Below are 63,070 nucleotides of genomic sequence, written 5' to 3' on the forward strand. Positions count from 1 at the left end.
ATTTCAAAGTGCAGCATTAATAGGGAATCAGCAAGAAGCACTGAAATTCCAGGACAAACATCTATCTTATTCAATTTTTTAAAGACTCTGAGGAAAAAAGAGACATGAACTCCATGGCGTGTCTGCTTTTTTTCTCTGTCCCCCTCGTCCATGTCACCAACCTAAGAAGAACTTATCAGCCCTCTCTACAAACCTTGCCTTGCATTCAATTTTAAAAATCAATGATCCGGAAGAAACTGTAAAAATCACTTGCAATAAATTTGCAAAGGACTTGCAGACCATTGGAGTAGTAAAGAACGAGGACAGGTCACTTATACAGAGCAATCTGGATCACTTCACAACCAGTATTTTAATGCTGGTAAAATACAGTGCACGCTTATAAGAAAAAAATAAGGTAGGATAATAAGAGGATGATGTACCGCATTCTCAAAAAAGATGCTGAAGAGGACTTGAGCCATAAAAGCCAGCATCCCAGGTAACTCTTCCGCAGGGAAAAAAAAAAAAAAAAAGGATAATACAGTTTTTGAGGAAATAGTGTAGGGGGAGGTAGTAATAAGAATAAGAGGATCACATTATGTCTCTGTATAGTCCTGATGAATTGCTATTGACACGTTGCATCTAATTCAGAGGTCACAAAAATATTTCAATATATGAGAAGTACAGAGAAGAACATGAAGACTACATGAAGACTAATTAGTCTCGAATAGCATTCATTGCTGTAAGAAAGTTAAGGAACTCAGTACATCTCATCAGATAAAAGGTTAAAAGGGACATAATCACAATTTATAGCTACACACGAGCAATTAGAAAAGCTGATACTACAGAGATCAATATAAGCAATCAAAGGCATAAAAAGACCAAAATAACTTAAGGTGGAGCTAGAAATGCAAATTGAAAAATCAAGTGAAAAATGTACCTGGGGTAATTAACTATTGCAACAGGAGGCATGGGTAAATTCTCATCACTTGAAGACTTTAATATTAAATGCCTGTGTAAAATATGTATGTTGTAGTTCAAAACAAAGCTCCTGAATTTAAAAGAGAAACTGCTTGTTGAAATGCAATAGCCTGTTGAATTTAAAAATGAATCCTCATTATGCTGCCTTCTTGCCTTATATATTTAAAAGATATATTTTGAAATATAGCAACTAAGTGGAAGGAGGTTACCAAGAAAAAGGTATTCTTCCTTTCCAGAGCACAGTAACATTTAATGCTAGATTTAAAGTTAAATAAACTGCTGTTGCATCTTGGAAAATATGCACCACTCCCCCCGTGTTTATTTTTCCTCTTTCTTGTTCAGAGTTGCACAGTCCACTTAGTTGACTGTGTCTAATTTACATAATCATGCAGTTATTCTTCAGTTTTTCTGTTCCTATTTATAAAGCATTCACAAACTATTCACTTAACTAACAGCATGATTTGTTGTAAGAATTATTATGGTTGTTTCAGAGGGAAAATGCAATGTGATTAAATGAAGAAGGAACAAGGGCATTCTAGAAACGGAGGGCTCTTATCCTGCAAAGGGATTTGTAAATGAAACCTGCCCATCAAGTCCTACCCCAAATAGCCAATGAACTAAGGACGAAATCCAGCAGATACCTTTACAACTGCGTAGCCAAGAGCTTAGCAAAGACAAAAAATAGATAAACAAACCAACCAACCATGCACACAATATTTTCTGAAGAAATGGTAAAGCTCCCAAAACCATCTCGTACTTCAGAAAAAAAATTAATGAACTTGATGTGTACAGTTGCTGATATGACTCAACTCAGGTCTGAATACAAAGGCTCTAGAGGGAAATCTGCGAGTAGACCTTTGCTCTTGGATAAGTTCCAGCTTCTGATGGAAATGCATCAAGCAAGGAAAGGGCTGGATATTTAAACTGTGATTCCAGCAGAGAAGCCTTTTCTGTATGCAAAAGATGTTTTGCAGGTGCCATAGGAACTGTAGTAACTCACGCTTCTAACAAAAATGGCAGTCTGATGCAAGAACATCAAAAGTTCAGTATTTTCACCTGAAGTACCTATTTTCTGTTATTTCAAAAATGATGAGTGGGAGTACAAAAAAACCTAGATGTTTACTTGTAACGGTCATGTTTACAAACCAGCTATCTACCAGGAGCAGCCAAGAGGTTCCATGAAGGAGAAGCGATGCTACAGAGCCCCATTCATCGGAAAAAAATACACCATAAAAATGAAATCCCAAATGAGTGTTCATATGCAGTACTGCTTTTACATGTTTGTGTTAGTCCAAAATAAGGCAAAGTGATGGATTCCATTTTTGCTCGTACACAGATAATCCTGGTCCATTCAGACAGTGCACGCACCAGGAAGCACCGAAGAGATCCCACGCTAAATTGATAGAACTGCTTCAGAAATTCATACACAGCTATTCAGCAGCGTGCAGTAACTGTTCACAGTACATTATCTTATAAGCAGCGGTTCCCAAACAGTGAGGGAGATATGAGAATATTTCAGGTGAAGCCAAGCATGGAGCCCAAGAAAATCATTTTTGCGAGCCTGGCGCTGAATGTGTGAAATTCCCAATTGAATTAGCGTGAGGAGCTGCAGATGGGATAAGCTGAGGGACTGGTAGAAGGCAACAGTAAAATCCCTGGTGCAGGGACACTGAGATACCCTGAATACTGCCAACTTTTTAAGGCAAAAGTACCAAACCACCATTTCAGAAGTGGCATTGTTATTTCATATAAACCGTTCCCCGTTACTACTGCAATTATTTAGATGTTAGCAATAATGAGTACAGCTGAGTATGCAGCTAGTAGTAATGTTCTGGCTAAAAGACAGAAAACTAAACCAAAAACACGTTAAACTCAATACTTACAAGCTGTATGGTAAAATCTATTTGCACTCAAAAGTTATAGTATTAAGACTGAGGAACTTAAAATTCCAGGGACTCTTGTAAGCTAATAATTATGCCTGTGGCTACAACCATGACCTAGGATCTAGCATTTCTGTGATGCATTTCTGCCTAGGGGTTGGTACTGGTTGGTTTCAGACCCTGTCTTGGCAACCAAAGACATGGGATTTCCATGGTCAGATAAACTGTTTTTTCTACAAGGACCAATTTTGCGAGGAGCAGCAACAGGTGTTTGCCCGTGTGTTACCATAGGTAACTTTGAATCCAAAGAACTACTACAAGGTGCGCTGTCAGGCTTCTCCCGGTTTTCCTTGTCAAGTTGCAAGGCAAGTTGCTGTGTGCCCACTTGTGCTTTTGCACTGTATGGTGACTTATCAGAGGGTGGTAGTGGAGCTCTTCTTTTCTTCGCTCTGCCATCACTGGGACTTGCAGTATCGCTTTTGGGGGCTGGATGCATGTTTTTCTGAACAACCATCTCATGAGATCCGTCAAAGAGGGAAGCCCATAAGGAAGATGCAGACTCTTTTTGCTGGCAAAGCAGGAACTCGCCATCGCTCTCTTCAATTTTTCTTTGTATGATATCAGCTAAGCCCTCGTGTTTCACTGGAGAATCAATGCCTGTAATTTTAAGGGACAACAATTAACTCAGATTAAAATGCTACCAATAATTTTACTCCTCCCTAGTTCATTATTACTATTCAGAAGAGAAAATTCTATTAACTACGTCTCACGAAGACTAGGCTACTAATACAAGTATTAATGGAAAAAAATGGAAATGATTACATATACTCTCCTAGAAAAGGCAGAGGTGATATGAGGGAACTGTTTGTGTGACAGCTGGAGTTGAGAGAACAGGGTAGGCATTGGTATTTCTTACCAAGTAAAAAGTAGAAAAAAAAAAAAACAAAAAAGGTACTATATACATATATACACACACAAATTATATATATTTTGCTGTATAGTATTTGTAAAATTTTGTTTCACAAAAGGCCCATGGAAACATCTATGACTAAATACTTTTGTGCCTCCAGCCTGCAGAAAATGGGACATCTTTACATTTACCATTTTTCTTTATGTGCTTTAAGACTGTCTTGCTCCATTTCTGATCTCTCATATTGAGTTTTGTTTGTTTGTTTTATGTACACTGCAGTACTGCTAGCCTCTAAAACAACAGCAATATCTTTTCTATTTCAGGTCACACATTAAGGATTTTTAACACAATTTTAAACACAGGGTTTTACATATGAATACAGTAAATAAGCACAAAAACACTGGCATATAAAGAATGAAACAGAGTTTGTATTCTGCTCCACAGCAATATATTTGAGTATGAGCAGAATTATGCTACAGCATTACCTTTGTAAAACTTCAATATATTTGATTTACTCCCTTACTGTTCTGTGTTCATAGCTCAGAGAGGACTTTTTTGACTGCTCAGTGCTCTGATGCACAGTAACTCGGTGACCCACATGGCATTTTGAGCATCTTCGCAATTCCAATCTCAAGCAGCAAGCAGTCAGGCATTTAAAGTTGCAGTGTTTTTTAGCCAATACTGCAATGGATTCATTAAAATAAAGTGACCTACTTTTTCTAGTCTGTAAATATTATTTCTCTAATGAAACTATTAAAGTAATCCTGCTGTGTACCATTTTGCTCTGCAAAAATAGTAGTTTCAAATACATGCTAGATAGATTTTCTGAGTGTTTTTCAACATTGTTATGACAGACCAAATAATTAGGCAATTTAAGTTAGCTAAGCCTTTAAATAGCTTTAAGAACACCAAATTAACTTCATGAAACTAAAGACATTATTGTTTGGGAGACTACTTTACCTTTACGTTCTCTGAGCTTTACACCATTATCATGGTGAGCATTTACTTCTAGCGATGGCTTTTTTGAATGTGTTCAGTGCTCCCTAGTTACAGTTCAGATTGCAGGATTTTTGAGTCAAGGTAGAAAAAAAAATCATTATTTGCGCTATTACAGATTTGCAAATTCAGATTTAACGTGAACTCCTTGGCATGCAATTATGCTGCTCTTTCATTGTCTGAATTGCCCTTGAAAAACTCAGTGTTTCAACATCAACACCAGAAGCCATCTGAATACAGACAATGTTGTTTCTGTTACCCTGCAACTTGAAAAGACAAATCCCACTTACTCATATCATGGTAGACGGAGGTCGCTTCTTTTGTCAAGAACAAAGGTGGTTTCCGTGGTGACATAATCTCAATTTTCATAAGTTCTTCACAACAATGTTTCCACTGGCCTGAGAGAGAAAAAGAGAACAATGACTGGAACTTAAACAATTCAGCTTGAAAAAACTGAAGTCGTTAGGTTGTGTTAGGAAACTATCTCCAAAGAAATGCTAAACAGTAAGCATTTACTTTTGCTTAGCAGGAACACTCAGGATGCATTTGCAGTATTTTCAACTTTGATCTCATACCAACTCTCAGCATACTAAGCTATACTATATATAGTATAGTCGCTTATATGTAAGGCACAACCTTTAATTGAAGCATCTCAGCAGTAGTTATACTATAAACATTAAATACCATAATTTGCCTTCAAATCTCCAACCCCAGTATAAATTCATCACTTCTTCTTTTTTCAAATCACCCTTTAACGTTAAGGAAGCTTATAAAGTTATCAGGGGATGAACACCAGTATACTGCAAGCTGAACATTATACAACTGTTAAAGTAAAGGAACAGTTCTGTCTTTAATAGAGGATAACTTCCCTTTTATCTCTTAGCAGACAAGGAAACCTCTTTTTCTATTAATAGATTTTGACCTTAAGGAAAACAAGACACAGTAAAATTACTTTGTTCATACCAATCATTCTAAGTTTTCTGAGCACATTAATTTTAAGAGATTTTTAAAACCAGTGAAGAAAAAAGGCATTTAAATGCCAAGTGACCCATTTTCTCTGAACCCAAGGAAAACGTCTTAAAAAAATCCATGGGTATTCTATCTATAATGAATAAGTACTAGTTCTTTTTACCCCACTCCACAGCTAATTTAAAGAGGATGTCCTAGTTTTTGCTTGGTGTGTTTCTTTAATTGATAGAGCCTCTTCTCATTGTAACTCAGAGCTAAAAAGAAGTAGAAATACAAAATAAAATACTGAGGTCCCACAACCTCAATTCACTGATTTCATTGGTGTGGCCTCTGATTAGACACTGGTATTTCATTAGTCTACCTCATTCTGTTTTCTGCCCTGATGAAAAGGTCTATAAGGAACCAACTGTACTTTGTCAATGACAGCATAATATCTGACTGTTGTTCTCTAACTCACAGTTTTCTTAAGAGCAAACTACTAAGGCAGAGGAAAAAGATTAAGACAAGTTAACATATATAGTTCCTTTAATTAATATTTAGTGTTAAACAAGCAACACAATATACCACCTCAATAGCATTTCACTGTCATACTAAGAAGCAAATTTCTTCTCATGTAAGAACAGTGTTGTTCCAGAGGTTAGCCAAAGTCAGTAAGTTAGCTTCCTGAAAAAAAATTAACTAACCAGTGAAGATCCACAAACATTGTAGCATTGAATAGAGAAAAATAAAAAGACATGTGATTGGAGTATTTATTTCGTTTATACCATTTTACAGAGCCTCAGGTACAGTTGTTACCAGTTTCCAGTAAGCAGTATGTATTTGCAGTCTGTTCAGCAAGGTGTACATACTCCCCTGTGGCAAGGGGTACCAAAACCAACAGAACCAAGTAATCTAAAGCAGCAAACAGCAATTTAATTAATCCATAATGCTGCTGGGCAAGGAACATACATGTTCCTATTTACGAGGGCTGGCTGAATCTGTATTCTATCCAAAGCTCCAAATGAATCCTACGTCCTCACCACTGCCCACTAAGACTTCCAGGCCTCATACATGCTGAATCCCACAAAACCAACACACCACACCACTGACAGGATGCAGAGATAGAGGTGGATCCTCCCAGCTACAGTGGAGGAAGAGATGGTGAGAATTTAGCAGTCCTTAAAAATATCCAGAACGTTGCTAAAAGAGGCCAAGTTCATTTGAGACTGGTGGACTTGTTCCACTACTGGTTTCCTGCAAAAAGCCAGCCTGAACATGCGGACACTGGTTTAGTTAAATATTTGTCTTCCAGTGGCTTAGACCACCACCCAATATTATTCCAAAGAACATTTTTCTTCTCAATGTTGCAAACAAAGGATTATGAGGCAATTCCAATTCAAATTGTTCAAAGATTCCTTTGATGTTACATAACATCCCTCTGGAAGGGCACAGTGCCAGCACTGCCTCCTTACTCACTCAGATCATAGAAGTGCTGCCAGAAAGCCTCCATCCAGTTATGAAGTTCTTCCCTACTGTCAGTAGCAAAAAGTTGAGTCACAGCCTCTCCAGACACAGGGTTGATAACAGAAAAGTTACTAGTTCTTCTCTTGAAGTCCTTATCCACAGCTCGAATTCTGGTTTCCTACAAACGACAAACTGTGGTAATGAGTTATTGCTTCAGCTCACTCATATCAACTTATGGCCAATGACAGTGTAATGGCACTATGAGTTGGCTTTTTATTTAAAAAAAAAAAAAAAAAAAAAAAAAAAGGAACTAAGTAAGGTCAGTAATTGCTTATAAAAAATATTTTCCCATAAAACAATTCAAATGACACAATATATGAAAATAAGAGAATGGAGCAGAAATATTGCAGTCCAGGTCTAAATTACAGAATGTATGTTCTGTTCCCCCTCCCTCTGCCTTTACAAGCTCATCTCACTCACACAGCTCATCTTTCTTCATAGCAGTTCAGTGAATAACCTGTAACAGCAATAGCCAGCTCCTTTTCTCCAAAATCTTCATCTGGACAAGCATATTTTTACAGTTAGGTCTCCTAGTGTACTCCTGTGGGTCATTTTTTACGCAATGGATTCTAAATATACATTATTTTACTTGCATTTCAGTGAATCAGGACGTTCAGGGCTAATGCTACAGTGACACGTAATTAAAAAAAAAAAAAACATACCTCATCCACATTTAAAGTAGCATTTGTAGAAGTAATTCATATAGTTCTACTGAACAGATTTCCAATGAAAAAAAATTTGGTCTAATATACAAAATAATCCTATTTGTCATTTCAAAATTTAGTTTTGCCTTATTTAGAGCGCGCTAGATGGAAACAATTAAAAACATAATGTTAAGTCATTCAGAACTAACAAATCATTAGTTCTAACACTCAACTAATATCACAAACATCATGCAGCAGCACTGTTAGAGGTTTTTCCTTCTGTTCAGGGACATAGTTCAACTGATTTTTGTCATCTAGACTAGATCCAAGTGGTATTTTCATAGCATCTAGTTTCTTTGTTACGGCATTACTACAGTAAAAAATAGCACTTACCACTAACTCAGTAAAAAAAACTGTTTATGTATTTTTCATGTGTAAGATACCAAAAGATTTTAATAGAAGTCTCACAGAGCACAACTGGAAAATTTTCCAGAAAACACTGCTGTTCATCACAATGTGTTGAACAAATGAAAATAATTACCACCAGTTTATTTCCAAAAGTAAAACCATACCCCCTGAAATATCTTTGCACATACATTTCAACCAGGCCAAACGAGCAATGGGCTATTATAACACTAGCATAGCCCAGGAGAGAACCATGATCCCAAATCCCACTAGAATGATCTGTTTTGGCACCCTAGACCCAGCCAGCCCTGGAGCCTCCTGCATGGTAAGGACGTGCAGCAGCTGGGTGCTACACAAAGGTGGCACGCAGAGCACCCTGTGTTTCGAAGGAAGCTGACCGCTACAGCCAGAATTGCATTCACTGTCTGGGCAGACAGCAAAACTGACCCCCAGGTGGCCTCAGGGCACTCCTCAAGGTACAGTGGGGACAGATCAGCCATGTTGCTTCTTACACAATTCAACCAAATGTCAAAAGTCTGCTACAGATGTCAAATATACACCTACAGAAATTAAGTTTACACATTAGATCCCATGGGGATACGCCTAGTTCCGATACTCAGAAAACCCGAAGTTTTTCCATAGAATATTCCCCAGATTTTCAAGGCATTGCTGAAGTAAACGTTTGAAATAACTAACAGCTGCTTGTAGCATATCTGATGGATATGCTCATTTAAATTCTTCTGTCTAAAAATAGGAGATGAAGTAATTCATCCATAAGTGCTCTATATCCCATTAACTCAGGTAACCATAGATACCAGCAAAAAAAATTAAATCAAATAGATTAACATTTGACAGGTACGAACTTCAAGCATACCATACACACAAGTTTATTTAATGATGTTTGCTGCAGGTTTTATTCCACAACTATGTTATTATTCAAAGGAGATAAATCCTCATGCAACAACCTATACCTGATGCTTGAATATTTAAAGAGTGATACAAGATGCCATTACAGTAATGGGCTGATGAATTGGGTGAATTACACCATGAGCCCAGTTTCACTTAAAAAAAAAAAAAAAAAGTGACTTAAAGTACCATGTTATAAAACTGCCCAACCTTTCCCAGTCTTATAGATAACTGAAGCAAGTCTGCTAACAAGCTGAGCTCTCTTGCTCTTGTAAAGACCAGAACAACCAGCTGATTGCAGCAGGAAAACTGAGTTGAATCTTGAACTCAAATGACTCCTTCGGGGAGGCTGAGGCTAGTCTTACATTCTCTATATTCTATAGACTTTTTTTTTTTTTTTGAAAGTGGGGAAAATGATTTTTTTTTTTTTTTTTTTAAGCACAATGTAAGTAACCAGCCTTCGTCTATACCTTTCCCCGCAAATGAAAAAGTTCTTTGCCTGACAACACTTCTCTGGAAAGCTCATTGGTTAAGCAAAGTTAAACAAAAACAAAAGAAAGAAGCTTTTTATTGCTAGGTGCAGCCATTTCCTACTAAGCCAATCCTGAAACACTGATGAGCAGAGTTTATAAAGATCACTTCAAGACATCAAAACAAATTAGAGTTCTTGAGAAAAATACTGAAAGTCCAGTTCTGTGCCTCTGCTCTAAGGTTAAACAAACCAAAATGCATGTAGCAAATTTCTTCTATGGATTTTAATACCAAAAAACAAATCAAGAAATAAAAACACAACATCGGAAACAAAAAAATAATCTGTTCATGTGTTGGTTTCTGCTGTAATGTTAACTTTAAAAATCATGGTTTTCAATAATAATAATACATAAGACCAAATCTACCGGATTAGCTTTATTCCCTCCTTTCATCTTCATTGTTTTGTGAACTTGTATTACCGTAACACCCCACAGTACTTACCATCCAGTGGAAACGTGGATAAGTATAAAATGAAGGAGCTATATTATGATATATTGCTGTAGCATTTTACCTATCATCAGTGCAATGCAGCAGCCAAATACCAGGGTGAGGAGACATCATTATATGACCAGCCAGCACTCCATGGGGCACGAGGGAGCCATAAAGCATAGTTTCCTAACCACTTAATTTGAGCATGTGTGCTACAAGGTCCACTGCGTGGTATCTGGGTATTGTATCTGCTTCCCCTGCCACATGCAGTCATTTTCAAGCAATTGCAGAACTAAACTGAGTAATACAACACGAGATATTTGGGGGCATTTAACTGATCTGTGCTGTATTTTCACATGTACAAAGGCTTGTCTAAGTCAGACAGTGGGACAGCAACATTACTACACACAACACTGATAATTTCAGGGATGCTCTTACTGCACCAGTGCTGGAATTGCCTGACATTCATAGCAAATATTGTCCTGGCTCCCTAAACGCTCACATCGTTAAGAACTAGTATCAATACCCTTCTGTTCCAGTCCCATGGTGTACTTCTTGGTTTCTTAAAAACACTGCACGGTCCCCTTGAAGTTATACTGCTACAGCCATCACTACATTTTCCAACAAGTTTCTCTGCCTGACCTAACCCATAACAGATGCTCCAACAAGAGCCGTCATTCGCAGGAAGTCTACAGAAGCATCAGGTTGATTTTCTCCTTTCACTCCTACTACGCTGTTTAGCGATGTATCTGTGAAGCCTTAGCCAAAGGCTGAAAACATTTGTTCCTCCCCCTGCTCACCTCAACAGCTAGTACAAGCATGGAGATAGCTCTAGAACTGCTGCACTGCACGGCTCCTGATCAAAGAGGGCACTTGCAAAACATGCCAGGGAAGAAGTCATGGGCCTGCGTTCATTTAAAGTGATGTCCTAGCATTCCTGAAGCTTCCACACCCATGTCACAGAAGAGTTTTATAATATATGAAGGAGCTACAACAGGATACTGAGCAACAAATGTGAACTGTTGGTACGTGCACCTATTTGCTAAACTATCACGCATAGGCAAAGCCTTTATTATTCATTTAAAACTAAAGAAAGATACAAAATTTTAGGAACTGGACCATAAGGAACATTTCTTGTTCAGCTTGGATTCCAGCAAATTTTCTTCGCTACAGAAAATATCATTTCTCTTTTCCTACTTAGTTGTGCAATATAATACGTTATAATTACATTTGGCTGGAACAATAATAGTAACACTTGCATAATAGGAACTGCAGAACCATTCTTGCTCAACAGCAGTAGCAGTGAAGTCATCTGAAGTTGAAGTAATGACTTTGGTGGTCTTAATGGCTTCTTCAAGTCTCGATTCAAAGGGATGGGAAATAAGGTTATCATTGTGAATATTTTCCAGAGAGTTTCTCATAAATCCAGATGACTTCATTGCTTTTCAGAAAGTGTCTTGCAATTACATGTAAAGGACCAGCTTCACATTACAAATGACAGTTCCACGTATGCAAATAGAAGACATTTAGTTAGGCCATCTAGAGTTGATTTTCAATCTCAACTTTGGTTTTGAAATTGCTGTTTCAACAACAACATGTAGCAGACAAGCCCATATGATTAGCTTGTGTTCATTTAATCTGTAAGACAGTTTCATAATAAAAGAATCAAAAACCTACAGCCATTACATTATTTTCAAGAGAAACTGTTTAAGTACTAAAGCATCCAAATGTATTAAATTGCCTTTTTTTTTTTTCCTGGCTTTAATATCAAGAAGGATTCATAGTCTCCTTCTCCAGCAGCCTGACATTTTTTCAAAATGGTAAGAGATACATGATTTATGTACCTCGTACATGTTAGCTGTAAGGATACTCTGCCAACATACAAACAGTCTCCCAGCAAAAGCTTATTAAGCTGGATTTTAGATTTTAACTGTATTGGTAACTCAGAGGAGTAAAACGCCTTAGGAGAAAATGGTTAGTTTAAAAGGAAAAGCAAAACAAGGATATAGACCAAGGCAGCAAACCCTAAGGAAAGATTAGAAAGATATCCTGACAGATAATTTTAAAAAATATTCCTGCTACATTTTAAACTATGGATTTAGTCACTCCATATTTTACTAAAATTTACCATTTCCTAACTGATATTGTGAACAACTAGAAAACAGAGTTATAACAAAGTTTGACTAGCATAATTAAAAGTGACTGAAGAAGTATGCAACTCAAACTGCTCGAATATGTACCGTGGTGTAAACATTTTTTTTAAATGAACTGGAAGAGAAAGATGGCTTTGTTAAAATATAAGGCACTAGCAGAAAGGTGTTTTTAATTAAGGAATCAATTTAAAACATAGCACATTAAAAAATCCTAACAAAAGCAGTTCATATTGTTATCCCTAGTTTAAATGTTTGGTATATAGAGAGATTTTACTCTACGTGAGAATGCAATCACAGTTTCCAGGAACTTTAAAGCCACCAAGAGCTGATATTACTGTTGTAAGAAGCAGTTCTTTGTTGCTTTATGTCCCTACACATTGCCAATCCTGCCCCAGCTCCTTCCGTGTACAAATGCTTGTGTGGTCATGTAGAGATCTGGATAAAAGAATGCATTAAAGAGAACCATGGTTGAAGCCAACCCTTCCCCCCCAGCTGAGCTAATTTTAACCCACATCAGTTCCCTACTCCAATTCATCAGTCAGCTGCCCTACTGCCTGCCCAGCATACAGCAGCACAGCAGCCAGAACAAGACTGGCAAGGGGGAGAGCTTCTTTTAGAGTTACCGTTGGCATCAAGTGGTCACACAAGTACAGCACCAGAATCCAGATCAACCCATGCCTAACACAGTTCCCAAATGTTTCCATCTACTTATGCAAGATGAATCCAGCTAAGCCAATTGCAATTAACATTAAATTCCTCTGCTCATCCTTATGTGATACGAACTCTTGCTTTCAAAAACTGGTTTTGGTGCCGTCATCATCTGTTCACTCTAATGCTCTCCATTCTGAAAGGCCCTTCCAGTATCATTCCTAAACTGAATATGTAAATAGTTATTTAAAATTAAATACTTAACATTTTTAGCCAAATAGAAACATTTTAAGTTTTAAATCCAGAGTTTGCCTATCAGGATACAAACCCCCGTAATAATGCTGTAAAGAACGTCCAAAGTTATTATGCCCTGTACAAAAACAGTATTAAGAAAAGCAGCTTATTTTAAAGCACAAAAATATTTTGAACAATTTTCCAGTTCTCCCTCTAATTAAGATTGTGGCCAAATAACACAAAATAACAAAAAAGCTTTTGTTAAAATTCCACCTTGCTGAGGACAAAAGCCTCCCAGAACATTGCTAACTGACTGCAGACAATGGAACAGTCATATAACAAGTTATCACTCTTCCTAAAGAAAAACATTCTCCTTTTCACCTTTATGTTCAACAGTTTAGTGCAATAGAAGGAACTTATATCCACAGCTGAGACATTTAATGCCCTTGCAAAAAAAACTCAGCAACTGCAAATTTCACTGAAGCATATCCCACTGATATCCTACCTATAAAGCTTTCTGCATACTAGCAGCTCAGAGCCAAAATGACTGTAGGTGTATGTCTTAAAACAAGAAACAACCTCTTTCAAAATAGTAATTATAAAAAACACAGAGGCAAACAAACAAACAAAAAAGCCCCACATACAATCATTTTTACCTTGTTGATGGAAACTGTCAATGCTGGCTCCAGTTTAGCCTCAATTTCTTCTGGTGAGTTATAACAAAAGAGCTTTCCACCTCTCAGTACGCAGTACAGCCTCCTCCAGCTAGTTAAACTTCCTATCATTTGCTAAAGAGAAGAAGCAGAGAATTGCCAGCCATAAACTACAAATTAAGAGCATGGTATGAGGTACACACAGATTAGCCTGTGTGATCAAAAATACTTCTCTACACTGAATTAATTCTTTCTTAAAACAAAGGCCTTCTGTTGCAGAACACTTTGGAATCACCATTTTTTGAAATGCTAGCAATAGCTTAAATGTCTTTTGGTATTTTACAGTTTTCCCAGATTTACTGTCTTATGACACCCACAGTACAGAATCTACTGGTTCACACAGACTGAAGCCTAGAATTGGTGTCTACAGTAAGAAAAAGATCACCTTTATTAGCTACATTATTAAACAACAGAAGAAATAAAAAGTATTTCACTTTGGAAGTATGCAGTATATTCAAAGATATTTGTCTAGGATCTCCATACTCAAATGATTTTTTGAACAGCTTTCATAGATGCATTATAGTTTCATGACCAGTTTAGACCATATAATTTAGTACTCCTGACAGATGAACCAGCCCCTCTGCTTACCATCTTGTTTGCCTAGTTGTGCAATGAACCGTAACAGAGAAGTTAGCAGAGTTCACATGAATCGTTTTTGGAGGGATGAGTTTAAATATTGTTCCCCAGCTGGATTCACCATTCTAGCACGAGAGGTGCGTACATGGATAGGAGCAATGGGACTATTAGGACTGCTGCCGTCAAGTACCAGCCTAAAGGCATTCTGAAACAACTGTACTTGATCTGTATTTAATAGCCTAAATAGTTTTATTGATAAGCACATGAAGTAAACGTTTATTTCTTGACTATTAGCCACTGTTTGTAAACAATGAACAAAAAGATGCTGTTTATAAACAGTGACTGTCAGGTAGAATCCCCTCCCTTGCTAGAGGCAGGACAGGTAGAAAAATAAGCTACTCAAGAAACCACTCCAGGAAAAAACAAATGTTTTAACAGTGGAGTGTGACAGCTATTAATAGAAGAGGATATAAACACAAGCAAGATCTTATTACCTGCTGATTCAGAAATCCTGCCATCATGTCCCTAGTCATACAGGAAGGCTGAACAACTAAACGGCAGCACATGTTTCCGTACAGGGGGAGCCAAAAAGAAGATTCCTCTGGGAGAAAAGACCAGACCAAAAAAATAACCACACAACCAACCAAACAACAAACAAAGCACAAACACACACACACACACACACAAACAGTTCTGAATATTTCCCATAAACATATAGTTTAACTTTTTACATTCATTTTTACATAAATAAACACTTTACATTCAAATATACTTCATCCCTTAAGATTAGATTGACTGATCTTTAGTTATTTTATTTTTTTTTAAATCATCAGAAGTTCTAAAAGAATTTCAAGTAAAAATGGAGATAGTGTTCTGCAAGAACATGTTATTGTTACAAAAGAAATGTAGCTCTAAATCTAATTTCACAGCTAGAAATACTTTGAATCAAAAAGCACACTGGCCACCTCATCCAAGTAGGATCCCTGAGCCCACCCCAACTTGGGCATGGCTTTTTATGTAAGCACTTTGCTCCAAATTGTTTATTAGGACTTGAATTTGTATCTACTTCTGTCTTCTGCACTAGAAAAGTATTCAGGATTCCAAGGAATTACCAATAAATTGCAGCCTCTCTCCTCACTCAGCTCTGCTATGCCAAAGGCATTCTCTTCTGTAATTAGAAGCAGGTAAAGCAACGTTCCATTGACATGACTCTGTCTTTAGTCATGTTTTAGAAATGCTTGTAATGAACCAAAACACCCAGGTATGTCATTTCTCACCAGAATAAGTTATGGAAATTAATGATAGAAAAAGAAATTTGAAGAAGAAAAAGTAGAAAAGAGTAATAAAAGAAAGGCTTACAAATTAATATCAAAGATACGTAGAATTTTTCATCTAAATCTTCAAGAAACAAATGTCCCATAAATATTCAAAATGAATGAAGTGTAAAGACTTATATTCTCTTTGGGATCAAATCTACCCATGTAAAAGATGAAGTTCCCAGAAGTGACAGTCAGCTACAAAGGCCCATGTCTTAGTTTAACAATTAGGGGATGGATTACAGAAAGGGCTATACTTTAAGAAAATAACGGATGAAGTATGAAAAACTGTACTCTTCCTACTTAAAATATCACCTTCATTTGTAGCATAATCACAGTACCTAAGTTAGCATCTTGCTTGACTGCTGCCACCAGCAATTTGTACTGTCCCAGAAGTGAAAGACAGCAACCAAGACAATTTGCAAGCACACATGCTTATGTCCTGTGCTAAATCTCAGCCTGAAACAGCCTAGCTCAACTGAAGCTTATTTTATTAAAAAAAAAAAAAAAAAAAAAATCATTCTGATGAGGAAATAGCTGTTCTTCACTCTGATACCCTTCCCTAGTTGTGAGGAAGGGGGAAATAATTTGTATATGGCTACAGCTCACATAAGATCCAGATGCAAATGACAGAAGAAACTCCCAGATGAATTAAATTTTCATCTGGACTTGAAATTTTATCAACTTATAGTTTATTCAGCTATGTATAGATGCCTGTTTTAGAAGAGTTAAATATTTTAAATAAAGTTGTTCTATATTAAATATCAAGAAAAATAGTCTCTTTAAACTCTTTAGTATACACAATAGAGAAATGCAGAATGTTTCTGTTTTCTTTTATTTCCTTAAATTGGTACCATATGTACTTACCATTTCCTGTAATGGTAAGGTTGTGGGTCCTGAAACCATCCTCAGCACTCTCCAGCCCCAAAGTGGTATGTGCTAGCAAGTTGTACTTTGCTCCACTGTTACGTGAAAGAAAAGGCACAATTAAGTCATTTCTGCTTTGCATGGCTCAGGCAGAAATTAAAGGGAGTCTAGAGGTGCCCAAGAACACATCTGATTACAGGGGCATGCTGAGATGCACGGCAGCACCTGCCAGTGACCACAGGTTGCCATCCCCAAGCCTCTTCCCACAGAACTCCCACATCTCCAGCTTTCCTTGTAAATAAGAACTGTCCCACAGTCTGGTCAGCTGATTCCTGTATCCTTATCTCTGACATTGCCTCCACTCTGTTGTGGTGTTTTCCCCTTTCCCCTTCTGGAGGGGGGAGTGAGAGAGCAGCCGTGTTGGAGCTCAGCTGCCCACCTGAACAAAACCCATGTGGTAGCCCGTTCCCTCCCACCCCATGACTTCCAGGCCAATGCCACAAGGCCTCGTCAGCTCAGTCCCCTCAGCAATTCCCATGTCCCCCTCCCTCAGACCCACCACCCAGCAGGAGATGGCTCATGTAGCCACTGCCTCCGAGATGGCTCAGTTGTACTGGTGCACCAGTCAATGCCAAACCCAGGCACAAGGGCTATGCCTTCCATGCCTCCTGCGCCTTAAGAATGCTAAAAGCATCTCTCTTCTCTAGGTAGACACCAGGTTTCAGAATGCTATATCTTTGTTTTAGATTTTGCCTGGGGGGAGGGGGGAGAGGGAAATTAGAAAAAAAATCACATTTGCAATTCAGTACAGTATGTGGAATGCAGTTCTTGGAATAAACCAGTATAAATTTGGTACATGTTTAACCTTTTTCCCCAAATACTCTTCAGACAGAGTAACAGATTTACAGTCTAGCAATGCAGTAAGAATTCCACCTGGCTAATAGCAGTTTAAACAAAGTTCACAAGAAAACAAACCACTTAGAATCACTAACTACTCCCCCTAACACAATCTAGCATTAAATCCCTAAAATATCTTCTGTATAGCATAAGATAGCCTAGAGCAAGAGGTGAGAACAGAATACTGAACTGATATCACTAAAAAAATATATACGTGTTTTCCAAATGTTATCTTTCCTAATAGCAGAGTGAGCACATACTGTTTTAAAATCTTTGGCTCTGCAGAGGAACAAGGCAGATCCCTACCCAGCCCTAACACCAGTGAAAGAAGAGGCAAAAATATTAAGACCATTAGCCGGGAGGTCTGTTACACATCTAATTCAAGGAAATAAATAGAAAGTTAAACATGTTTTAGCATTCTGTGCAAAGAACCACTGCTATGAAACATTTCAAGAAACATCTGAACAAAAACTCATCAGCATTTGAATATATTCCTTCCTAGACTGCTCCCTAACAAAAGATTCTCCACTTTTTATGTTTTGCCATCCAGTTAAGCTCTACACTACCAGTCTACTTAAGCAGTACAAAAAGGTTCAGTTTCTTCTAACAGATAAAACTTCTGTGCTGATTTTAGTTATTTTTTTCTAAAGCATGACTAATTACTACAACAACCCCGCCAAAAAAAATCAGCTACTTCACTTTTAAAATATGCTTCACAGTAACATTTTCTTTCTAAAACATAACAGTCATTCCTTTCAGCCAACTTCAATATAATTTAGAAGTTTTATCTGCAACTGTTTTTCAAATTTAACAGGCTAATCAGGATTATTAAGTATGTTTTGCGTATACTTTTCACAGAAGTAGCTAACTGCCTTAAATGGCAGCTTCTTTGTACAGCAAAGAACAATCTGCCTGCTGCAGCTCATACAGTACTTTGCATATCTGTAATATTTTTCCACTTAATAACTTTGCAAAAAAAATATCCCCAGCCTGCCTATGGCAAAGGCTCATTGTTAAACCTGTTTACTGATCAAGATGCAGAGGCACTGACGTTGCTAAACAGACACTGGCACAAGGTATATCTATATCACCCTATTATCAATGCATATTAATTAATACAGCTCAGATTCCAGAACCTGTTCCGGAATATTAATCTTACTGTTAAAAATCCCAGTCTTATTTTACTCATCCAGATATACAGAGTGGAAGATTTGCAAGTCAAAAAAATGCCTAAGATGTTCACCTTCCAATCACATCTTAAATAGTAAAAGGTGAGAATAAATATAATCTTCAGGTCATAAAAAGCACCCAAATATAAGATGTTGCAATTAGATCAGACTACGTTCTTCTGGCAAAATATCAACTTGAATTTTCCAACTCAAAAGATAGGACACTGAAGCCATGCCTCCAGCCGACTGGAGGACAATATGTAATGGGCAGTAGCAACAAGCCCATGTGGAGGCCAGTTCTGCAAGCGACTATGTTTGTGCTGCAAGGAGTCTCCCTGATGACTTTGTCAAAGTGCAACCACTAGAATTCAGTAGTATAGCTGCACTAAGCAATTTTCTTCTACAACAAATGTAAATAATAATGATGAAAAATAATAGAAAAATGAAGCAGGCAAAACCGCATAAAAATGAGAAGATAGATAATTAAAAACAGAGAGGATAATAATAAAAAAGTGATATTAACAAGCTGAAGCAACCATTCAAAGCATTTTGTCACCAAGCTTTTCCAAGAAGTAACAAGTCCAACAGTCTCCTCACTAAACAGGGAGCCTTCTAAGCCAAGGAGTTTGACACAGAGGGATCACAGAGTTTCTGGAAAAGGGACCACCTCATCCCACACGTGCTCTGAGACGAAAAGGCCTATACAAATGGAATCTACAGAGAAACGGTGCTCTTAAATAGAGATATTTCCCTTTTTTGTTGTTGTGCTTTAATTTCACCTGCTGAACCAGTAAAATTCTCCGGGAACACTTGAAAGATGCAATCTTTCATACTCTTTAAGTGCTACATACCAAGGCCTTAATAATAAAAATCTCAAGAGGAGGCTATCAAAAAAATTGACAACTTATTTTCTGCATTTAAACTTTGCTTTCCGAGAATCTTTTTTAATCAGCTGGCAAAGCCATTATTAAACACATCGTTACTCATTCAATTCTGTTAAGAAATAACAGTCACTGTGAGATGATGATTTACAGTAGAAAAATCAAACTAAAGATGGAGAAAAGCAAAATATAATAAATTACAGTTGAGAAACCCAAAGCAAAACCCAAGGGAGGAGACAGCTGTTTAGACTGTCTACTGATGCTTCTTCCTCAACAGACAGATGATCTATAGTCAAGAGAGTATGGCCAGCAAATAAACTTGTGGTTATATCTGAAGCAAACTGTACCTAACGTCATCACCCAGCTGGAGCCTGTGGAAAGCACATCACCTAAGATGTTGCACATTGTCATTAGGCAGAACACACTGGAAAGTTAGTGATAAGATTTGCTTTGCTCTATGGCTAAGATCTCTTGGATGTGTATTTTACAATGAAACACTAACATCAGTACACAGTAATATCAGTTGGACAAAGACTATGCTTTAATGTTTCCTTTTATAATCCAGGCAAACAGATATATAAAGCAAGACTAAGACTTTGCTCAACACCTGGTAAGAATTAGACATTGATTCCCTACTGTTCAGCCACCAGAGTGGAAGGAGAAAAAGAGGCAATATCTTGTAAAAATTACCTTCTTATTAAAAACTAATAATAAGAACACAATATTAGCTGTATTTACAATTTAGGTACTTGGCCTGCTTAAACCACAATGAAATTAAAGTAGCCTGGAAATACTAGTAGGCAGTTAACTTCATTAAAAATGCATGAAAGACTTAAGATTTTTTTTTTAAAGGAAACATAGGTGAATTACTGGGAAAACCACATATTTCTGTGAACATGAGAAACCAGTAAGTGTTCTTAAAGTGTTCCATGCTAAAGTCAATTAAAGACATTTCTGTTAAGCAGCTAGCAACTGTAAAATACCCTAGCCAGTCCACAGTTTCACTGAAAACCAGCAAGTGGAAAGGCCCCCATGTGCTCAGCAGCACCCAGGCACAGCAAACAGCTCTGTCACCTTCATTAGGAGAAAGGGTGCAAGAAAGGTTTCTCCTGACTACACACCACACTTTGACATTTCACAGAACCTGTAACTTTTAGAGACGTCTACCATTCTGTAAAGAATGAGCAAAATTGCCTAGGTGCAAGAATATGTGGAAGGAGTAAAGGGGAAAGGGCAGGAATACAATGGGTATATTATATAATATAGTGTGTGTATATATATATACACACACACATATATATTATATTTATGTTTTATATAAAATATAAAATATAAATATAATTTATTTAAATAAATTAAATAAAAATAGAAATATAAATAGATATAATAATATATTATATAATACAATGTCTATCAGTCCCCAGAGTATTGATATATACTTATCAATACACAGAGGGACACAGGCAGTCTGATCACACAATTTTCCTTTCTTCCAGAGATCAAAATATTACTGAGTTTGTAAATAATAGCGGATTTACCAGGTGTACAGAAGAAAGTTGAAGTCTACTTGCATGGTTAAAGATCAGAACCAGGCCCCGAGGCTGAGCTGCATTGTTGGAATTCACACCTACTTTCTCATTTCCTATTTAACTTTTTTCCACCTGGTTAGGTACAGAAATAATCACTTTCTTGGCAATTTTCCAAATATCGACAATATATTTAGTCCATTTCTATTTTAAAAATATGATAAAAATCACAATATCCATATGTAGGTCTTACTGTATGACTGTGTCAGTGAGCAAAAGGGACTCAGTGCTGTCTTCTTCCAGTGCAGCTTTGAGTTTCTTCCCTGTAGCTTTGTTGAGGGATGTTTTAAGCTTCTTTGCTAGTTTCTTAGGAGTGTTTGTCCCATATAAAGACTCCTCTGTACAGCAGCTATACACTTCAACCTTCACCTGGAAATCTGGTCCTGCTTCATCACTGAAGGGGGTGAGGAGAAAGTTTCAGAGTATTTGTTAATTAGCTTAGTATTACACAGCCAAGGAATGCTGCTGCTACAATATATACATTACATAACATATATTGCTAATCAAGGGAAGGATTTATATCGGATTCAGACAAAGATATTCGTTACAATATAATTCAAGACCAGAGTACACATCGGTAACTGTGCTGAAGTCATGAGATGGATGTTTTAATTAAACCATAAACAATTGCAAACAGGAAATTCAATGTTTAGGTTAAAAACTGGAATAAAAACACAGAAATCATGTTATGGAAATACACAGGCAAGACATGCAAACACACTTCAATCTGCCCTCTACTGTTATGCAAAAATCACATGGCTGAAAACCTGTCGTGCCTCTGATCCCAAATCAGAGGGAACTGTTTTAACGATATCATAGTTGCCCCTTCACAGGATTTTTATTTTAATTTTCAATAATCCCTCACTCACAACCAACATATTTGTCATTCATAGCATCAATTACCTGCTGCTTGATCTGCCCACCCCCTGTTGTCTGTTTTCAATTCTACTATTTCTCATATTCTCATGCTTAATCAAACTAGAAGCCTAACCTCATCTTTCAGGTACAAATCATTCATTACATATCCGTAAGGAAATTATCCTAAAGGCTTTTGTAAGTTTTCCTTTATCTCTGGGCATACAAGGGAAGTTTGAATGACTTTTCCCACTATATTTCACAGAAAATCATAGCAGTCATTTCTCCAAGAACAGTTGTATCTTTCAAGAATTAAATTTTAATATTTGCCCCCACTTTTAACTTGAACAAGTATTAAAGAACAAGTCTGATTTATGGATCTGTGCTCTCTCAACTACTCAGTTTTCAAGATCTTGATTTAAAGTTTTCAGTAGTTCTAGATTTCCAGTCAGTCTCTCAGGAGACTGAATCTAAATTGCTAATATAAAAAATAAAGCAGCACACAAGAAAAAATAGAAAAAGAGAAATGGTTAAGTGTCTCTCAAGACTCTTTAAAATGCATAAAGTAACATAAAAGTAAATAAGAACACCTTTCTATTCCTTTCCAGGTTACCTTTAAAGATAAGTGAGTAATTTCCTGTTTAGTATTCTTCCACTATGAGGGCTGTAGATGTAACACATGCTCAAATAGGTATAACAGAACATGGGGTGTGGAAAGTAACATCCGATTTAAGGAAACTGTGACTTGGGGGGAACATCAAAAGAGACCATAGCCTGCTGCACAGAATACCTAAAACACTGAGTGCAACATTCATGCCTACGGAAGTGTATTTTTATAGTGCTTTCCGTTTTTCATGTTGGTGTGATTTTGTCCATGAGTTACAAGTTTGTTTTATCTTTAAATAAAATGCCTCAGCTTGGAAAAAAAAAAAAAAAAAAAAAAAAAGAAAGAAACACAGACACAGTTCAAGTGGTATATCTACAACCAGGATCACTCTCTACATAAAAAATCCTTCCAGAGGTGGGGATCCACCACCCACTGGAATTCACAGAAACTCTACTGATTCCTTTGCTCACAGGAAAACCTAATGGACCTCAGCTAACCATATTCAGTCATATCTGCTTTCAAAAGTAAACAGGGGTATTTGTATTTTATTCAACACAGATAAATTATACTCACAATATGGTTACATTTTCAAAACAGATATCTGTTATTGCTTTATCCACAATAGCCACCTCCGTATCAAAAACCTCAGCTCCCATTCGGAACAAACAAAACACTGCATAGCGCTGTGATCCTGTGAAGAGCCAAATAAATGTTTTATTACACTTATAACACATCACAATACTAAATGCTTCCAGTAAACAACAAAGAAGAAATGGCAATTTGAACATCTAAGAAATTGCCCTCAAATTATTCCCACCCTATGTTTTATATCATAGGATTGTATGATAATTGAGCTTCCAATACTACTGTATAGGTACAACATTCACATACCTACCTCTGCCCAACTTTTTTTTGTCGGATATCTAGTGGCAGTTTATGCTAATAACATCAGAAATGTTAGTAGAAATTCCATTTTGTTTAATAAAATTCATTTAAGGAAAAAAAGAAAATTGTTACGAAGTCAGCATCATTTTATGAACATACTACATAGGATTAGACTATTTTGCCACGCTTAGCCCCTCTGACCCTATTGAAAACCAAACTGAAATCAATGCCACGTGACAGCTGGAACGGATTTGGGGTTAATCTCCATGACACAGCAAAATGCATGTACTTGAAGACTATCAATAATCCACTCAAAACTAACAGACAAATTTCATTTACATTTCTCACTGGAAACAACCACCAATATACCCTTTCAAGTGCAGACAATGCATAGAACAGTATGTTTATTTGGGAGTTTATTAGCTATCTAGTTACTAACATCACTATGCTTTGATTCCTCTGGAAAGTCTCCTCTGCAGGACTTTTTTTAAAAAACTAGGGTTTAAATATACAGAACCATAGGACTTTGAACTACCTCAGCTTGCTACAATCAACAACTTCAAGTGAAGAGCTACCATGCAACAAGCAGAGTAAAATATGGACCTACTGAAAGATCAAAAAAGTGCAGACTTCCCCATGCAGTTTTAAGCAATTGCTTATGCCTGTAAATTTATCATAGCAGTTCATTATATCTTACATACTTTCTTTATTGCTGAAGTGATCAGAATCTTTCCACATTAATGGTATTCGGATATCTACAGAGAGGAAAAAGACAGGGAAATTAAAGTCTAGGCAATACTGCAAAACTGTGTTCAAAATAAAATACAAAAAGTTTATTTTTTCTTTTCCTAGTGTTATGGAAGTAAAATGACCTTTTACCCAATGAACAGTAGAACTCTTTCAATTTTATTATCAACATCAAAAAACATAGTTCAATCTGAAGTGACATTTTCTTTCATAAATCATGCTAGCATAAAGACTATTCTAAATCTACTTTGAAAGTACCCCAAATAAAATATTAGAGTTGCTGCTTAACATAGTTTTGAGAGGTATTTTAGTCTATTATTATGCAAAGATGTAAACTGAAACTCTGCTTGACTGGTGCTGGAAAACACTCCTCCAACTGCAAGAGGAAAAACATCCAGTTTTAATGGAAAAATCAGGATACTGATACTGCAAGCATTTAAGTCTTGTTTTGGTAACCACAGAGAAAATACCACTTGTAATCACATACCCAGTTAGAATTGCCTTAGTTGGCATAAAAAGACTACAGAAACTTTTTTTTTTTTTTTTAAATAGAAAATATCCTTCTATACCAGGACTGCAGCAGAGAGGCAATTACAGAAACATTGTTTTAAATCATGCCTGTCATTTTAATATTAAGAAAGTATCTTCTTTGACGAGCTTTATAGTTTATCTACCCAATCCAATCCAGCACTGAGTTATATTTTTCCTCTAGTTTTGAGGGCACAAGTTTATATCCACAGTTTCTTACTCATCCCTTCTTACAAGCTAAATGCAGTGGGGGCTCACCTAATCCAAAATTGGTTTCTTAAGTACAACATGATGATGTAAAAGTATATGCAATATATTAAGCGACACAGGATGGCAGCAGTGAACAGCAATACCTCAGCTGTCTTTTGATAAAAATCTTCAATATCGTTATGCAGCAGCATTGCTGACTCCACTGTTCATATGAGGATAATGGAAAAATCCACATACAGTATGCTAGGATGCCAAACAGTAACGCTATTTTTCTGACGGATTATTTGTCATGTATTCCCACAGGGAATTACACACTCAACTTCTTGTTGATTTAAGTAAAGCTACATAAACAGTCACTGTTTCAGAAGTTAAATTAAAGGAAAAATATTAATTTAAGCTAACTTTGATTACGTTACTATGGAACATCTCAAATTTTCCATTTTGAAACTTGCTAAGTCATCTAATTTTAAAAGTGTTCATGAAATCTAATGAACTTTCACAGTGAACTATCGGTATAGAGCTTTAGACCACCACAACTTCCTAAAAATCAAAGCGTCACCCTTTCTGGAACTGCCTTTCATTTCTAAAGATGTATTTGCATAGTAAGCATTTTTAAAAGCCTTTAATTATTTTTAGAGTAAGGAAACAGATAAAAATAGGTTCCTTAAAACAGTTGCAGAAGTCTCTCTTAAACTCTACATATACATATAAATATTTATTTCTGTTAGAGACAAAGTATGGAACACTTCTTCCCTAAAAAGCAAAGATTGTAAATTTGTATAAATATGTGAAAATAAAGAAATACAATAAAAGCCTTTTAGCATCTCTATTCATAGCATGGCTTGAACGACAATTTTAATGCGCTTGATATTTCTTGTTAACAATTACAGTAATTGATTAAAGATTGGTTTTGTGTGTCACTTCCAATAGTACACTAGCTGAAAAATTTACACCTTAATCAGAAAGTCATCAGTATATAGATTGTCAATTGCATGAACAAGTTTAACATGTTACTTGAAAATCAGTTTTCAACTCACCCGTGGATTGAAAAAGCTGCCATTCATCAAAAACAAAGATCTATTTTCACACATCTTAATTTCAGTTACAATTAGCTGTAAATCCATGTGGATTCAGATTTGATACATTCAAGCACTACAGTTTATCAGGTTTTACGCTAATGATTCCTTCTGACATTTATTAGAACTTCACAGAATAACTTTAAATTATGATTATGCTTTTTGATCAACATTTAATGTGTTGTCTTTTGACAAATAATTGATTGGTAAGACACAAACTACATAATTTACACCAATGTGGGGAATAAAAGGACTATGAAAAATTACTTATTAAGGAATGCACTCCCCACTCAGTATCTGACATGCAGTTGCTTTCTGTGGGAGTGCATTCCTCAGTACTCTTAAAAAACTGTTCCTGAACTTTCAGTGTTGGCCACATGATCACACTTTTTTTTTTAATTACCTAAGCTTCTGATGCATACTGATCACGTTACGCTAATATACATGTATTTATAAGTAGATGGATTAGTTTCCCCTAAAAAATCCATTCTGTATCCTCAATTCTTAAATTACATGCCCTTTCATATTACATGGTTTACCATTGACCCCTCATTTCCAGCCTCTCCCAGCCAATTCAGTCTTCATGTCTCCTGATTTCTGCTGCTGATATTCACAACAGCATTTTCAGCAAGGCAGGTGTGTGCATATGCATGTCTGCGTTCCAAACATACAGAACAACCCCAGCTGCAAATCCACTGAGGGTCAGCATACAAGAGAGAAGAAATGTAGCATGCTCAATTTTCTACACAAGGAACGAGGAAGACGGAATGATGTATAACAAGACATCACAGATGTGAACATGCTGCAGCTGTGGACGCAGGCAGGGCCTGATCTGGCATGCTAAATGGGCACAGGATGATGGGTCACATGACGATGCAAGGAGGAACTCGGGGGGCATGCATGTATCAGCATCATGCCAGGATTCCCATCAGGAATCTCACAGAGAGGCTCCTGCTCTCGTTAAGCACACGTAACTACTTCCCATGTAACAGTTCTCTGCTTCTCAGACACACACAGTGGAAAATAAGGAGTTAACAGATGATCTCTACAAAGCATAAATCTCTAAGCAGAGGCCAGTTAGGCTTTCCTGCTGTAAGCGGGACCTGGCCAGGCTCCCTGACATCTGAAGAGGCATGGCAGCATCCCAGCACGCACAGGCTTGAGTTCAGAATGAAGCGGTTGATACCTCTTCTCCATGATCTATGCCACATCTCTGAGGATCATAACCTCCAGTTTGAGAACCGTTATATTAGTAACACAACAAAAGCATTAAAAGATTGCACATAAGTGGTAATATTTCACCCTCATATCCTCTTGTCCCATCAAAACTAGCTTAGTATTTCACATCCTACACAATTTTTATTTTCTTTTTTTTTTTTTTAACTAAAAAGTCCTTCTGCAATTCTGATGTTCTGAAGATAACAGAAGTATATATGATTTTTACAGCAGATAACTCCATAAATCCAATGACAGGTACAACCATAGCACAGACAGGCAAACAGATGCTTTCATCCAACTACCATAAGGAGGAAAGACAGATACACATTCTGCAAACAGCTGTGCTGGCAGAAAACATTACCGTACCATGTGATCACCACTCTTCTTCCACTAGAAGTTGCCTTTCTTAGAGATATGTCAAAATATGCAGAACAAACTTAAACAGTTTAAGTAGTGAGCCCTTCTACAGTAGTTTTTCAATGCAGCAGCTCAGGGAGCACAGACAGATCTGTTAGAAAAGCTAGCAGAGCAGCCATAATAAGCAACTACAGGCATGCTGAACATAGCACAGATAAAGTGATAAATTCATAGCGATGAAATTTGAGACCAGACAAGGAAACTGTTTATCAGCCTACTGGAAATCACTAGTCAATATACTTGTTGCTAATTTGCATTGAAGCCATACCACTATACCTTTGCTCTAGTAGTTACCTGCACTAGCTAAGGAACATTTATATTTGCATACTAGTTACAATTCCGCCTGCAGTTTGTTAGATCATATCAAAAGCTTGTTGGAGGGGTGGGAGAGGTAGGAGGAAGAGGATGTTTTCAGCACATTCAGCACATGTACACTTACTTAGTTTTGAAAGGTATTCAGTGTTTATCACTAAACAGAAAAAAAGCACTTCCCACTGTGAAAGTCCCTGAAAGGAAAATGTAAATGCTAGGTGGGATCTTTAAAACCAAGTGTGTGACTTAATAGCACAGATCACCTTAAAGCACAAGAGGATTTACACCCCTGAACCACAAAAGCACTTCAAAAATATCATCTTGTTTGTATAATGTTGTATTACAAGTTACTGCCCTGCCAATTGGCTGCTACAGTTAAGTTGACAACCCAGCCACTTACCTGATATAGCAACTTTTGCTCTGCATGCCACCCGGTCTTTTGTCCCAGTGCCTGACAACCTGCCAAAAAGAAGGAAAAAAAAAATGAGGTCTCAGATCCACACATTTACGTTTCTATAACTCAACCCTTTAAGCATTTAAAAAACATCGGGGATCCATATTATAGCTCATTTCAAAGTCTTTTCTTAAAGTCAAATGCAGTCTCTCTGCTTTAAGATACGAATCATTAGATTCTTGAGGATAATACGGAAGGAAGGTACACCATCAATTTTCTTAATTCCCTAGAAGATCTTATTCCAAAGCTTATTTAACCTGATTATTAAAAGAAAAGTAGATTCATCTTTCCTGTCTTGCTCCAAGAGAATCAAATACATTATCAACTTTACTCCTTCTGTACACATGAATGAACAACTTAATTTATCGATTCTGTTGTTGGTTACAGAGAAATGCCTCATCCTCTATTAACAGAGCCCAATTACAATAAAGTGTTTTGTTAATATTGTGAAGCAGACAGTTTGCTAAGTAGCTAGAGTTTAAACTTCAAGATGAACCTTAAACTGCATCAAAACAATCTATAGAAAAGAATTTTGGTTACTTGCTATGTCTGCCACTGCTCCTGACACCTAACTAAATAGGGTAAAATGAAACTTTCTAATCACTACCAATAGTGATTAAAATAGTGCTTCTATAGGCAGTTGGATTATCTTCAGAACTCACAGACTGCAGGCACACCTAACGAGAAATAAGAATAAACTTCATTTGAAAACCCAAGTCACTTCTAGAATTTATTCTCAGCCATCATCATCTTATCTGAATTAAGCTTTAACAAAATTCCACTATCTACCATATACCAAAAAAGAACTGTAAACACACTATTAACAATCAAAGGTAGATCTAAATGGTAGATAAATTACCCTAGGGCATGAATCTCTTTTCAAATGACCTGTGTGACAATTCAAAGGACCCCTTAAGACAGAGCTTTAAGCTGAGACCAGTCAAGTGAACAAGACAGCTAACCATGACTTTAAGAAAATAATGCAGCTGTTCAGATACATCTCCAAGTATCTCTGCCCTGTTCTTGACATGTGCCATCACCATCCTATGGTCACTGGCATCAAGGACCACGAGTTGTGTAAATGTGTATTTTGATATTATTCCATTATTAAAAATATAAAAGACTAATCACTATAAAGATCATCACTTCATAGGAAAAAAGCAATACAACTGCAATAATTACACAATATCACAAGTTACAAGTGCTAGTTTTCAAAAAGCATCTTTCACAATAACTGCTGATGTAGTCAGAAAATACAATTCTCTCCTTCGATATTTTTTTTCTGTAGATCTACATTTTTGAAAGCAAACAACAGCAGGATTATTCCTACAAATACAATTCACTGGAGCTAAGCACATATACTTGAGGAGTTTCTATGCTTAATTGCAATATAGTATTTCATTACAGTAATAACATCTCTGCACCACAATTCTTAACATTGCATCAAAGTCTATTCCATTAGGCAAAAAATAAAGTTATTCAAATAAATCATGTGTGTTAGCTCATTCAAGAAATATAACATAAAAACATTATTAAACTGCCTTTTCCTCATATTGATGAAGTTGTACTCTATCACTTTGATGTAGTTAACAAAGTGACCAGCAGAGGGTACCAATTAACCACGATGATTCCATCATTAAAGAGACCTTAGCAACATTAGAAAGACAGAAAAGTAGAAATACATGTATTTTGACTTGGACAATTTTGTTTTGTTCCCTCAGGCTAGGTTAGACGCTTTTTTTTTTGTCTGCTAAAGGTAATCAAGAAAACGTCTATTCACACACTGAACCTCTGTTTAACATCAATGATAAAATCTATCCAAAAAAAAAAGTTGATCTGCATTTACTTTTCTAAAATAAAAAGGATGATATTGGACTGATCTTATAAAATAATGATTTAAAGCAACTGTAAAGAATGTATGCACAGGGGAAGACAGAAAGAAGGGTTTAAATCCAGTTTCCTAGACAGGCTGCCTAACAATGCACACACACAAAAGGCCACTTCGTAATGCTCCATTAGCATTAGAGCTTTTACTCACTGTCCCTCAGTTCCACACGAGGCTGGCTCTCCAGGCTGGTTCTGTAGCTCTGCCCGGTATGCAAGTATACGAGCATTGCAAACCATCAAGTTTTTAACCGCTTGCAAAAGTTGGTCTTTCTGCGTGCTCACTGCAAGTAATTTACAGATTCCTTCTCGCATGCGGATTTCAAAGTTAATCTTCTCTTGGATGTCATATTCCTGGATGTGAAAAAAGAAACAAAACAAAACAAACAACAAAAGACTAACTAAAAATCCAGTTGACATTACTCTGAATTTTAAGGAGCTCTATTTATTATACAGTTGGAATAGAAAGCCCTAGGCTTAATTATATGCAGCCATTAAAATTGTTACTAAACGTAAAATGATTATTCTCTCTTCAGACACAGACGAGCATACTGTCAAACAAAGGAGGTAACAGATTTGTTATACGTATTATACATGCAAATTCCAAACCAGGTGCTAAAAGTAACTCACCATAGCATCCGTCTGAAATTTACTAAAAATGCATGTGCCTCAATGTGTCATTCACACAATAATAGAGTATGGTCCTCTCATACGGTTGGTGTGAGTCCTAACTGAACAAAGCTTATAAAGTAATACCCTACTTTTTATAGCGCTCCCTAGTTAAATAATCTCTTTTAAATCTGAAATTTAATCTTCTTATGTCTTTGGCTGTCTTGAAAAGGGTTGAAAAACATAGTTTTTCACTTCTGGTTGACATACAATTCAGGTAATACCTAGAAACGAAACAAGGAGGATATCTCAATACCTGATTACTTCAGGCCATGAACCAGAAGTCAGATAGCTGTGGTAACTTCAACATTACAGAAGAACCATGCCTTGTCTCATTGCACAGTCACGCAACCAATGATTTTTTCATTCCAAAGTATGAAATAACACAAACTTGCCTGTCAGTCACTAGAATTCTGCATCAGGGTTTTTTTCTGAAGGAAGTATGTTTGTAGTATATTGTAAAACCTTATGCAAAATCAAATTTTCCTATTTATTCTCAGAGAAATTGGATATTTATAAATTGCATTATTCCTCACTTGCCATTTCAAACAGGTCTATCCACACCGAGCCAGAAGATAATAAAGGTGAAGGATCACAGGCTGTTCGCTGTCTCCCAAAGGTGTGCTAGATGCCACAGATGACCGTGATAACCATTTCCTCCTTATGTGGCCATCCCTAACCAACCCCAATATTTCTGACATGTACAAACCAGAACACTATCACTACATCACTCGGTTGCATTGCAAACACATTGCAATTCAGTGACTAGTCTTTCTCAACACTGAGGAAGAGTGCCCCAGCAACCACTGGAATTGTAAGCACTGTCAGTTTTCATTTGTATAGCACATCTGAAGTCAAAACAAGCGCTCTGGGGATGGATCTATAAGCAACTGCCTGAAACCAGTAAAATAAACTAAATTTGCAAGTTCAGTATTTCAGCTGGTAGAAAAGTACTGGCAACTCCTTTGAGCCTTAGAACAGGGTAGAAATAGATGGGAACTACTTTTTCCACAATTCAAGTACCAGAGAGCACCAGAGCCCATGAATGGGGCAATGAAGATGATTTTCTTCTTGCCTGCAGACTCACTCTGTCTGTGGCTGCCTTTGACACAACAAAGTGACCCTTCACAGCAGTCACAAGAAGCAGGTGGAAATTCACTGCACAGTCACCAACCACTCCCTCCTGTCTTTGCAGGAGTGGGTTTTATTGTTTTTGAAGGCCCGATGCCATCAGCTACAGATATTTAATGCTTCAGCTGCTCCTCCATCTGCTCAGAGCATCTCTCCTTCCCAACCACCCCCACTTGCTACCCCTAAAGAAAAGCAGCTCCGGTCCGTAAGCCACATTCAGCACAGTGCAGCTCAGGCTGTAATGCTCTGCACTTCCAGCCACCTCAGACCCCTTTTGCAGGTTAAGGCTCTTGTTTTATTTCCCAGCTCCTCTGCTACAGAGAGCATCTCATTCTTGTCAAAAATAGAGCCCAGTGCCACGCAGATGCTTCTTCTGCCCCACATCAAGAGCCAGCAAGTCACTAAGCCCACATCCACAAACACAGTTTCCCGTTTCCCTCAGGCAACATATGAAGTGTTTGGTTTTGTTTTTCCCCTATCAGCTGGTACAAAGCCAAAACTCATCTCAGGAGGGCGAAGCCGCGCTTGCCCCTGACACCTCCCAGGGACGCTCCCGCACTGACGCGGCTCGGGGCGCGGCCCCGCAGCAGGAGCTGCCCGAGGAGCAGCCTCCGCCTTCCCCAGGGCACGGGCTGCGCCCTCCGGACACCAACCGGGCCCCGCTCCGGTCCCTCCCCGCCTCCCGTCCCGTCCCGCTCCGCTCCTCACCGCCCCGTGCCGCGGCCGCCTCATGGTGCCCGTTCAAATCTCCCGCCCCCCGCAACGGCCGCAACGGCCGCGTCATGGCGGCCCCGCCCCTCGGCGCCTCTGTGAGGCGGCGGGCAGCGCTCGAGGGCTGCTGCCTGCGCGTTAGCCCGTGGTGTTAACAAAAAGCCAGAAATAAAACCACGCCGACACCGCTGCAAAGGACAAGCTACGCCCCGGCCTGCCTCAGGCAGCCAGCCTCTATAAAGCCCTTTTTTTTAAACATTATTTTTTTCCCCGGTGGTGTCGACAGCTCGCTGGGATCCGCGGCAGCTTTCCAAGAGCTTCAGCTGCTAATTAGAATGGTTTTGCAGCACAGGCTGTTCAGCAGATCCTACTCTTAATAAGTCCCCAAATGTGGCTGCGAGTGGCGTGACGAGCCCGTGCCTGCAGCCCTCACACGCCTTGGCTGGAGCCCCTCAGAAACCAGCGGGAGCCCCGCGGGGCGGACAAACCCCAGTCACTGCCAGCAGTGCCCACACAAGCTGGCTGCGGATCTGCCCCTGAGCTGGCCCAAATGCCCAGTTTGCCACTACTGGAAACACGCCACTGCAAAGCCCGGCTTTTCACGCTTGCACCTGCTGCTGCTTTGGTCCTCCCTTGCATTCACTTAGTGCTTTTTTTGATCTGTCAGATGCTTGATTAAAAAAATACGAACATTTCGCCAAACTCCTGGTCCTTCCTCTTCAGGGAACGCGAGGCCGAGGCTTCAAGCCGCCCTCCTGTCCTGCAGGAGCCCTATGGGCAAGACGTCCCCTCCACACTCCCGCTCCAGCCAGGCTGCTGCCGCAGCACGCGCGCTGACTCCCAGTGCAGATGGCTTAATGCCAGCTCTGTTATCCAGAGACTTGGGAGCCAGCTGGCAGCTCTTCTGCTCCCTAATTTAAGAGTAAAATCCCAGCAGACAGCAACAATAACAATGGAAGCAGTGCCCCCGTGTTTCCTTCTCCAGGCCAGCCTCTGCTGAGGGGCACAGACAGCGGAGGCTGAACAGGGAGAGCCCCGAGCAGCCTGGCACAGAGAAGCCAGGAGCAGGTGAGGTGAATTAAACAGGGGATCTATATCCTGCCTCCTGGGGTTGCTTGAGTGAAGCATTTTTTCAGATGAATCACACCTTCACACCATCCTTTTATTTGCCGCTCTCTTTGCATTGCAAAGCATTTAGCTTCCTTCTAGTATTAGGGAAACGGGATAGCAGAGGAAAGATCATTGTCTGCCTAAATCACTGCTCTGCTTGAGTGTTACATCAGCATATTATTTTAAATGTTAGGCCCATCATTTTAGTTTAGCAGGTACAAAATGTCTACACCTACTCTTGACAGCACTGCAATATTTTTCTTAATTTCTTAGTTCCCACAGCTTGTTACACCTACTCCTTGAATCTCATCAGTGTGCCAGTAGAAATCTATTCAATTCCTATTTAGATTTCTCCTAAATGGATATACATGAAGATTTCTACTGGACACACGGAAAAGAATTTCCAAGACTTTCAATAACTGATTTCTACTTACCGCATTTTAAACTGAAAAGCAAACTGCTGCCATGGACTGCCATCACACAGGACCCCTGTAGTCTGGTTCAATGGACAGAAACTCTGGAATTTAGGGTGTTTACCTGAACTGAATTGAAGATAGGGCTAAAAGGCAAAACTGTTGGCCTTAACTCATTTCTTCATTTCAGCCTGCTGAGGTCACGTAGTCTTCCCATTGACAGAGCTGGATACCAGGCCAACATTTAGTCCTGCAAAACAAACTAAATAAAGTAACTGCTTTGTTGTTTTGTGCGTCTGCTGCAGCTTTGACTGGATGAGGTGAAAAGCAATAATCTAGATAACAACAAGGAGCTACAGCCTAACCCTGCCAAGGTGAAAACATTGGCAAGAGAAAAGTTTGAAGGTTCTATTTTACCTGAGCACTCTGAAGTAGGCATCTTCTCTAAGGTAGTCACGTAGCCAATGAAGATGTCCTAAAACATGCAAGTGCATAAATTTGTTAAGATTCATCATCTCTACTTTTCTTTGATAATTAGACACAGAGCCCAAAGTGTTCACACATTAATTTTGCCTTGAGAGTTTCTTTACCTTCTTCTCTCTCTTTTTTTTTTTTTTTTTTTTTTTTTTTTTTTTTTTTTTAAGTATTTTGCAGTCCTGCTGCTGCTGTAGTGCTCCAAATGGCACTGGGGTCACCTCTCCGTACAATGCTTTCCTATAATATTTACGGCTCCATCAACAAGACATTTATACCAGGTGCTTGAATGAACTATTCTGTTGATAGTTTTATATTCCTGTAGGATTTCTAAAATAAACAGTAAAAGGCTGAAAAAACATAAGGAATCATTTTTCCTTTTTCCACATAAGAGTCCAGAACCTGGCTCTCCCCAGTATTCCTGATTTTAATTCCATCTCGAAGTGCCTCCCAATTAAAATACTGTAGTCTCTTAAAAACACCGTACGTGGTATAAATGCACCCCAAGTAAGTTTCATAACAGAAATAATGAGTTGCAAAAAATCCATCACCACATAGATTTGGAAAACAATTTCTGAGATCAAACCTGAAAACATGAAAAATCAATGACACTATGTGACTTCAAACCGCAGTTTCACGATCCTCTATGTCTTAAAGCTGTTCGCACACAAAAAAAGTTCTGAAGCATGGTTAGCTGAGGTAGAGTTCTGCAGCCTTTCCCGACATTTAGAAATCTATATGGTCTCTCTTTTCTATGTGGCTTCTTATCTTCACAGCATTTGAAGGACCTAAATTGGTTGGTTGAAATTGGCCACTTGGATGCACTGCAAATAGGGGGACATTTACACACACATGCATACACAGAAATTACAGTCACACAAAAATGATAGTCCTATGTAAACCCAGAGAGGTCCTTCTGCTGTTGAATATTGAAAGGATGTTCAGTATTAAAAGGATTTCTAAGAGGTTTTATACACTGTCACTTCCGTATCGTAGCTTTATACTAGGATTTCTTTGTTGGGTACAAAACCCTGCTTTGACTTCTGATACATTTACCGCAGGTGACATTTGGTGCATAAAATACCCCGTCTGAGACAGCTGCATCTGAACATCGGCTGAGCAGCCTGCTGGTGAAGTTGCTATTTTGTGCTACAGGACAACCTCACCCGGCCTTTTATGTTCTGCTTTTAGACTCAGGTCTGTTACGATTTTTCCTAATTGATCTTGTATGGGCAAGTGGAAAGTCACTGGACCATTTAAATGATTTGCCATATTGAATTTGAAACAGGGAATAAATGGCTCTGAGAATATTGCAAATCTAAAGATAAACTCCTATATGAGAAAAATGTGACAGAAATCCCCTTCCCTTTGTTATCCAGACGCCAACCATCTATTTGTGGGAGAGCAGACATAAGCTGCTTCTGATAATAATCTCCCAATAAAAGGGAGAGATTCTCCAGCTAGCTCAACAACAGGGTTGCTGTCTGAAGGTGGATGCAGGGTATTTGCAGATGGTCTTCATTTTTATTTTTATTTTTCATACAATTTAGAGTATCTCTGCAGACCACAACTCTTGGCAAACGGTCTCAGCCTGAAATGAGTTTGCAGTTTGGGCTGTTTTCTTTCCAAGTCCTGGTGTGCAGGCATCTAAGGAGTGAAAAGTGGCAGAGCTTTATGGTCTCGAGGCTGAGCAACATCAGCTACCCTCTGGGCAGCCACAGGCGCTCACGATCCCTCTGCAAAGTAAGACCACAGTGAATCAAACACTATTTCTTTGCACTTCACACACTCAGATTGTTTTGATTCTGTCTCAGGGAGAATATTCGAAGGGGCACGGGTAGGAATCTGTAGTTTCCTGCAAACTCCTACTTTGCCCTGAGAAAAGTTTCTCATCAGTCTGCCACTGGTGTGTGCCGATAGTTTCTCAGTAATACTTAGGGGTAGAACCATCTGGAGTTCTGTAATTCTTCCTGCCCTGCCACAAAGCTAGGATTTCTTCTGCACTTTTCTAAGTCTTGAGTCGGGTACTGGCTGCATTGTCATGCAAGACAGACCAAGAAAGAGCCCAAACAGGAAGGATTAAGGGAAATTTCAGAGCAAGAAAACTCAGTTAAAACCAAATAACGTATCGTTCCTATCAGCATACTTTTTAAAAGGCACATAACAACCATTTGTGGGCGGAAATTTCTATCAGAAGTTTTAAGCCTCTGGTCCTCAAGGAAAACATCACTTATGTTTTAACATCAGCTGCGTCCTATTTCTCACCAAAACAGATCACAAGAAACCATTGAGCAATCATCTGCTCAAGTGCTTACATTAAAGAAATACATCCATAGAGATTATTAAAAAAAAAAAAAAAAAAAAAAAAAAAAAGGATTTAATGTTTTAGAGCTGCCAGTTTCCCATTGCAAGTGTTCCCAGTCCCTGTGTCTCCACCCAAACCCAAGATCTAAGAGCAGAAAGCTCCTGCAAAGCAAACCAGGTGCTGTGAATTCCTCACAGCCAAAGTGAAAGGCAGGACACCTTCCTAAAGCCCACTACGATTTCACTGTAGGATGTGTCCAGCTATTTTTTCTGCAGCTTCAGTTACCTCTGAAGTCAAAAGAAAGGAATGGAATGAAATTGGGCTGTGCCTATGCTCTGTTCAATGGGAGAGGGCAGCATTTCTGGCTAGTAATAGCATTACACGTTTAATAGGACAACCCATTTTCATTCGCCACTACAAAAAACCAGGGGTTGAATAGCAAATGTAAGTAACTACATTTCACCTGAGGTTGGTTTGTCGGAGATTTCTATCATCCTTCTAACCATTTCACAGCCTGTTAAATGAGCTGAGACAACACTTCATGTCACTGTTAGCATTTTAAATTACAAATAACAGTAACAATAAATAGCACCTCGTGTTTTTACAGACAATTTAATCTGGAAGAATAAAAATAACTAGCTGTGCCTGGATGCATGTAGGAGTTATACACATGCATATATTTACTGCCTTATTTCAAAAACCAATTTGAGTCCTAGGAAGCCGTTCCTAGCACTTGATGCTATCTGTGTGTTTGTACAGTATCATCCAAGTGGAATCATGTTGTTTAAAGTGGAATCAACAAACAGCAAATAATTTTTTCATAACAGGTTCTTTCAGCAGCTAACGCAAACCCAGGCTGGAAGTCATCCAGGTGTGAGCTGGGACACCGAGGATCCCCTTTTTAAGGTAACTCACAGATATGCTTGTGCAGTAACACCTGCAACAGACAGCTTTAACCAACGAACGAATTTATGCTTTCTCTTAGTCCTTCCCTATTTGGGAAAGTCTTCCCTGACCCCATCCATCAGCAGTCTCTGCAACTCTGACTCATCCTACTTACATCTACATGCATTGGATTCTGTGGGGGAAAACACAAGCAAAGTAAGCTGCTATCTAACTATCGCTAATCTGATGAACAGGTTTTTCTCATCAGCACCCCAGTCGCACGAATTTTTCGGCATTCCTTCTAAAATATCTCACTAACTAGCATCACTAAGCTGGTGGAGAACAAAAACATCTTTTACCATTTTAAGGGTAATAACTCCCATGTATAATTGGCACCATATTGGTTTATGTGCAGCTAACTGCATTTTACTGGCACTCATTTCCATCGTTGGCTAGGAAGCAAGCAGCCTTCTCCAGGCTACATCTCTGAGCATTCAGGCTTTTGTGCCTGTATGAGAAGGGATGAATCTTTCCATTGTTACTAATAGTTTCACCTCTGGGCATTTCTAAACTAAAATTACCGATCTAACTAAATAGCCTGCTTAGGATAAAATATTTCAACAGAGAATGGGAAGCTGAAAATGTGCCCTAGCTCAGATCTTGGGTAGAACGTCAGCATTCAGGTAAGCCCTGAAGAGAAGCACAGGGGAATACCTCACCTTCTGGAAAGGCTCACGTGAGTTGAACATATGGATTAGTCCATTACTCAGGAGATGAGAACAAGCCCCATTTGGATGGGATCGATTCGGGTTTCATTCCTGCTTTGGGTGGGAGGGTCTGTGGCTACAAATTATGTAGCTAACCCCCATCTGGGTGCAAGAAATTTGAGGCAAAGACAAAATGCACCCCACCACAAAACTGCTATTTTTTCCTTTGGTCAAGACATGTTCGGTTTGCAGTCTCACTCTGAGCCAGAATCATCTGGCCACACAGCCTTCACAACCTACTGCCTGAAAGAGAAGTTTATGTGAGAACATCTGTTTTCAGTAATCTCGTTATAGATCAGCTGTCACGTATCCTTCAAATTACGTGCTCTCACATTTTCATTGCAGATGTGGCAATGGCAGAAGCACGGTATTTCCCAGGGCTGCACCTTTTATTGGTACATTTTTTCCAAGAATACTTATCTTGTAGAATTGGCTAGAGCACAGTGTTGCCTGTTTGCTCTATGTCCTATCTTTAGACCTCAGAAATTCATTGCCCTTACGAATGAGAACGTCATGGCCTTCAGAGCCTTCTTTTGAAAATAACCTGCTTTGTGCATACAGCCATTAGCTGAGCCGACTCACTTGCCCACAGTCCATGCCTTTAAAGTGGTAAGTATCAAAGATAATGCTTCACGTTGCTCTGAGCACTGCAGCTTTAGGATCCACAAAAGGTAGCATTCATTAGAACAAAAAAATGTCCTTTGAAAGACGATGAACTAATTTGGCATTACACAAGACTTTATTTTTACAGATATCAGAAGTACGAAAAGGTGCACTGCTGCAGCAAGCAAGAGCCCTAACGCTCCTGCAACACATTCTGGCTGGACGAGAGACAAATGCCACGTGCCTTCACACTGCCCCATGTGCCCAGGTGAATTTCACCCTCTGTGTCTAACAAATTTCTGTCAATAACATTGGCAGTCTGCTGTGGAAGGGGCAAAGCACTCCAAACCAGCCGTGCAGCCACCTTGCTCTTCTCGCCCGCTTTGGGCTGTTGCTTGACTACCACACGAACACTGAACGTTGCCAGCAAAGCTAACACAGCGGAGAGAAGCACTCTCTTTTCATCTCACTCATGCTTAGGAACTCGTAAGCGTTCTGTACTTTCCTTTTTCCTTCTGAGTCCACCCCTTTATTGTAGATCATGTCCTCCTTCTCTCCACCATATAGGAAGCCCGTTGGCTTAAACGAGCCCCTCTGCAGTTGCTTTGAAAGCCCCATTCAGTCCCCTCACTCAGTGTCCTGCCCAGGTGCAGGAACCTCCAGCCTACCTGTCCTCCTGCCAGCAGGCCCACGGTTGGTCCCCCCAGACCTTTACATAGAATGCAAAAAAGGAAATGAACTGCTTGTATAATATCCAAGAGGAGGAGAAAAGAGGAAAAAACTGTCCATAAGCATCCCATAAAATCAATATACTTCCCAATGACACTAAAGACACAGGTCTGAATTGTCGTCTACATCCTACGTGCTATTTGATGTCTGTTTCTGCAGGGCCAGGTGCAGGCTTTGTGTGTTTGAATCAGGGTCAGTCGCCAGCTTGTTCTGCTTGGTTTTCATGATCTGTTGATTTACGCTATGCTTGTACAGATCCCTGACAATTCTGATGTGAGCTGCCTGTAGTGGATCTTTTGCCCACAGAAGAAGTGAAACAGTTCTGCCACACTTCCTCCCTCCTGGAGAAATGTAATTTTCTCTTCCTCAGCGTGTTCTCTATAGCCAGGGTACATATCTGATACAGATGCACGAGCGTAATGTTGTCACCCACCCGGACTGCTTTAAAAGCAAGTGGCTCTCACCTCCTGGACAGCAGACATTGCTGAGGAAGGCGAAGAGCCCACTCTGCCTGCAGCGCAGATGCCAGGGATGCAGCCAAACAGGGGAAGGAAGAGCACAGGCCCACTGTTTCCCGTAGGGCTTAGGGCTGCTCTCCCACGCGCTTGGATATGGCAGAGGGCTGCATTTGCCACCACAGCCTTTCAACGCTCTTCTTTTTATGCCTCTGCTTATTTTTGAACAATAAATATAAATTGAACACTTTTAAAATCCCAGCGCATAGGATTAGGCACCAAAGCGAGCTAATTAGGAATTAATGACAATTCTCTGTCCTTCTTGTAGCCTTTTTGGATACTTTTTTCAGTTGGGAAATCAGTGTGATTTATTTCACATGTAATTCCTCAAACATGGAAGGCATTTGGTACGAACTTTTAAAAGCAGTGCTCCTTACCATCTGGTGTCCATTGCAGAAAGAACACCATCAGAATGAAATAGCTTGAAATTCCGCTTTGATGCTGTGCTTTGTACTCTTCTTTGGAGAAAATGTCTCTATTTTAATAAGTCCCAATGAGGGAAAGGCTTTGCTGTAGGGAGAAATCTTTCTTTAAAGATATCCTGGCATGTTTTTTGCTTTCACTCTCTTTTTTTGAGTGGGGCAGCTTCAACCAAAAAGGAATGACCCCCTTCCTGCAGCAGATTGCCTCTCATTTCAGAAGAGCTCTAGGAACAGCAATTACTCTCTCCCTCTTGGCTCTCTTCCACCAACTTTCAACGCATAAATCTGCTAGCTAATCCCACAATTAGTACCTGGACTATAATTCTCTCGCTGCTCAGAGCTGGCTTAAGCACGCCCAGCGTGTTGTGGCCATAGAAAACATTCTGTCCCAGCTGGAGAGCCACGCGAGGTTTGTCCCTCACTGCCACCAGGCATGTTCTGACCCTGGGCAGCTGCTGCTACTTGTTCCCGTGGACCAGACCTGGAGGCCTCCTGGCACTACCAAAGGTGCTGCTGCACCACTGAGGATCTCAAAAGGGGACCAGCATGGAGAGCAGGGGAGAGGCAGGTTCACTTAAAAGGCTCAGCTCCTTCTGCTGCACGTTGCAACTTACAGCTCAGACTTTCATCCCCCTAGGAAAAAGAGGTGCCAGCTGTGGCTGTTCCTGTCCTCAAGGGCCTCCTCCCCGGGGTTAAAGTGCCCTGGGACTGCTGCCTCCAGCACAGGGGCAGGTTCAAGCACGGGGCTGCCATCGAAGAGCATGTGCTGCCCATCAGAGCACATTTAAGGCTGCCCAGAAAGCAGCCTCTGCACCGCAGAAAGTCTTTTTCCTACTAGGTGGTATGAGTGTCTGCGGCAGTAACACAAGCCTTGTTGTATGTTTGATACATCCTGAATTTACCTGCACACAAAGCTAGTGTGAATCCCAGTCCGAGGCACCACTACGGTAAAGGCCACTAAAATAATTCCTACAAGCGTCGAAGGTCTTCCCTTAGACTAACTTGTTGCTTCCTTTCAACAAACAGAGAGAGGAGATAAATATTAAATGCAGACAGGTTTCGGCATCTCAGAATAACATGAGTATTTGTAGTTCATGCTCAAACACCAAGAAAAACACTGCACTTTCCAGCATACAAATGAGCTGAAGTGAGAAGGCACACCTATTTCAAGCACAGCTTTTACAGCAGAACAAGGGGACTGTGGTACTTGCCAGAGCCAAACTCAAAACCCCATCTGCATGCAGTGGTAGCGGATGTGTGCGTGCATCTTTGCATACCTATGTATAGCTCAATAAAACATCCACAAGGAAACGCTGCACAGATTCACGTCTCCTGCAAACCGGCTGGATCACGCCATAAAGACCAGAGAGGGGAGTGTGGGCATGCCGGGGAGAGACAAAAATTCCTGACAACCCCTTTCAAAGCAAAGCTGTAAACAAACAAGGGAAAGCAGAGGCTGATGAACGCAGCCAGACTGATAGTTGTGAATCCAGCTCTACGCCACAAGAAAAAGCCCCCGCAAACATTTCAGCATGGTGAGCCTGAAGGGGAAAGTGGCTGCAAATAAAAACAGAACTGACTCACCTATTCTCCTCGTCTAGGATGGGGAAAAAATCGGCAGATAAACAACATGCGTAACTCTTGAAAAACAAACTGTGTTTTTTTTTTTTTCCAGCCCCCTTCACTAAAGGGGAATGATCAGCCAAACAAAATATACTTCACCTTTGAAATATGATTTTTAACCTAGTGAGCACCCTCAAAATAGGAAGAGGTCAACTTATAACTTTCCAGCCAAAATCAGCAGCTGTGGGACCAGGCACGGCTAGTACAGATCACTACCCAAAAAAGCCGTATATGCTCAATATTCCCACCTTCCATGAAGCACCAGGCAGGTTGTTACATGCTAGCTTTATTTAAATAACTTTTATCCCTCCGGAAGACTTATTGAAAAGTGCTTAAAGGGATGTTGAAAGAAAGAGATGCATACAAATAAAGTGGGTAAGGCTCCCCCAGCACTTGGCAAAGTTTCCGAGATGACTCATACATTATGGCTGTGTAAATCTGGGCTTGTGTGAGCGATAGCGCTGGGTTCTACCCACTCTACATTTAAATCACAGGGAAGGAAGCTCAGACATGTACTGGATGATGCACGTCCCCCAGTGCAAAATGCTCAATTGCTGATGCATCGCAGGGAGATTGTTCCTCATCGAGTACTCAGAAAATGACTGCACCACACATCCAGACGGGAACATCACCTGGCTCCCTCGAAGCCATCAACATTTTCTATCCCCAGGGCCATGATGTAGCGATAGGACAAGGGGGAACAATTTTAACCTAAAAGAGGGGAGATTTAGAATAGATATTAGGAGAAAATTCTTCACTTTGAGGATGGTGAGGCACTGGCACAGGCTGCCCAGAGAAGCCGTGGATGCCCCTGGAGGTGTTCAAGGCCAGGCTGGATGAGGCTTTGGGCAGCCTGGGCTGGTGCGAGGGGTCTCTGCCATGACAAGAGGTTGGAGCTGGACAATTTTTAAGGTCCCTTTCAACCAAAACCATGCTGTGATTCTCTGAGGGCTCACATTCTTGTCAGTTGTTGGGGAAAATCAGCTCTTCTGGATGTGCATGGGGCCTCAGGTAGCACCCTACAAGGCACAAGGAGAAAAGAAGGGGAAACGGCTGCAGTCAGACAAGGTTAGTACAGGACAAATACCTTGTGCAACAAGTTGCAGCCTGGACGGTAGCCCACACACTCCAGAGATTAGCTGAAGCTCTGAAATGCACTTCAAGTAGCGTCCTTTGAGGTGCCATCTGGTGAATCATTTACCGGGAACGTCTTAATCACATCAGAGGCATCTATCAATGCAGTGGATTTTCTCGGCGTTTAGGGCTCCTCCTGCACGCTGCACTCAAGGAACAGATACATCAGCACAGAATTAAACTTTACGGTGGTGTCAAAAAAGTCTGCAGCGTATCACCACCACGAAGCACTAGGTTTTAGCAAAGCGGTATTTCACTGCTCCCTCAGACAGGCTGCCACTCCACGGCTTTGCTCGTGTTTTTGGGGGATTAACTACGAACAGGCACCCACCGCAGGCACAGAGCAGTAAAGTGGAGCGGGGCAGCGGGCGGGAGGCGGCTCCGGGGCGCGGGTCCGTGGGGTCGGAGGGGCTGCCCGGCGGTCTGTCTGTCGGTCTGTCCGTCTGTCTGTCTGTCTGTCGGTCTGTCTGTCGGTGGTTCCCGTGCCGCCCCGCCCCTCCCCTCCCCTCCCCGCTCTGCCTGATTTACGGCTGTGCTGCAAACGCCTCCCCGCAGCCTCTCGGCTCCGGGCTCCGTCTCCATCCCCCGAAGTTTTCCCCAGCCCGCCCCGCCGAGGCGGAGGATGCAGCAGGGCGGCGGGGAGCGGGCCGCCTGCCCCTGCCCCTGCCCCTGCCCGTACCCGTGGCCGGAGCCCCTGCCGCTGCCGCTGGGCAGCCTGGCGGCCCTGCGGGCTCACCTGCAGCACGGCCACGGCGGCGTTGAGCGGCGGGGGCCGGCCGGGGGCCGCCCGCTCCTCCCGCTGCGGGACGCGGCGCCGGGCTCGCCGCCGGAGCCCTGCGGCCGGGGCAGCGCCTCCAGGCGCCGGGAGGGGAAGCCGGAGCCGGAGCCGGAGCCGGAGCCGGAGGCGCCCGTCAGGGCGAAGCTGAGCAGGGTGGTGGAGGCGGTGGACGAGGCGGTGGAGAAGCGGCTGGCCAGGCTGAGCGGGGAGCTGGCGCAGAAGACGGCGGAGCTGCTGGAGGTGCGGGCGGCCTTCGTGCAGCTCTCGCAGAAGAAGCAGGAGGTGCAGCGGAGGGAGCGGGCGCTCAGCAGGCAGGTGGACGTGGCGGTGGAGATGATCGCGGCCTTGAAGCAGCGCCTCAGCGAGTCCGAGGAGGAGCTGCAAAGGAAAGAGGAGTAAGTGGGGAGCAAGGGCTGATGGCTCGGCACGGGCCCGCCGCGCTCCTGGGGCGGTGAGAGCCTCTGGGGGAGCGGACAGGGGATGGGTTGCTCACCTGCTGGTTGTGAAAGGACCTGGTGGCCACCCCCGGGTGGTGACTCCATCTCTAGGGACGTAGCCCCCTGGCTGTGTCCCCCGCAGGTAGGGCACAGCTCCTCTGAGCAGTGCCTCTGGGCAGCAGCAGCTCCCCGCTCACTAACCTGGACGTTTTCGCTGCGCCCTTGCTCCTGTGGGGTAGAAGCAAGCGTAAGCCATCACCAGCACGTAATCGGATTGACGCTGACACCTCTAATCCCTTGGCTTTTAAAGGAGGCTGGGTAAGTGCTGGGGGAGACCTGTACCAAAACTGAGCGGTGCCTCCTCCCCGAAACCCCCCCGCTGCATGCGGGGCAGCCCGTGCAGGGCGATGGCCTCCTCCTGTGCTGCAGCAAAGCCCTGCTGGACGCGGTGCTAAAAGGCCACCCCAAGGAGGTGTTTGGGGCAGACACAGCACCACGAACCTGGAGTCACCGAGGGGCCATGGGGACCAGTCGCCAGAGTCACTCTGACTAACCCAGCCCATCTAAAAATCCGCTCGTGAGGCAGCCATTAAAAATGTAGCGAGAGCTGATATATTATTTATACGTGAACTACTTAGTTTATTCTGCACTTGCTGAAACCTTTCAGGCTTTTTGGAGCAGCACAACTTATTTTAGAGGAATGCAAATGAAGAGTGTTGGTAATGGAGTGGCTCCAAACCAATTCACAGGCTTACAAAGGGAGATGCTAGTTGCCATGACGCTGATCTTAGAAGAAATAAGGAAGGTGGTGTAGGAGTTCAGTGTGGGAAGTTTGGAGGGCTTTCATCGCTCCTTCCCGCAGTCTAAGGACTAAAAAGAAAAGATGCTGATGGCTCCTCCATCAGTAGGAGTCAGCTACAGTGAGACAGTGCAGCTGATCCCCAGGAGAGGGGGCAGATACTCAGCACTTCTGATTTCTGAAACATTAGGGCAGCTTCATGGACAAGAAGATTCAAGGACTCATGTACCGTACAGTTTGAAGTAGTTTTGATATTCCCATCTAGCCAAACTCCCCCTATGGGCTCTGTCAGAGTGTGATTCAGCCCACTTCTTCTAGAAGAGTATCTGGGAGTGGGAGGAATTGCTCTGGGGAGGTCCCTTCTTCCCTCTGCAGCCTAGAGAGGGACCTCAAGTAAGCAGATGTTGTAGGCAAGATGCTGAACTTGGGGTATCTAAAATGAGGCATGAATTGTGCCCCACACAAAATCTCTGAGATGTGCGTGGGAGGGGAGTCGTGCAACACCAGCAGCACCTCATCATAGCGCCAGCTGGGGCTCGTTCACCCCCTCCCTGCCCTGCATCTGGAGCTGGGTGAGGCAGGGGATAGATGGAAGGGTGCCCTGGCTGCTCGGCTCCTTGCGTTGCTGCCTCGGCACAGAGCGCTGTCAAGGCACTCTGAGGAGGCTGTGAGATCAGGCAGGGTGTGTCAACAGGTAGAGGTCACAGAAAACCTGATTTGTCTTCTAACAGCTTCTGCATTTCCCATCTTGGGGGACAGCGAGGGATACAGCCACAGAAAGCTGTACGGTACGGCATCCTAATTCAAGCATCACTGTATAATTAGGAAACTGAGAAGGAAGGTGGATATAAATCGTGCTTTGTGAAAGCACAGCTGATATTTCGATGGGCAGCTTTTTGACCCTGAGTCTCTACAAATGTCCAGACACTTAGTTTTGTGCCAATAGCAGGGAAGCTCTTCATGGTATGTAGCGGTAGAGGGGGAAAAGAAAGGATCTTCGTGGCTCTGGTAATGACAGTGTCACTTGTTTGGTTTTCTCTTGGACCACTGGTAAATTCTGAGACCTGTCCATATATTCAGCCCTCTGTGTGTTCAGAAACTCACTTACTTGGTGTGCTGAAATGACTTTCTCCTTCAAAAAGGAGGATCTCAGCTTTGGCTTTGATTTCTGGAAGAAGTCCAGATGATTAGAAAGCCAAACAAGACTGCTTAATGGAAATTGCAGAAGCAGGAGTTCTCACTGCAGATTGTGAAAAGTCAAAGGCAGCCCTTAGGGACTGCTTTGATACTTGCTGACCTTCAGAAACAAATGCTTTCATCAGTTTCTTTGGACTGTATTTTTTTTTTTCTATGAGCAACCTTGTGAATATGGATAACTTTTCCCAAAAGTAGTATTGATATTGATCCACTATAGCTGAAAACTCGTTCCTCTGTCCTCTCTTTAAAAGAGGAAAAAGAAAACACCTTCCTCCCAGAAATATCTTTGTCACCCTTTTCCAGAGGAAAGCGGTCTTCCTTTGGGTTCTGAATGGTTGTCCCTGCTACCAGACATCAGGAACAGGGTGCATGTGAAAACCAGAAAAGGGTTATTAAAGGGTTATTACCAATACGCACTTACAGATCTCAGAGATGGAAATAGGGCTACTCGAGATCAGTCTGTGGGTTTAAAAAAGAAATCTTGTGAAGAGGAAAGAAATTCTAGTCCAACTCTTAGATAAGGTCACAAAAACTCTTCTTTAGAGGCTCTTCTAGAGAAAAAGTTAGCAACTGATATGGAGATGAGTTGTGAAGGGTAGGACAGGTGGAGGCACCACGCTAACTAGAGTACTGCATAGTTAAAGCAGTAATACTGTCTGCACAGAGAAGTCCTAGAGCAGGTGCTGTTGTGTCACTGAGTCTCATCAAACTTAGAGAGTTGAACAGCCAAAGCTTTTTTTTTTTTTTTAATTATTATTATTACCTGGATGTTCTAGAGAAGCAAGCACAGCTACTAAAGATAGGTCCCAGTTTACCAATCTGCCTTAGTTGGACCCTGAACAGTTTTGGTGAATGATGGCCACAGCGTCAAGCCTTCAGCAGAGCTGCTGAGCAAACAAATGATCTAATTAGAAAATGTGCCCTGAAAGGGATTATTCAATGTCTGATGAAGGAGAATGCAACTCAGTGTGAGCACTGTGGTGTTAAAGCTAACGCAGGAGCCTTCCCAAAGGGAGTAAGACTGTGTTGAATAAGATAGCAAGAAAACCATTGAAAATAAAACCAGTTCTCAACTCCTTCTATTGGACACCTAGAGGCTTGTTTCTGGAACTCATGTAAAAACAATGAAATGGCAGAGTTTGATTTTTTTGTCTTCAGTAGGTCTAAACAGGGTATTTGAAGATACAGTCTTCAATAGTGACTTAATTTCACTTTGTCTCCTAATTATAGGGCAAGAGCATTCATGTAGTAAGTTGTCATATCTCTGACAGCAATTTCTTTAACCAACCTATTACATTTGTTTTAAGACTATGTGGTCATGCCTCTGCTCTGGCATAGCCTGCAATAAAAGGGCTATTTCAGAATAGCGATTGTGGTGAGTGGTTATTTTTGCCACTGGCTTCACCTGAAATTTGCAATTATTGGAACTATTTGTTCAAACAGCAGCTTGACAAGGGGATTAAGAGTAGGCTTTTAAAGATCACTGCAATTGGTGCTTCTTTAAAACAACAGCTTGCCTTTAAATATGAGAATCGCTTGTACAACAAACCGGTTCGGCTTTTGATGACCACAACTAGATGTTGGTTTTCCACCCTTGGTTTCAGGGGGTCCTGCTCCCTCTTCCCCATGTCCTTTCATCTTCCTACTCAAGCCATTGCTCCCCTCTCAGCTGCACTGGTTCCAGTGCAGCAGGACGAGCCCACAAAATGGGGCTGGGAAATAAAGCATTTTAATCCTCACGGTGTCACCCCAGTAAGCTCAGGGCTCAGATCTAGACCACAACCCAGCAAATGGGTGCAACTGCTAGGACAGTAACTTTCTGAGAGGAGGAGGTGTGAACCTCTTAAATCAAATGTGCTGATAGCAGTGTAGGAATAGCGGTGTAGGAATGTGAAACCGCAGCCTAATGAGCAACAGATACCAGATTTCAGGCACAGAAGGCAAAGGGGTGATGGATTGGGTCAGCAGTCTTAATACTTAATGAATGTTCATATTTTAAATAGTTTCTCAAGGAAATGGAAACTTGCTTTGGTAGGAACTTCCCCATCTTTAGGTAAAATAACAAAAAAAAATTGTTTTTTTATTCATTTTAGGCAAAGTGCAATTCTGTAAAGGGATTTGATGCTTGGGTGCAGTATGCCCAGAGCCTCGTGCCTGTCTCCGCCTACGGAGCAGTTGCAGGTGTCAAAGCGGCTGTAAATAGTCCTGGGACCAGCGAGATGTCTCTGTAGGAGGGCTTGGTTGCAATGTGTGAAACCATTATCCCTTCTTGTCAGTTGGTAAGGAGCTGGAGCTGTCCCAACCTCTGCATCTACTCCGCGTATCACGTGTTTGTCTGCTGAAACCCGGCGACCTCTAAGGGCATCCGCAGGGCCCACATGCCAGCAGCTGCCTGGTAAACAAGAACTGCGGCTCGCTAGTTCTGCAGCGACTACCCCGTGATCTAGTGGTGAAGGCAAAAGAATAAATGTCACCTAGGCCGCTCTGATTTACGACTTCATTTACCACATCTGACACTGCCTTTGGGAAGAGCTCTTCTCTGTCAGTCTGGCAGCATGGGCACCTCCTGCTCCTCTCAGACACCTCCCTTGTCTGCTTGTCTTTCTCTCTGTTTCCCCGCGCCCCGATACCACAAACTGCTGCCAGTTAATGTGCCCTCTGCTCTCTGGGAAGGAGCAGTCGTTGCTGCTTCTAAAAGCTTCTGTCTGATGGAGGTCACAGCACCTGTGACAGAGACACAGGTGCTGACAGAGCTGCCCCTTCTCCCCGCTGCCCAGTCATAGCCCTTCACCAAGCCATTGTGCTATGCAACCTATGTTAATATTAGGATTGCATACTGTAAGCAAACAGGATAAGTCACTCTGCTGCCCATTACAGAAATTTACAGAGGCCCGAGCTGCACTGAGCATCATCGAGTCCAGGCAGAGGACGCAGTGGCAGGACCTAGCGCTGCTGGTGCTACAGCGAGGGCCAGGGTGGTGCTGAATGAGAAGAGGCAGGAGGCTGCAGGCTGACAGAGCAGAGAGCAAACAGAAGCAGAGGAGAGTGGGAAAGAAGTGCTGCTGAGAGCAGAGGGGCTCCAGGGGAGCTAACAGCTCTGCACAACCTTTCCTTAATATAGCAGCAGCACTCCGGATGTAGAATGATCAGCATAGGGTAGCAGAGACCTCCAAACAGAAAGGGCAGTGCTTCCAGGCTGAGCCAGGCTTTAATAAATGAGTCCTCTTCCAGGTGAGTGCTGTTCTGTAAAGCTGCTGAGCCCAGCAGGCCTGTGCTGCCGTGCTCTCTGTTTTACACCTCCACCAAGTGGGCCCTGTAATGCTCGCACGCCCACCTTCCCTCGACTTCATTAGGAGTCATTAGCTGACCTGCTGGGAGCATCCATCATCCACAGTGTCAGAGCACAAAGAAAAAGATGGAAATCATGGCATAACGTTCACCCAAAAGTTGGCAGAGGCCTGGAGAAATAAATTGCAAGTCTATAAGATAAGCACAAAATCATCACATCTATCAAAAATAGATACTAGGAATAGGACTGGAGAGAGGGTTATCACTGTAGGTAGGAAACGTCTGTGCACACTACAAGATGATAAAGGCAATTAAACGGATAAGCAGTGGCTGCAGAGAAGCTGCACAAGATATTTGAGCCGTTTCCCTGTTGTTCTTGGGGGGAGGAGGGTAAAAATGCTTCTGAGAGCTTCCTTCAGGTAACCAAGGCACAGGAGTGGCGCAGAGCGAGCTCTCTGAGGAAGAGGTTGTGGAGCAAGTAGGCTTATTAGCAATTGCTCCTCGGGGCTTGGTGGTGTTCGGAGAGATTTGAATGAAGTAGAAACAAAGTACCTGAACTAACAAAAGTGCTGCTTACCAGGACAAGGCGTGAGACTGAGCCCTAGTAGGTGGCCGCATTCTGGCTCCTGTCTTCATAGAAGGAATTTACAGAGCGGTTGTACAGTTTCAGCACAGAGGAAAAGTTTTAGATAAAAGTTATTAAAGGCAGATTCCTAGATTGTATCAAGGCACATGAACAAACAGATAAAAACAATGCATACGCTTTTCCTTTTTTTCTTTCTTGCTATCTTACGGATAACAAAATGGTACTGCTGCTGCTAGTAACAGTTCCTACAAACAGGGGCTTGTAGGATGCCAAGTTACCTTGAGTAGTCTAGAAAGCACGAAGAATCCTAGGGAATTTATTGCGTCTATGTGCCTGTTCTCCTGAGAGTGATCCAAGCCTTCCAGAAAAAAAATCCCATTTTCCCCCTTCTCTCTATGTGCAGCTCACTAACTGCATGTTTGTAGGAAAGGAAAATTTATAGGTGATATATTCATGCCATGGAGCAGGAGATTAATGAATGCTTTTTAATTACCTTTACTGGCACCATTACAAATACTAGCATTCATGCAACTATCAGCCTTCTAAAAACAAATGCCAGGTCCTTGAGGTGATGCTCGTCACCTCCAGCCACAGTGGAGCACACAACCTGGCTGCGTGGCCATGGCAGGGACGTGCTGGTGGTGTCCTGGGCTGGCCAGTCCCTGCTCTGCCCCAGCACTTCTGCTGGAAGGCTGCGTGCAGCTCCCCTTCCTTCCCCAAAGGAGGGATTTAGAGCCAACCTGGTGGGTTTCTGTCCTTTGAGCTTCCTGTCTGCTGCAAAAGAGCAACCTGCAGCAGTGCCATGGGCTTGGTAAATCCAGAGTAGCTTCATGAAGTTAAAGTGCTGTAAGTGAGGTGAGAACAAAGCCCTCAATGTGACCTTATTGAGTTTAGATTTGCTTCCTCCTCGGCATCCTTCAGTGCCTTTTTATTACCAAGTCACTCCGAGCAGTCACAGAAAGTACAAAGCCTTGAAACGGGGTTTAACGAACAAGGCTCCTCTCAGTTTCTTCAGCCAGACTTTGTGGGTAAGTTCGTATAAACTAACCTTCATGAGTGTGCTCATCCAAGCAGTACACGCTGGTTTTTAGCTCGTTCCTGCCACTAGGACCAGGCACGTAAGCAGCCTGCTGATGCACTCTGCTCTGGCTCAGAGCAGGCAGATGCAGCTTGAAGTTCAAATGGCAGATTTCCACAGCTGACCACTTACGCCCAACTTCGTAAGACAAAACCAGCTCACTTAAAATAATTATCTACAGCAATGCTGAGTTAAAACAATCTTTGATGAAGCGCAGAGAACATTTGGATTTGTTATAAACAAGCAAAGCTTTGACAGGCCATTACTGCTACAAAATGTTTCCTAATTTCGGCTTAAAACGCTTTTTTCTCAGGCGCTGTGTTTCCACCGAACAATCATGCCCTGTTTCATTTGGCAAGCGTTGGTTCCTCCAACTCCCACACGCTGAGTTTTGTACAGAGCAAAAATTAACGTGGCTTCACTGGCAGAGCAGGGACTGTTTTTCCAGGCGTTTAATAACTGGGGAAATCCTGCATGCTCAGATTTGCCGTTTTCTGTAATACATGGCTGGCTGTATCCAAATGTTTCCCACCCAGAACTCCTGAAATGAGGCCCAAATAGTGGCTCACTTACCACCCCGAGTGTGCAGAGCCCTTCAGGATGAGCTCCATCTCCATACATAGCTGGGACCTTTCACAGTCAGCAGCACCATGTGTTGCTTCCAATTGTGCTACCAGACAAGCAGCACTGCTAAACTCCTGACCTAAACTTGGTCTTCCCACGCACTTACTCCTTGCTCCAAGATCTCCAAATTCTCCCTTAATCTCCTGCGCTCCCACCAGCTCCAGCTCATAGCGCTGCTCTTTGAAGTACTTGCAGGATTGCAGCCAAAATGGAGCTTGATGGCCGCAGCAGCTCTCTGAAGTTAGGAACTAGCACAGCAGCTGTTTTAAACTACCACTGTAAGATTATGATGAACCGGGAAGGTGATTTGGGGATTTCATCCACTCCTCTTCACGTTTCAGGACTGATAGGCACATTTATAAATAGGAGAAGAGAAGGTGGATCTGTTTTCAGCTAAGTAGCTATGGCTGTGCCCAGGTACCTTGAGTGGTGAATGGTTTTGCTTAATGATAACGTTTCTGCCCTGCTGTCGGTGGACCAACAGGATCTATGGACTATTGCCAAGAGCTCTGAGTGTGACAGGAAAAAAAAACAACCAACTGCCCATAAATTTACATTCAGCATTCAGGGCTCCAGATCTGTAGTCAGTGTCCACAAAAAGATTGAAATCCCTTACTGGAGGGGAAGGACAGTAATTAGCTAGGTGGGATAGCACCACGAAGAAGAGAAGCAGCGCCAGTATTTTTCTGACAGCAGTGAGACCAGGGCTCTCCCCATTATTGACACGTTGCCTCTCTGTGATGTTTCTGTCTTACAGAGAAGTTGTTACTTTCAACCACTTCCTGGAAGAAGCGGCAGAAAAAGAACTGCGGGGAAAAGCCAGGCTCCAGCACTTCATTGAGAACCTGCTGCAGCGCGTGGACCTGGCGGAGAGGCAGCTAGAGTATTACCAAAACCAGCAGGTCGCCTGCAGCCACATGGATGTCAGCGACCACGTGGTAAGCCAGCAAAGCCCTTTCGTTAATTCTCACCCACCACCAGAGGGAAAGTGCTCGACTTTCAGTGTGAGTAGGCTCAGTGGGACGGGCTAATCGCTTCCCCAGACAGAGCTGGGTTTATAAATGCTTCTGTAGACTTCTGTTTTATTTATGTTTTAAGCCGCCACTTCTCATATTTGTCATGCCTCACGCAGAGCGTGTGTTAAGTAGGACAAGGTGAGTTTCAAACAATTTTGAGTCTCATAGAAATCTGAAAAGTTCTGGGTCTCACTCACCTGAATTTTGTTTGCAGCTTAGAGCTCTCGATCATCGTTGTAAAGGGTGGTGTGGAAAACAACCTGCAGTTGTAACCAAATCATAGGGTGAGGAACAAAGGCAGCAGGCAGGTGAGGATTCCAGCTTTGTGCCCTTAGAGCTGCAGTCAGGTACTGCTACCTAGGGCATGGGACGAGCAGTGATGGCTGCAAACGCTGCTGGTTTCTGCTGAGCAGAAAGGATGAGAGCAGTTAGCAAAGGTGGGAAAAGGAGAGCAGAAAATAATGAAATATTTCCCAGGTTTTTTTCCCAGCTTTGGCTACTGCTGACGTTACCTTTGCTGGAAACAGTTTCCCTTGTGTCATTTACTGACTTGGCAGTTTTCTGGAGATCCCTGAAGATTTTCAGGAAGGATGTGAATCCCTGTAATGGACACAGAAACCTGCTGGCAGGTTTCAGCTTGCTTTCTGTAGTTCCCTATCAGCAGACGTGTAGGAAGAGCGAACGGATTCCCACAGGCCTGTCAGACGAGACTCCACAGCCTGGAAACCACTGCTGTCTGAACAATGCTTTTAAAAATAACCATTTCTTTCAAAGCCCTCATTATTACTACTTAAACTCCCTACAAAGCATTACACTTATATGGCAAGTTTTATCCATGACTTCTCCAGAACATGTTAGTTTCAGTGAAGACCCCACACTGCCTATGCTAATTGCTCACCCTCCTGGAGGTGAGATGAGAGGCATTTGATCATGCACAGCACTAAGGAGGTCTGTAGTGGTAGAAAGCCAAGGTTTCCGTAGCCACGTGGAAGACAAAGACCTATAGACAATTTGGGGTGGGGATGGAGAGGAGCACTGGTGTCCCTCAGTGCTGCTGGGGACAGAGACAAGAGCTGGTAGTGGAGGTTTTCTAGCTGCTCGTGTAAAGGAAACACATCGCTGCAAAATTAAAGGCTCTGAGAGAAAACTAATTTAATACAGCTTATTCAGGCACTGTCCCTTATTAATTATCTTGAACACAATAATTACTGCTCATTGTACCATATTGTTTAACCTAAAGTGAAGCATCTCTGTTCAACCCACACTTCTTTAGCAATTTACTGGGATTATAATTATGACAAAAATAACGGGGAAAAGTCCAACGACTAACGACAAATTAAAAAAAAAAATAAGTTAGAGGAATAACAATCTGAAAACGTTTCTTTTCCTTATGTTTCTTTCATGAACATTTTTCTTGTACTAACAGCAGGTGAAAATGGAAATGTGGTTTTGAAGACTGCATGTATTTTATCTCCATACTTTAATTGCTTGGTAATTTAATACTAATATTTACCACCTGTTTCTTTTTTTTCTTTGCAGTTTACAGACATTTCATTAAATAAGAAACCCAGATGCCTGTATGTATGTCTTTTTATTTTTCTCTTACTAAAAGATGTAACTTGACATGCTTAAATTGCTGCTTTTGCATTTCAAATTGATCCAAAAGCCTGAATCAAGTTGGGTTTGGATCAAGTTCTGTACCTTAGTGGGGTCTGTATTTATGGGACGTAATAAAAGAAAAATAAATTACTGCTCAATCAAAAGCTTTCTGCTAAATCAAAAATAAAACGAGACATTCTTTAAAGGAAAACAAAGAATATAATTTTGTGTAAAATAAATGATTCCTTTCTGATTGACTTTAACAGCCTGTTGCAGTGCTACAGTTGTTGAATGTCTTTGGTAGATGCAGGTCAAGCTTCAGCTGAAAATATCTTTAACATTCTGTAGGGAGGAGAGAGACAGCTGTCATTTCCTAACTGTCAACTTAAAAATCACATGTAAGCAAACAAGTGTCTGGAGCAAGTACGGCTGCTGGCAACATCTCAGGTTACTCAGGCAGCTGCTCTGGGAGTAGCACTAACACGGGCTGTTCTGTCAAGGTGAAGTCTTTGGCCTGAGTATAACACAGTTTGGTAAAATCCATTGGTTGCTGACAAACGGTGGGAGTTCAAAGGCATATGTAAAATTGTGTAGAGGTTTCTGCTTACCCATTGATCCAGTTCTCCTTTAAAAGGCAATGGCAAAACTAGCATTCGGTGGTAGCCTTTATTTGGAGTTATCAGATTAAAAATAGCCCAGCTTGTGCTACCAAGCAGAGAGGGTAGAGGAGAAGATGCTCAGCGGGGTAGGGAGGGTTTGTTTTGCTCTGCCTGCTCTGGGGATGAAGGCAAACCTCAGCCTGATGCAGGGGGAGGTGTCTTAAGTCCCTGCCAACCCACACGACCCCGTGATTCAAAGCCCAGCACCTCGGAGTCACCTGTAGTGGGGGGCTGCCCCTCCCCGTGAAGCAGCACTGCCTTTCAGCGGGCGATGGCCTGCGTCTGCAGCCACCTTAGAGACCTTCTTCACCCTGACTACTCATTAGGGGCAGAAATCCACCTCCTCTGCCACAAACGGGTTTAATTTAAATACAGCTCAGCTCTTCTGGGCAATGCCCTCCTGTCATCTTACCCGTGACCCGAGCTGGTTTTAACAAAGCTGCCAGCAGGTAAAGCCATTCTGTAGGTAAGGCTCAGGTCCTGTGCAGTTGGTTGGCTTTCACTGCCTCCTACCAAGAAATGCAGAGGCTTTCCTGACGCCCTGCAGGTCTTTCCAAGAGCAGGCTTCAAACGAGGGCAGATTTGGAGAGAGACACGCCAAGAGGAACGCGTTTTGCTGGTACCAGGTGTGATTCAACCAGGAGGTCTCTGCAAGTCTGTGAGGAGGAGGGGAGTGCACAAGCATCAGGTAGCATCGCTGGCTGTTGCTGTGAACCAGGACCAGCCCCGAGGGTGGCACAGGGACGACAGAGTGAGGCTGCACATCCTGATGGGAGAGGGCTTGCACAACGGCAGCTTTTTCCAAAACTGGCCTTATCAATGCCCAGTACTGTCCAACGCCCAAGACAAGAGCACAGATGGGTTTTCAGAAACGATGAGCTCTGGAAAATAGCCCTGTGGGAGCCCTGAAGAGACTGCCGCACAAGCGCACACATCTGCTCTTCCCTTCAGTCACAGCATCTGGGCAGACACGAGCTGGGGCCTGACGTGTGTTGTGCTGCTGTTACACTGCATGTATCTGCCATAAACCGTTCTGAGATGATGTTAAAAGGGACCCGACTTAGCCAAGCTGTGGAACTGAGGTTTCAAAATAAAATCCCGGAGCAGAGGGCACGGCGCAGCCCGCACAGCACCGTGCCGTAACTCCTGAGCTCACCGATTTCATCAGATCCTGCCAGGCCCGAACCATGGCACAGAGAACAACGAATTCAGCTCGCTTTGCCCTTTAAGATTTTGCTCCCTTCTTCACGCCAGTTTCTCTATTCCCCTTTCCTCTTCTCCCTTTCCAAATTGCAGCCTACAACAAAGTCAAAGCATCCCGGGTGGCCAGCACAGAGGCAGAGCCGAGTTTCCTGAGCTATTGGCCCCTGGCAGCTGCGGTCCCCTAGCCCTTGGCAGAGTCCCAGGCAGGGCTCAGATCCCACCAGCAGCCCCCGCAGTTCCTGCACCCACTTTCTGCTCTCATTGGGACCGTGTGGTCTTCCAAAGACACGGGGACAACCGTTCACTGCAGAAGGTTGCTGTGAATATGCGCATCTTTAAAATCTCTTTAGATTAATAAGTTAACGAGGATATAGACCTGAGCGAGGTGACAGTGCTCTAAAATCAGCAGAATCATACCTCAGTTAAAATGTAGATGAACATGCACGAAGAGTCCATCAGTAACACGTGTAGTTCCTGTAGCGAGGGATGATTTTGATTATGGAGAAATGTCATTTATATTGCAACTGTTCTTAACTTTCAACCTGGTCCTGTAAAGCAAGGCCATTCTGCCTGCAAAAATACACAGGTTTGGGACATTTGGGGCAGCTTTCACTTTGCAAGACAGAATAATAATTATTAATAACCGCTATTATTAATTTCAGGAGCCGAGGAAGTCAACATGCCTCATACAACATCCCCGACACAAAGCCTCATTCCTTTCAGAAAGGAAGAGTCTTGCTGAAAAAAGCAAAGGAAGAAAAGAACAGTTTGCAGCAGGTCAGATGCTTCTACGAACCTGTTGATTGCCCACGAGAAATATGGAGAGCCCAAAAGAAAGGTGAACCAGGCTGCTCTGCCAGGAAAGTGAGCGCAAAATCCAAGATGGGTAAAAAGAGCAAACAGCTATAGGAGCGGCTGACGATCTAAAGTAACACAGGAGCGTGGCTTCAACAGAACAAATACTGAATGAAGTTAATTATCCCACTTCTCCTATCCACCTGGCCATGCCAAAATGTAACAGATCTAATATAGAGAAATGTATACAATATGGAATATTTATATTATTTAGCAACGCCATTCCCTCTTTGGGCGCTATTAGAGAAATGACATTTTATTGAGTTTACACAGAGGGTTTTCTATCTATTTATTTATTTATAGAGCTTATTTTAAACAACTGCAGTTATCTTGCTGGGCAGTACTGTGGCTGTACGTTTAATTATTTTAGTGGCAGCATGTAGCTTGATAATTTATTTTCCATCTATGCTGTTGCTGAAGTTCAGAAGAATCCATTTAATCGGCACCCAAACAGTCACTCTTCCAGCTTAGGTAGGTGGAAGATCAATGACTGACTGCTACCTGCACAAGCATACTTGGATGCAAGAAGCCTACTCGAGCTGCTTGAAGGCTGCTATAGCAGCAGATTGCCACCCTGGATTTCCCTCGGGAAGCCCACTTGGGCACATCTCCACATTTCATTACCTCCGTTAAGCAGCCCAGTCCTGCCAGCAGCCACGGTCCCTGCTGGTGCGAGTTTGGGTTGCTGCAGTGTCTCAAGCACAGCTTGCACACCCCAGCAGCTTTCTCTCTCCTTGGGCACCGGCCTCTGGTGTCCCTTGGCACGAGGGCAGAGCTGGGCCCCCGGAGGCAGCTCAGCAGCGAGCAGCAGCACGCCGCAGCGCGTGGTGCCCTGAGCAGCCCTTGGGTTGGTCGGGAAGGACCTCAGAGGGCTGTGATCATAACCTAACCCCTTCAAATCTTCATCTCCATGACGAGTCCTTTCGGGGGAGATGGCTCCTCAAATTTCAACTCAAAGCCCAAGAGTAACGAAGACAGATGACCGCAGGATGGGAGTACGGGTGTTTACAGTGGTTTGTGCCAATTAAAAGGATCCTTAATTCATCAGAGTATTTATTAAGATGATTTTTCCGTGTGTACAGTTTTTTGGTAACCTGAATCCTCACGCCATGTTTACAAATACGAACATCTTGTTGATGTTACTGAAGAGATTTGTTTTCTCAAGCAACAGAAAGAATAGATGAGACGAGTCTGCGTAAATTATTTTTAAATGCTCATAACAGATGTAAATCGTTTTTGTGGAAGGTGATTTTTACAGTACGCGTATAAAGATTTGTGAAAAATGTTTTTCATTTTTATAACTATGACTGTAAGCAGAACCGAGTATTAAAAGGCAGTGCATCGCTATGATTACTGCTGCAATAAGCACCCGAGCTGCAATATTTTTAAAGCAGAAGAGGACCGGTCAGTCAGGTCAGGTAACGACAGGTGTCATACATCTGCCGGTGCACAGAGTCCCCGAAAGTAGCAGAGTGAAGAAAGAGTATTATGCCTCACTTTTCTTTTACCTAGTGGATGTGGAACTATCAGATACATGTTCAGAGTTTCTCAACACTGTTTCGATAGGAAGTCACCATGTAAAGTCAGTTCGGGTATTTAGGTTGTACTGACATTTTAACATTTGTTTAACTCTGTCACAAGGCCACACCTGGCCTTCCACTTGCCATTGTGTGGTGAAGAGGATCTGTCAATTGTGTTGCATGGGTTTTGGTCGGGTCGTGTGTTACAAGAACTTGCCTAGGAAAACCATATCATAGAAACAACCTTTAGGTTTTTTCCATTTCCCACATCCTACTAACATGAAGAAATGGTAATGAAGGTGATCTTTAGAATGGAAGTAAATACATTAATATGTTCCTTTATCCACTTGACACTGAAAGAATATTTTTATTTTTAAATGCCTATCTACTCTATTAGTCACCAAAGTTAAGTGCAACTACTAGTTCACAGATGAGATGTTTATTTTATTATTTATTGCGCCAAAATCTTGACTGTAAGTGGGGGAGGAAGAGAAAAAAGAGAGTGAAAGACGCTGCATGTTCTTAAACTTTTCAATTTAAGTTCCAGTTACTTGCTGAACAAATGCTGGGTTAGTTAATCAGAGAGAAATTGGATCGGATTGTAACCCCGGATAAAAGTTTTTAGAATATAAACATTCTAATAATAAAGATATATTTCTCAGTTACTGTCTCATTTTACTTTGTGAAAACACAAACATTTAACTTGGTGAAATGTTTCTTACAAAAGCCTACCCAACAGCAGAGAAAAAGACAATGAACACCTTGAAAGACAAAGCCCATTTGGGCTTCTGTTTCTTAGATAAAATGCCACTGATCTTTCAGAGCTATGCAGAGCAAATTAACCCGAGAGACACCTGCAGCATCTTGGCCCCACGCAGCTCGCACGTCACGGCCCGCTCAGAGAGGTGCGGTACCTCAGAGGAAAGCGTCCAGGCACCAGGCTGGGTGACTGCTGGGAGCCTGGGACGACTTCGGGAGCAGGGAACGCTGGAATTGGAAACTGTCTGTTTAAAGGTATTCTAAAATCTAAAATCTGAAAGCGTTCTGGCAGAGCTGACCACTCACCTTTGAATTGCACTGAAGCACATTTTGCCCTTCGAGACGCTTTGAGGACACCTAGGTGGGTTGTCTGAAGGGCAATGCAGTAGGGCCTGGCCGCCTAGTTGGCACACGTTTTAAAATAACCCCTTGTCCAAAACTAAAAACACCTCGGAGCAGCACATATGCGGGCTGGGCCCTTACAGGTGACCTTTGCTGAAAACAAAATGTTCCGACTAGCGCGTAACGTTATCGGCCAGGAAGGCGAGAGACTAATTGAAACCTAGAACTTGAATTAGACTACTTCATACCAAAAAAAAAATAAAATAAAATTTTGAGATGCTCCTGCCAGCTGAAGAGAGCACATGTTTTTAAAGCACTTGATGGTATCTGACCCCCCTCTGCCTTGGCAGTGAAAACAACTTTCTCCTGCCAGAGATTAAACACATTTGTTTTGTTTCCAGGAGAATTACTGGAAATATTCAGCTGGGTATTTGTATTCAACGGGATGGCCACCAATTAGGCCAGGTACCAGGTCAAACAAATTACCACTTTTATCATCCCTAATAAGCTCTTCCAAAGCCACCAGCTCTTTCCGTCTCCTTGAGCGAAGTCCTGCTCTTCTCTCCCTTTATTCTGCGTCACCAAATAGTTGCCTCTATTTGTTCTTACATCAGGCTAATGCTGATTATTTCCATACATCCTGTCTGAAGTGGTTGGAGTGGACTATTTTAGTGCTCTCTGCAGTAGGCATAGGCATTTTTTTAATTTTTTTTTTTTTTTTTTAGAAAACGTAATCCCAGAAGTGATTTTATGACATGAAACATGCAACGAGCTCTTAAAAATAGCTGCTGTTGTGACACGAACAAAATGTCCTTTCCCGTTGTGTTGCTAATGCTGCCACCCCGCAGCCAGCCACTTTCTGCAGCGTGGTCTCTTGAGTTGTCCTCTGCGTGGCCCTCCAAGGAGGCTCAAGCTGCACGGCTTAAATGCAGTCCCCGGTTTGAGAAGCCCCTTTCCCCTCGCCGACGTTCATAAAGGGTGAAGGAACAGACACGGGAGGTTGCAGGTTCCTTACAACCTGTTACGAAAGAGGAAGAGGCTCTTCTGAGGTGAGAGAGGAAGGGAGACACAGAGGGATCCCCGGATGCCTGGGCAGGTGCTGTGTTCTGGGGCAAGGCGAGGAGATCGGAGCCACACGGCCAGGGCCGCTTTGCAGGGAGCAGCCTGGGGCTGAAGGACCCATCAGCAGCCACAGCCTGGTGTCAGCAGCCTAAATAGCTCCGATTTTAAAGGAGCTGAACTCATTTCTGTGCTAAGAGCCAAACAGCCCCAGCTCCTCAGCACGCCTCTGGCTGCCACCATCGCTTCTGGCTCCCACCAGCCCTGCAAAAGATTTGGGGCAATGGGAGGCGCACGGGCACACCGAAAAACTCCACTGCATGCAGCAGCCCTGAAAACGTGACTTACAGCCGTTTGGGTGCCCGTGTGGGCTCCCCCTGCCCTTTGCCCATCCCCACGGGCCATGGAGGTGCTTCTGCCCCGCTGGGAGCTGAGGAAGGGCAGGGGGAGCCCAGCCTGCCAGCAGAGCCCCGCGGACGCGCTCCTACAGGCTTGGAGCATTTGCAAATGAAGAAACTAAAATCGTAATTAGAGCTGTAATGAAGGAGCTGTAACTCCTCTATCAGTTCATTTAATTGCCATGGTGACCACGCTGAACCATCGAGAGCAGGTTTTATTGCTGAGTCCTGCTTGTTTGTTAGCAGCCATCCCTGGGGCTCACCTCCAGCCGCCTCCCTGCGCAGGGCAGCCGAGGGCAGCGAGCAAAAGGCAGAGCCCGGGTCCCAGCACGGACACTTGCTAAAGGACAGGCACAAGCTCAAGTTGCCAGAACCGTAGGTGGGGAAAATGGAAAGGAAGATGCAACTGGTGCACTCGGATCATGCCCTAAAGGAGAAGGGGTCAGGGCACCAGCACAGTCGCTGTCCCCCTTTCTTTCTCTGGGCTTCAGCAACTTTGTAGTTTTGGTTACAATTTGTTAGCGAGGGAACAGGGGTGCCCACTGCACCCCCCTCCCACACAACATTCCTACCCCGTTTTCCAACCTACACCATTAAAGGACTCGCTGATTTTTTTATTTTAGGGGCAGGGGCTTCTCTTCCTTTTGCTCCAAGTAGACAAAAACCTGCATCGTGGAGCCCCGTCTTCCTGGATGTCAGGGCTGGGGTTACATTCCGTGTAAATCTGGCTGGTGGAAAAGGGCCCGTTCACCTGGGCAAAAGTTAAAATCATTTCCACTTTATCCATCGAGGCGCCTGAGAGGCAGCCTGTGGGATTCAGCTGCAACGAAGGACATTTCCTCTTGTCCTAAAAGCTGCTCTGAGGTCAGAATCGGCCCATCAGGTGTGAGCCCAGTCTGAAAATTCTTTTTTTTGGGAAAAAAAAACGAAGCAGACATCAGTTTGCAGATGAATGCAGCCCGAGCCTTTTTGCCACTAGGTGGTGATGGCCGATAATGAATTGCTGCAGCATCCCCGTG

The 63,070-nt window shown here is 42.0% G+C and overlaps 2 protein-coding genes across 5 annotated transcripts; one reads left to right on the forward strand and one right to left on the reverse strand.

Moving 5' to 3' along the window:
• Window positions 1-515: 515 nt before the first annotated feature.
• On the reverse strand, window positions 516-44,415 carry RTKN2 (rhotekin 2). Of its 4 annotated transcripts, XM_032191526.1 has the most exons (14): window positions 43,808-44,415; window positions 34,815-34,872; window positions 34,522-34,647; window positions 30,518-30,717; window positions 28,426-28,484; window positions 24,219-24,272; window positions 23,206-23,323; window positions 21,364-21,564; window positions 16,638-16,732; window positions 14,949-15,055; window positions 13,822-13,953; window positions 7,168-7,333; window positions 5,034-5,141; window positions 516-3,494 (listed from the first exon to the last, which is right to left on the reverse strand). In XM_032191526.1, the coding sequence occupies exons 4-14, from the start codon at window positions 30,676-30,678 to the stop codon at window positions 2,962-2,964; spliced, it is 1,734 nt and encodes a 577-aa protein (XP_032047417.1). In that variant the 5' UTR covers window positions 30,679-30,717; window positions 34,522-34,647; window positions 34,815-34,872; window positions 43,808-44,415; the 3' UTR covers window positions 516-2,961. The 4 variants fall into 4 exon arrangements, with proteins under 4 accessions (XP_032047417.1, XP_032047418.1, XP_032047419.1 ...); XM_032191527.1 differs by lacking the exon at window positions 43,808-44,415 and having other exon boundaries at window positions 34,815-34,933; XM_032191528.1 differs by lacking the exon at window positions 43,808-44,415 and having other exon boundaries at window positions 34,522-34,933.
• A 61-nt stretch (window positions 44,416-44,476) lies between these two features.
• On the forward strand, window positions 44,477-60,154 carry ZNF365 (zinc finger protein 365). Its single transcript, XM_032191114.1, has 4 exons — window positions 44,477-45,027; window positions 53,399-53,579; window positions 55,197-55,234; window positions 57,781-60,154. The coding sequence occupies exons 1-4, from the start codon at window positions 44,477-44,479 to the stop codon at window positions 58,025-58,027; spliced, it is 1,017 nt and encodes a 338-aa protein (XP_032047005.1). The 3' UTR covers window positions 58,028-60,154.
• Window positions 60,155-63,070: the final 2,916 nt, after the last annotated feature.

This window comes from Aythya fuligula, chromosome 7, assembly GCF_009819795.1.
Source record: "Aythya fuligula isolate bAytFul2 chromosome 7, bAytFul2.pri, whole genome shotgun sequence".
Lineage (NCBI taxonomy): Eukaryota > Metazoa > Chordata > Aves > Anseriformes > Anatidae > Aythya > Aythya fuligula.

Bases quoted from the DNA above. Each gene is read 5' to 3' on its own strand.
- RTKN2 (XM_032191525.1), bottom strand. From the start codon at position 32,895: ATGAGGCGGCCGCGGCACGGGGCG. The intron at 23,324-24,218 runs GTATGTAAGATA...GGCTCTTCACAG, and splicing joins TCACTTCAGCAATAAAGAAA to GATCACAGCGCTATGCAGTG. The intron at 7,334-13,821 runs GTAAAAATGATT...TGTCGTTTGTAG, and splicing joins TGACAGTTTCCATCAACAAG to GAAACCAGAATTCGAGCTGT.
- ZNF365 (XM_032191114.1), top strand. From the start codon at position 44,477: ATGCAGCAGGGCGGCGGGGAGCGGGCCGCCTGCCCCTGCCCCTGCCCC. The intron at 53,580-55,196 runs GTAAGCCAGCAA...TTTTCTTTGCAG, and splicing joins TGGATGTCAGCGACCACGTG to TTTACAGACATTTCATTAAA. The intron at 55,235-57,780 runs GTATGTATGTCT...TATTAATTTCAG, and splicing joins AATAAGAAACCCAGATGCCT to GAGCCGAGGAAGTCAACATG.